The sequence below is a fragment of the Leucopleurus acutus genome (assembly GCF_964270905.1).
Source record: "Leucopleurus acutus genome assembly, chromosome: 17".
In the NCBI taxonomy this organism is placed as follows: Eukaryota; Metazoa; Chordata; class Mammalia; order Artiodactyla; family Delphinidae; genus Leucopleurus; species Leucopleurus acutus.
The window spans coordinates 32903252-32975340 of NC_139159.1; the positions used below are offsets into that span (position 1 = coordinate 32903252).

The window sequence follows — 72089 nt, forward strand, 5'->3', positions numbered from 1 at the left end:
CTATGCCAATAAAATGGACAACCTGGAAGACATGGACAAATTCTTAGAAATGCACAACCTGCCAAGAGTGAATCAGGAAGAAATAGAAAATATGAATAGACCAATCACAAGCACTGAAATTGAAACTGTGATTAAAAATCTTCCAACAAACCAAAGCCCAGGACCAGATGGCTTCACAGGCGAATTCTATCAAACATTTAGAGAAGAGCTAACACCTATCCTTCTCAAACTCTTCCAAAATATAGCAGAGGGAGGAACACTCCCAAATTCATTCTACGAGGCCACCATCACCTTGATTCCAATACCAGACAAGGATGTCAAAAAGAAAGAAAACTACAGGCCAATATCACTGATAATCATAGATGCACAAATCCTCAACAAAATACTAGCAAACACAATCCGACAGCACATTCAAAGAATCATACACCATGATCAAGTGGGGTTTATTCCAGGAATGCAAGGATTCTTCAATATACACAAATCTATCAATGTGATTAACCATAATAACAAATTGAAGGAGATAAACCATATGATCATTTCAATACATGCAGAGAAAGCTTTTGACAAAATTCAACACACATTTATGATAAAAACCCTGCAGAAAGTAGGCATAGAGGGAACTTTCCTCAACATAATAAAGGCCATATATGACAAGCCCACAGCAAACGTCATCCTCAATGGTGAAAAATTGAAACCGTTTCCACTAAGATCAGGAACAAGACAAGGTTGCGCACTGTCACCACTCTTACTCAATATAGTTTTGGAAGTTTTAGCCACAGCAAACAGAGAAGAAAAGGAAATAAAAGGACTCCAAATCGGAAAAGAAGAAGTAAAGCTGTCACTGTTTGCAGAGGACATGATACTATACATAGAGAATCCTAAAGATGCTACCAGAAAACTACTAGAACTAATCAATGAATTTGGTAAAGTTGCAGGATACAAAATTAATGCACAGAAATCTCTTGCATACCTATACACTAATGATGAAAAATCTGAAAGTGAAATCAAGAAAACACTCCCATTTACCATTGCAACAAAAAGAATAAAATATCTAGGAATAAACCTACCTAAGGAGACAAAAGACCTGTATGCAGAAAATTATAAGACACTGATGAAAGAAATTAGAGATGATACAAATAGATGGAGAGATATACCATGTTTTTGGATTGGAAAAATCAACATTGAAAATGATTCTACTACCCAAAGCAATCTACTGATTCAATGCAATCCCTATCAAACTACCACTGGCATTTTTCACAGAACTAGAACAAAACATTTCACAATTTGTATGGAAACACAAAAGACCCCGAATACCCAAAGCAATCTTGAGAATGAAACACAGAGCTGGAGGAATCAGGCTCCCTGACTTCAGACTATACTACACAGCTACAGTAATCAAGACAGTATGGTACTGGCACAAAAACAGAAAGATAGATGAATGGAACAGGATAGAAAGCCCAGAGATAAACCCACGCACATATGGTCACCTTATCTTTGATAAAGGAGGCAGGAAGGTACAGTGGAGAAAGGACAGCCTCTTCAGTAAGTGGTGCTGGGAAAACTGGACAGGTACATGTAAAAGTATGAGATTAGATCACTCCCTAACACCATACACAAAAATAAGCTCAAAATGGATTAAAGACCTACGTGTAAGCCCAGAAACTATGAAACTCTTAGAGGAAAACATAGGCAGAACACTCTATGACATAAATCACAAGATCCTTTTTGACCCACCTCCTAGAGAAATGGAAATAAAAACAAAACTAAACAAATGGGACCTAATGAAACTTCAAAGCTTTTGCACAACGAAGGAAACCATAAACAAGACCAAAAGACAACCCTCAGAATGGGAGAAAATATTTGCAAATGAAGCAACTGACAAAGGATTAATTTCCAAAATTTACAAGCAGCTCATGCAGCTCAATAACAAAAAAAGAAAACAAGCCAATCCAAAAATGGGCAGAAGACCTAAATAGACATTTGTCCAAAGAAAATATACAGACTGCCAACAAACACATGAAAGGATGCTCAACATCATTAATCATTAGAGAAATGCAAATCAAAACTACAATGAGATATCATCTCACACCAGTCAGAATGGCCATCATCAAAAATCTAGAAACAATAAATGCTGGAGAGGGTGTGGAGAAAAGGGAACACTCTTGCACTGCTGGTGGGAATGTGAATTGGTTCAGCCACTATGGAGAACAGTATGGAGGTTCCTTAAAAAACTACAAATAGAACTACTGTACGGCCCAGCAATCCCACTACTGGGCATATACCCTGAGAAAACCATAATTTAAAAAGAGTCATGTACCAAAATGTTCATTGCAACTCTATTTACAATAGCCCGGAGATGGAAACAACCTAAGTGCCCATCGTTGGATGAATGGATAAAGAAGATGTGGCACATATATACAATGGAATATTACTCAGCCATAAAAAGAAACGAAATTGAGCTATTTGTAATGAGGTGGATAGACCTAGAGTCTGTCATACAGAGTGAAGTAAGTCAGAAAGAGAAAGACAAATACCGTATGCTAACACATATATATGGAATTTAAGAAAAAAAATGTCATGAAGAACCTAGGGATAAGGCAGGAATAAAGACGCAGACCTCCTAGAGAACGGACTTGAGATTATGGGGAGGGGGAAGGGTGAGCTGTGACAGGGCGAGAGAGAGTCATGGGCATATACACACTAACAAACGTAGTAAGGTAGATAGCTAGTGGGAAGCAGCCGCATGGCACAGGGATATTGGCTCTGTGCTTTGTGACAGCCTGGAGGGGTGGGATAGGGAGGGTGGGAGGGAGGGAGACGCAAGAGGGAAGAGATATGGGAACATATGTATATGTATAACTGACTCACTTTGTTATAAAGCAGAAACTAACACACCATTGTAAAGCAATTATACCCCAATAAAGATGTTAAAAAAAAAAAAAGAAGATGTGGCACATATATACAATGGAATATTACTCAGCCATAAAAAGAAACGAAACTGAGCTATTTGTAATGAGGTGGATAGACCTAGAGTCTGTCATACAGAGTGAAGTAAGTCAGAAAGAAAAAGACAAATACCGTATGCTAACACATATATATGGAATTTAAGGGGAAAAAATGTCATGAAGAACCTAGGGGTAAGGCAGGAATAAAGACGCAGACCTCCTAGAGAACGGACTTGAGGTTATGGGGAGGGGGAAGGGTGAGCTGTGACAGGGCAAGAGAGAGTCATGGGCATATACACACTAACAAACGTAGTAAGGTAGCTAGTGGGAAGCAGCCGCATGGCACAGGGATATTGACTCGGTGCTTTGTGACAGCCTGGAGGGGTGGGAGGGAGGGAGACGCAAGAGGGAAGACATATGGGAACATATGTTTATGTATGACTGATTCACTTTGTTATAAAGCAGAAACTAACACACCATTGTAAAGCAATTATACCCCAATAAAGCTGTTAAAAAAAAAAAAAACCTACCAAAAAAAAAAGGCAACAAAAATGTACTGGCTTTAAAATAGAAAGAAAATTGCAAAGTAGGAATTAATAAATGATATTATTATATCTAAAAACAAAAAACAAACAAACCAAAAAACAACAACAAAAAAAAAACTACAAATAGAACTACCATATGACCCAGCAATCCCACTACTGGGCATATACCCTGAGAAAACCAAAATTCAAAAAGAGTCATGTACCAAAATGTTCATTGCAGGCCTATTTACAATAGGCCGAAGATGGAAACAACCTAAGTGCCCATCATCGGATGAATGGATAAAGAAGATGTGGCACATATATACAATGGAATATTACTCGGACATAAAAAGAAACGAAATTGAGCTATTTGTAATGAGGTGGATAGACCTAGAGCCTGTCATAGAGTGAAGTAAGTCAGAAAGAGAAAGACAAATACCGTATGCTAACACATATATATGGAATTTAAGAAAAAGAAATGTCATGAAGAACCTAGGGCTAAGACAGGAATAAAGACACAGACCTACTGGTGAACGGACTTGAGGATATGGGGAGGGGGAAGGGTGATTTGTGACAAAGCGGGAGAGAGGCATAGACATATATACACTAACAAACGTAAGGTAGATAACTAGTGGGAAGCAGCCGCATAGCACAGGGATACCAGCTCGGTGCTTTGTGACCACCTAGAGGGGTGGGATAGGGAGGGTGGGAGGGAGGGAGACGCAAGCGGGAAGAGATATGGGAACATATGTATGTATGTAACTGATTCACTTTGTTATAAAGTGGAAACTAACACACCTTTGTAAAGCAATTATACCCCAATAAAGATGTTACCAAAAAAAACCAAGAAAATATATAGGTGAAGTGTAAAAGGGTTGGAATAGATATACCATGACAGTAAAAACAAAACAAAACAACAACAACAAAACTGGAGTGGCTAAGAAAATATCAGAAAAAAAATTACATTTTAAGACGAAAATTTTTACTAGCGACAAAGACATTTTAAAATGATAAAATGATTATTCCATTCCACGCTCAGAAAAAGAGGTAAAGGGGAAAAAATGATAAATCTTGCTCTCAAAGTCCACCTCCTCAATTTGGGATGATTCGTTGTCTATTCATGTATTCCACAGATGCAGGGTACATCAAGTTGATTGTGGAGCTTTAATCCGCTGCTTCTGAGGCTGCTGGGAGAGATTTCCCTTTCTCTTCTTTGTTTTCACAGCTCCCAGGGGCTCAGCTTTGGATTTGGCCCCGCCTCTGCATGTAGGTCGCTGGAGGGCGTCTGTTTTTCACTCAGACAAGACGGGGTTAAAGAAGCCGCTGATTCGGGGGCTCTGGCTCACTCAGGCCGGGGGGAGGGAGGAGCACGGAGTGCGGGGCGAGCCTGCGGCGCCAGAGGCTCGCGTGACTTTGCACCAGCCTGTGGCTCACCATGCGTTCTCCCGGGGAAGTTGTCCCTGGATCCCGGGAACCTGGCTGTGGCGGGCTGCACAGGCTCCCCGGAAGAGGGGTGTGGATAGTGACCTGTGCTCGCACACAGGCTTCTTGGTGGCGGCAGCAGCAGCCTTAGCGTCTCATGCCCGTCTCTGGGGTCCGCGCTTTTAGCCACGACTCGCGCCCGTCTCTGGAGCTCCTTTAAGCAGCGCTCTTAATCCCCTCTCCTCGCGCAGCAGGAAACAAAGAGGGAAGTAAAAGTCTCTTGCCTCTTCGGGAGCTCCAGATCTTTTCCCGGACTCCCCCCCCTCCCCCCCCCCCCCCCCCCCGGCTAGCCGTGGTGCACTAACCCCTTCAGGCTATGTTCACGCCACCAACCCCAGTCCTCTCCCTGCGCTCTGACTAAAGCCCGATCCTCAGCTTGCAGCCCCGCCCGCCCCCGCGGCTGAGCAGACAAACCTCTTGGGCTGGTGAGTGCCAGTTGGCACCTATCCTCACGGGCTTAGTTGCTCCACGGCATGTGGGATCTTCCCGGACCAGGGCTCGAACCCGTGTTCCCTGCACTGGCAGGTGGATTCTTAACCACTGCACCACCAGGGAAGTCCCTAAAGCAATTATTTTTTTAACTCTATGGCTTTAAATAATCCTTGGCTCTGAAATTCCCTGTACCCCTCAGCTACGTAACCACAGGCCCCTCTGCCCTAAATCCTTTTCTTACACTTTGTAGCTTTTTAAGCAACGCCCCTCTTTAGGAAGGCATAATCCCTTCTCTGTAGAAAACATGAAAGACCTGAACAAATCAAGATTTCTCCATGGAGAATTCAGGTAGTCCTGTGCTTAGCTCCGAACAAGGAAATCCATGTCTACACCAAGCACGCCATTACCCGGACTAATGCCTGACTTGAATAACAAGCAAATTATTGTGCTTTTAATTGTACCCTGCTCGGTCACAAAGCACGTGTGAGAGAGGAATGTGCCCAGCTTCTCCAGGAGAAACAGGTCAGGCCTCTAATCCTCCTTTTCTGTCACCTTCCCCTCCCCCTTTCCAATCCTTTCTCTTCTCAGCAGAGCAGAGGGGAAAAAAAGAGGCAGCTAAATTATGTTTAAAATGGAAGAGTCTAAAAGAAGAAAAACGGCGGTCAGTACTGACTGGGAGAGGATGCATTATCTATCCACAGCCTCTGCAGTGTGGGCCATTTGAGGACAATCAGTGTTCCAACCGGCTTGCTGGAGGGCGATATCTGCGAGCCTAAACCAGGCTTTCTCAGCCTCAGCACGACTGCTGGGTGGGGTTGGATGCTTCTTTGTTGTGGGCCTGTCCTGTGATGGAAGGACTTTTAGCCTCGCGTAAGCTGTGACCATCCAAAGTGTCCCAAGACACTTTCAAATGTCTCCTGGGTGCAAAATTGCCCCTGGTGGAGAACCACGGCCCCAAGCCCTTCCATATTGGGATGTACTTGCTCTCCCATTCTCTCCCCCCCCCCCCCCCACATACACAAAACCCAAGAAAATCATGGTTCCTGTGTTAAAACTGGGGAGATCAACGTGCTCTTCATGTAGGTAGAATGAGCGGAAAGGAAAAAGACACTGACTTGTGTGTAGTCAGGGGACAGAGTGGGAACCCCCTCAACGCCAAGACTGAAAAGAGTCTTAGGATGTGGGTGTGTTTCTGGCTCCCTCTGGGAAGTGGCAATGCCCCTGGTTGAACAAGCCAACTTTCGAACGCCTCTACCCTGTGCACTTTGGAATCGGGCTTGCTGTGGGCGAGATGAGGAGTGATGGTGAGGCTGCAGAGATGAAGGCGTCTGTGAAGGTGCTGACTGTCTCCTCCCACACTACTTGGGACAGGGGAGAACTACCCAGCTTCGGAGAGATACCCATTGCTCAGACAATGACGATCCTGTCTTGGACCTAAACATCGGGATGAAAGAGGGCTACTGACAAGACAGACGTTGTGCAAGCATGGGGTTGCACTTTCATTACAGACATTGAGGCAAACATTTCACTCCTGGTGATATAAGGCCTCCCCTATTTTTAGGAACTTACAAGAAGCGTTATTGCTTGTTCTTACCGGCCAGAAGGAAAGGCGGGAGAGCGAGTACACTGCAGTGAGCCCCCATATCCACTAGATGGCGGTGTACATCTTCCTCAGAAGCCAGGCGGGCAGCGCTCTGGGCAGCTCGTTGGCCTAAGCAAGACAAGGGCCACTTTTCTTTCCGGAGACAGGCGTCTCTTCTCATTGTCGGCACAAACAGCCCCAAACAATTGCACTGACCACACAGCTCTAAGCCACGTTCCAGGGCACTGCCGTCTGTTCAGGAGTGAAGGCTGGGAAAATGAACCACGCTGCTAATTTGCTTGATTGGGGGGAAAATAAGATCTCAAGTGACAGTGGGTGTAATTTATTTTTCCAACAAGAATAGGGGCAAAGCCATTTCATCCACCACCCCCCCACACAACTGCTACCATAAATGAAAGCAATCACCTAATTAGTCCTGAATTACTAACTGGCAGGGTAAAGATCTGCTGGAAGTCAAGCTGAAGTGGGGAGTCTGGAGAAAGGGATGTGATTTCTGCAGGGGAAGAGGGGACGGGTAGGGCGGGGTGGGAGGGGCGGGAGGGGAGGGGAAGGCCTGAAGCCCATTGTGAGGTCCTGCGCCCCTGTGGTCTGGGGGCCGTGCTGGCCCTGACCCTGGGAGAAAAAGAGGCTCAGTGATGTCTTCAGGCCGTTCATTTTGTGCAGGAGAATGACTATAAAGTGAAGGAAAAAGAACCTGTTGGAGAAAACCTATCCGAGAGTTTCTCTGAAAATGCTACAGATGGAGATGAACTGGCTTGGGAAGGAGAGCACAGCCCTGTGGCGCCTGGCCACCCCGCTGCTGGTGGACCCCCCCCCCCCCAGGAAGGTTCTGTCACGGAAACGACAGGCAGATCTGAAACCAAGTTGGGCTTTACGTCATTAAGAAATCCCCCAAAGGAATGGAATAAAGGACTCCTTTCACACTTTGGGTTTTGCATGTGTCCTGAGGAAGCGCCTCTTCCCCAGCTGAGACAGCGCGCTGTCCCCGCGACCCAGTGAGCGGCCCTCGTCCTGCGGGGAAAGCAAAACAGCAGCGGGGTGGGGGCGCGCCCAGAGCTGCCCCTCTCGCCATTGATTTGTTCAGGGATGACTTCTTGCGTTCTAGTTAGATGTGACTTTAATCGAAGTGCTTTCCTAAGGCGATTTATCACAACTGTGAACAGTCAGTCTGCACAGCTGCTGCTCTTTTAGGGAAACGCACAGGCTCGGGAGGCGGAGGGGCCGGCGCGGGCTCCCCTCTTTCCCACGGACCGGCCCGCCTGCCCCTCCCCACCAGAAATATGTGCGCCGCGTCCTCAGAGGCCGCCGCTTCTGTGCTCTGGCTCCTCTGCTGTTTCTGGCTGCTGAACAGCCATCTCCTCTCTCCTGGGAGGGGCAGCTGGTTTCCTTTTGGGGCGCTCCCCTTCTCCCCGTCTCAGCTCCTGCAGCGGAGACGAGGCTGCCCCTCTCTCCCTGCACGCTGTGGGCTGGGTGTGCAACCCGGCTCGGGCCACAGTCCCCCACCGTCCCCGCCGACCCAACGCGGCGCCCACCACAGCCGGCAAAGCCCACACGGGGCGCCCAGTTAAAGCTGAACCGCAGATGAAAACCACGACTTTTTAGGGTGTCTTCAACATTGCATGCAACATACTTCTACTAAAACAATTACTGTTTATCTGAAGTTCAGCTTTAACGAGGCGGGCATCCTGTATTGTGTCTGGCAGCCTTCTTGGTTCTAAAGAAAATGTTTGTCCAGAGCAGGTCAAATTGGAATCAGCCTAGGACTTTTAACTGGAGCTTTGGGGAAAAAATACTTAAAAGGTATCTGTTGGGACTGCTAGGCTGGTAGGATTCATGCTTGCAACTGCTGGGAGCCAGCTTTGCTATCATGTGGGGAGAGCTGCTTGAACTAGAAGCCAACACCACAGAGAGCAGACCTGTTTCATTTGAACAGGTGGATCCAGCTGTTCTTGAAGCTGGCCCGGTGGGTGGTAGAGGTCAGGGTGCTGATGGCCAGGAGGGATAATTTCCTACCCCTCAAATCTGGGAAGTGAAAACAGCAGGGCTGAATGTGCCCACGGGGCATGGCTTCTGTTCAACTGGAAGAGTGGTGAATGGCTATTGGGTGACAAAAACAGTCTGTCTACTATATTCTTACTTTGTTTGCTAATTGTTTTGCTGCATGTAAACTCTTTGTTGCATTAGCTCTTGTTCATGACATCATGTCTGGAGACAGGGTCTGATAGACTTACATGTGGAATTGGAGACTGAAATTTCAAATCTGCCTCTGCCTGGTTGAGTGGCTTTAGGGTTCTCGTAACCTCTACAAAGTTGAGTTTCTGGGTCTGAAACCTAAGGACAGAGGTTATCGTAATCCATTTGGGCTGCTATAACAAAATACCAGAGCCTGGGTAGCTTATGAACAACAGAAATTTATTTCTCATAGTTCTGGAGGTTGGAAGTCTAAGATCAGGGTGCGAGCAGATTCACAGTCCGGTGAGTATCCTCTTCCTGGGTCACAGTTGGCGTGTTTTCTCTGTAACCTCCCATGGCAGAAAGGTCGAGGGACCTCTGCGGGGTCTCTTTTATGAGGGCACTAATTTTGTTCATGAGGGCTCTACCCTCATGACCTTATCACCTCCCAAATGCCACATCTCCTGATACCATCACTTTGGGGGTTAGGATTTCAACATATGAATTTTGGGGGAGGCAAATGTTAAATCTATAGCAGAGGTACTTTCCCCATAGGATGGGGGAGAGGGAAAGTATGTAAGCACCTGTCATAGGGCCTGGTGTGGAGCAGGTGCCCCATACAGATGTTATTACAAAATATTGAGTATAGTTCCCTGTGCCATAGAGGAGATCCTTCTATCTATTCTATGCCTTCTTTGAATGACCATAGCACTTGTTGTCTGTATCATTTTTATGTCTGTTGTTGCTTTGTGACTGAAAATGAAAAATTTCTATTTGTCCATGTCCTGGCCCTTACATAAAAATGTGTTCATTTATCTATTTCATATTTATTGACTACATCTTAGACACCGTGTTAACTGCTGGTTCTAGATGTTAGTAAAATATAGACCTTCCTGCTCAAAGGGTCACAGTATTTGTGGGCAAGCAAAAAATGAACAACCTATGTCTCTAAGAGCTTTGTACTTCCCAAAGAGAACACACCTCGTAGGTACAATAAATCCATGTATCATACGTAAATGTATAAATAGTTAATGGGATTATACACCTGAGATAACTGTTTTTCGATTCTGAGGAAATGATGATTATATTTCACCAGGAGCTCAATACCACTCTGAGAATGAGGGCTTAACCCCCGACTTGACTCACTGCATCGCTTTCCTATATAAAAATACACAAGTCTGTACATACACTCTAGAAAAAGGCTTATCTGGCATGAATTTCAGATAGCAAGAAGAAAACTTCAAGAGGTTCAGAGAAGCATCCAGAAGCTCAGATGACTCTCTGGCACTAATACAACTTGCTTGACAGGAAAATAGAACTGTAAATCTCACAAAATTAGATGATCTTTTAAGAATTTCAAAACCTCCTGCTATTAATTGGAAATCCTAGAAGAATAGCTTCTTTTAAAATGTACTGATAATATGCTTTACAGCTTAATATTCAGAAGCCTATGTTTTGGCTAAGTGAGCTTCAGGAAGGAAGGAAATTTGCGGTTTACCTCCACTTACTTTGGAACCGCTGGTTCCAAACATCTACTTCTATGCACAGTCATCTTATCATCTGTAAAATGGAGGCAACTCTAAGACAACAGAGTTACAGAAATGTTGCACAGCTCCATGTGTCATTGTCTTCATTTGTTTCAGAATACCAATAACATCTAAGCTACTACTGAAAGAGTGCTATATTATTTGGGGTCATCTAGTGCAGCTCTGTCAAAGTAAAGAAAAGGGACCTAGAATGACTATAATTTTCCCAAGAGGACACAATTATTTTATGGTAAATCTGGGACAAGAACCCTGATCTCTTTGATCCCATTCCATTGTTCTTTCATTGCGTTCTGAACAACCCAGAGAAATAAAGAGAAATAAAACTCCTGTGTGCTGTGTCACTGGTACAGGACATGGCAAGATTGGAATTGGAGCACTACATATTAAGAGGTATCTGAGAAATTCTTCAAACTAATTGAGATATATACCAGGTACATAGAAAACACTATGTTTTATGAAGATGATTCTGTGCAATGAACAGAACTGCTAACACACACTGGAAGGTGAATTCTCATTTTCTGGCACCTTGAAAACGCCACCTCAACATACACGTTAAAATAAACATTTGAACTGGGTCATATTTAATTCTGCATGCTCTTGTAAGTCAGCAAAATATTCCATATATCATTTAAGTTGTCACTCACTTTTTAACTTGACTTTCAATTTCTAAAAGTCTTTCCAAACATAAAACAGAGGTGGGAAAATGGTATATGGGAAGCTGCAGAGATGAAATAAGCTTATTTCATTAGGCATAAAGATGAATATCCAAACAACTTATTCATGGCTGAAAGTGTCCAAATCTACTGTCTTCATTTTGTAGTCAAGGCTTCCGGAAAAATATGCTAATGGATTCCTTATTACCCAAATGCCCCATATCAGTTTCAGTAGGTATCATTATATATTATGGAAATTTTTCTCAGTGACAGTGAAAGACATCCTGGCTGAACATCCCCCTGCCCATGACACAGAGATGATGGTCTCAAGCTATCTTGAAGGCATTGGAGCCCACACTATCCGTTACTAATATTAATGGAGGATAAAACTTCATATTCTGTTTGCTCTATATTTGTTCAATCACTTCTTCCCTTCATTAAACTGGATGGCCCATAATTGAGTCTGTAGTGTGTCTATCATTGGAAACTGAACAAAGTTTTGTTCGTTTTATTAATGCCATACGTTTCTAGGGAGGGTCTATTCAATAACTAAGTCTAGTTTCACAGTTACAAATAAATTATGATGTAACTTTGAATGAATTAAGCTCATCATAAAGGAAGGATACTGAGAGTTGCTACTACCCCTTCCTTGAGGGGCTCTCGTAAAGCGCTAAGTAAAGTAACAGAGGTGTATATGTATGCATATATTTTCAATGATATTTGTACAGACTTAAAAAGAACTCTACAGAATGCATTATAAAAACCTTAATGCTGTGTGTCCCTAGTTCCCAGCTCTCTCATTAGAACTACTTAAATGAACACAATCTTATCTGTTAGGATAGCTATCAGACTACTCCAAATACTACTTCTTGCAGTACCCTGTCCCAACCATTTGCCATCCTCTTCCCATTAGTCCTCAAGTCAGAAGCCCCGAAGATCTGTTCATTAATTTATGAACACATTTCTTCATCCAGCCAAGAAAACTGATTGATCCCTTACCAAATTTCAGGCACCATTCTTCAGTATGATTTATAGGCATGTTCAGGAAACACAGCAGTGATTAACACAGATGAATATAGTCTCTCTTGAGCTGAGGGGGGAGACAAAAGTAAATAAGCAAATATAAAATCATAAGTATAGGGCTTCCCTGGTGGCACAGTGGTTGAAAGTCCCCCTGCCGATGCAGGGGACACGGGTTCGTGCCCCAGTCCGGGAAGATGCCACATGCCGCGGAGCGGCTGGGCCCGTGAGCCATGGCCGCTGAGCCTGCGCGTCCGGAGCCTGTGCTCCGCATTGGGAGAGGCCACAACAGTGAGAGGCCCGCGTACCGCCAAAAAAAAAAGGCTATGAAAACAAAACCTATGGATGGAGACCTATATGAAAGATGGAAGAGTATAATAATGGCCAGAGTACATTACTGTGGCAGAAGCAGCAGCCCTTAAGGAGGACAACTTTATAAATTACAAATTGGATTTAAATAGACAGGGAATTGAAAGTGGAGACATTATTTTCTGCAGAAGATGATGGACAGGGGAGAACAAAGAAAATAAAACTGAGATTGTTAGCAAAATACAATGCTAAGCATATAAGTTAGGACTGAGTCCTTAACTTTCATTTTTACTAATGAGTGGGTGAGTATAGATTACTGACTACACAGAACCAAACCTGGGAACACATTTTATATTTATGATCTTTGTGCCTAAAACTAGATTCTCCTGCAATTTAATATGACACTAGGACAATGACTGGCCAAGTTTTAGATTAATCACTCTTACACAATGATTTTTCATTCATATAATCTCAAACAAATACTGCGTCACCAATTAAGTTCCAGATCCTATGCACTCTGGCTGAAGATATAAATATCTTGCAAGCCCAGCGTCACTTTCCTCTTTCTCTGGTAACAAATCACACTTTCTATTATGACAATGGCCCCAGTTATCGGCCCAGGAATAAACACTTGACTCAGGAAGAGCCAATTAAAGCCCTCCTTTAGAGTTGATCGAGAGCTTTAAGGTTAGAGCATTTCAATCTTACGAAATTTTTGTAAAACAAAATTATTTCAAAATCGACTAATTATTCTTTAAGTTCTAGAAACTGCATTCTGTGACTAAGAGGACAATTTATTTGCCGTCGTTTCTGCTCTGCCCACTTTATGTTTCTGTTATTGTGAGATAAAGGCAGTGGGGAACGGCAAAGCAATTCTGATTCATTCAACACATGAGTGCTTCTTAGGTACAAAACACCATTCTGAACATTGTCCGAGGTAAAAAGATAAATAATACCTAGCCCCTTACCCTCAAGTTACCTCCACGTGTATTTTATGTATGTATACCCATACAATTAAGAAGTCTTTGGATGTTTTATCTTCAAGAATAATTCAGATAATGGATTACTTGAATATCATAAACATTTAGGGTTTAACAGATTTGTTACTTATAGACGTTGTATCATGGATTTAAAAGACCATAGCAAGCGGGCAGCGGCGGGCGGAGCGACCGAGGGGGCGGCGCGGGCTGGGCGGCGGGTGCGGGGGTCCGTGCTTCCTCGCGGTGGAGGGCTGGGGTTCGCCGGGGACGCCCGGTTGCTCCGCGTTGCCAGGTTACCGAGCGCGTGCCCCGGGCCCGCTCTTCCGCCCGGGCCGCCCTCGGCGCCGCCTGAGCCGCGGTGCGGGCTGCGCGGGGCGCCGGTTCCGCGGAAGCCTGGGTCGGGCGCTGCGTGCGGGACTCTCGTCGCTCGTGGACGGGGCGGGAGCGCGCGGGGGACGTAGGGCGCCGACCTGGGCCTCCCCGGCGCTCCGGCTCCGCTCAGGGCGCCCGCTCAGGGGCCTCTGGCGCGAGGCCCCCTTCGTGGTCAAGATGGCGGCGCCCAGGCGAGCCGCGGCGGGGTGAGCTGGAGCCGGGACCGGAGAGGGGCGAGTCTGCCACGCCCAGGACTTGGACCCCGGGCTGGTCTCCCGTCTCCCGGGGAGCGGCGGGTGAGTGGGCGCGGCCGCGCGTAGGTCCCTCTCGTGGGGTGGTCAGCTCTTCGTCAGACTTCTGTCGTCTGATACTCATCTGGGGTGGCCCAGGTTGGAGGCGAGGGTGCTTGATTGGGGAAACCTGAGGGGTTTAAGGACTCTATTGGGATCGTTTCAGACCCCAGCAAGAAGCTGAGCCAGTTTACTCCTGACTCTCTTCCCGGCTAAGTTTTCTCCCTTCTCTGAAGGCGCCAGCTTTTCTGAATCACCTTGTTCCCCGGGGGGATACAGTTGGTGGTTCTGACCGTGGAACGTAGGACCCGGCGCGGGGAACTGAGCTGGTTCTAGTTACTTTCTTTGCAAAGCACTTGTCTTGTCTTTGGAATCTTTGTGTATGTAACCAACGTTGGGAAGAGCCAGCGTTTTCTCCTCCAAAACACTGCGAGGGGTAACTTTATACGTAAGAAACAAGTGGGCGTTCACATCCATCTCTTTTCCAACCACTGAGTTTTGGTTGTGTTTCCTTTCTTTAAGTTTGTCTCGTTCTGAAGTGATAACAAAACAAAAACAAAAACAAAAACAAAAAAAGGCCATAGCCAATTACCCAAAGTATACTCTAGTCTCAGTCCTGCCATTAATTAGCTTAAGTCATTTAATTTTTCTAGGCCTCATTTTTCTCATGTGATGTTTTTTCTTTGAAAAAGTATAGTTTCTGGAAGTCTCTAATCTCTGTGTCATAGTTCAGCTTGGAGAAAACCTGTTCTTATCCAAACTCCATGACATTGTATTTCCAGCTCCAACTTTGGACTTTGAGTGAGTTGGGGGCAACTTTTTAAGGATATTTTCACACAGCTTTTTTAGTTAATATCAGTCTAGCTGACTTGTCATACTCAGACTTTCTCCCATATTCTTTTACCAGTGTGTTCCTTAGTCATATATATAAAGACTGTTGTGGGAAAAATGACCTCCTGGATCAGCTTACTGCATGGTCATCGACACAGGGCAGGGAGTAAGATTCTGTGGATTTTACAGAAGCAGATACAGGTTTCATTATCCATGTCCTCTCCCCTTTCATCTTACAAAAACAGCAGGCTTTTCTTGGAGCACTGCCAGATAATGCCATCCTGCCTCCTCAACGAGCCCCGGGGATGAGTCGCCCAGGGACTGAACTCCAGTAAAGCAGGTGATTGGCTCATGGGTAGGCATCTGACCTCGGCTAAGTCTGTCAGACTGCTCCCCAGGACTTTTGTCTCAGAGCAAAATGGAAGAATTGTCTTTTCTCTCTGGAATTTCTAAGCTGGGGAGATATGACTCTGGGACTCCCAGTGACCATCCAGCACAAGAAGAGACTTTCTGTAAAATAAAGTCTTGCAGAGGTAAGCAGGGCTAAGCAATGGAGAGAGAGCTGGAACCCTGCTGATACTCTGGAACTTCCAGATCCAGCTGTATCTGAATATGGCTGCATCCCTGAATTTCTAGTACTTGTTTGTTGAGGTTGTTGTTGTTGTTGTTTGGTTTTTGTTTTTAAATTTCCTTTGACTATTTTGAATTTGTTTTCAGCCATGTGCATTTGAAAGCATCATAGCTAAAAGAGCTAATTTCCTACATTAATGTCAGGTTTGCTGACTGGCATTCCTTAAGTGAAAAATAATATCCGCTATTTTCTTTAAATAAAATCCTTCTAGCTCAGGTTTGAGATATTCAACACTCTGCCTCCTACCCCCCTCTTTTCCAACATTTACTATATCACCTTGAAGCATTTGTGACCACATCTTTCCCATCTAGACGCAGTTGAGAGAGAGAGCAAAGACTTCTGATATAAACTGCAACCTATACGCCTCCTACCTGGAAGCTTTAGAACATACTTGATTCTTGTCATTAAAGCAAATCTTTTGTTGTTGTCTCCAGGGCACAGAAGCATTTTCATGGCATAATGGAGTACAAAGTACATTAAGCCTAACTCTACTTCTCATCCTCTTTTACTTTAAATAGGCAGAAAAGAACAATCTCAAACACATTTTCCCAACAAATAAAATACATATACGATTATGTTTAGAAGACGTTTATGCAACATATAGTTAGACTGATTAATTAATGGACCTTTCGCCAATTGGCACAGTAAATATATATGTTCAATGTGCTCAATTAAAAAGAAGACAATAACATTTTTACAGGTTAATTATCTGAGAAGAGTATTGTGCCAGCACACTTGATACTACAGTATTTCATGTTTGACAGGTAATCTTCTTTCAATTATATTTACTGCTAAATGTTTCTTGGATCAAGCTATTAAATTATAAGGTCAAAAGTAAAATGATATGAAATTACAATGATAAAGGGACACATATCCCACTTTATGAGAATAGAAGTTCTAATTTCTTTTCAGTACTACTAGTCGTGACCACAGTACTAATTTGAGCCCTTACTATGAGCCACTGTGCCCATATACATTTAGTTCTTACAGTAGTTCTGCAAAGGGCATATAATAATCCACAGTGTAAAGCTGAAGAAAGTGATTCTCATAGCTGAAAGTCACATAGCTGGTGAGTGGCAAAGTCTAGATTCAAACTTAGAGTCGTCTGACAATGCCCAGGTTGTTGACCACTATGTACACTGCTCAGTTGTTGCACCAATAAAGAAGTGCTTGAAATAATTATAGATTTGCCTACCCTGAAACTGCAGTGATTTAAAGACATCAAAGTTGCCAGTTGCTTAACCACATCTACTTACAGTAAGAAATTACATTTTATTTCATTTCTAAAACAAGATTAATTCTGCAGGCCCATCGAAATTTGAGCACACAAATCCTACCTCCAAATGAAAGATGCTTGTTTTCCATTATTCAACACATGGCCCTGTACAGAGGCAATAAATATATAGTAGAATTTTCATTCAAATAAGTGAGAAGAGAGGTTTCTTCTTGTCCTGATTCAGTGCGCATCATTATGGATTATGATGGCTCTTTCCAAACTTTACTTCATTTACTCCACTCTTTCTACAAAACTCCAGTAACGGAATCCATCATTCAGATATACGTGCAAAGCGAAAGGACTGTATTAATACAGTTGCTGAAAGTCAAGTTGATAGAGCACAGGAAATACATCCTAATAAATGCAACATTAATGTTTGTGTGGGCCTTGGAGTGAGGGGTACAAGAATTTTCAGTTTAATGGAATATTTTGCCTCTTGCTATGAAAGTGTGGCTTAATAGTCTTGTAATTGGTCATTTACAGAATCCTCCATCTGTGGGTTTCATGCTTTCTTTACTCTGCAGCTGTTGATTCCTTCTCTTGTTCTGGATGGAAGATAGCAACGAAGCCACTTCAAAGGGCTCAGCCTGCCTTTTTGTGTTATTGTTTAGATGAAGATATTTCCATTTATTAAAGCACACTATTTAAACATTATTATCATGTTTCAAACTTGACTGTGTCCTGAAGGTATGAGCACAGGCAGACATAATGGGGGATGTTTTCCAGGAGAAAACATACCCTTATCAAAGGAATTATCAGAATTTTCATGTATGGATTGAGAATCAAATTCTGGAGTTAGACCTGAATTTAAATTCATACTCACAACTTATTACCAGTCTCATCTTGATCAAACGGTTACCACACTTCTCATCAATTTCCTTATCTTTGAAAGCAGAATAAGAGAAGTATGCCTGGTGGAGTTACACATAAAGCTCATCTGATAGAATATTCATAAGGATTTTGCACAAAATATACATGGAAATATTTTAGCACCGAGTTTAGCATGCGATTCTTCTTCAATACATTTAAGAGCTATTATTTTATTATTATTATGCTATCATTAAATATCACTATTACTTAAATGTCATTATTGCTAACATTGCTGTAAAACTACCGGAATAACCCATGATGAATTCCCCTCTTCTGTTTCCTTTGTTTAAATGGAAAATATATATATAAATCTAGACAGAGAAGACTTTAGTGATCCTATTCAGTGGAGTGAGAATTTCCATGGCACTGATTAAAACAAATCCTGAATTGCATGGACTTAAGGTAGCAGAGAGGGGCTTCCCTGGTGGCGCAGTGGTTGAGAGTTCGTGACCCGATCCGGGAAGATCCCACATGCCACGGAGCGGCAGGGCCCGTGAGCCATGGCTGCTGAGCCTGCGCGTCCGGAGCCTGTGCTCCGCAACGGGGGAGGCTGCAACAGTGAGAGGCCCGTGTACCGCAAAGAAGAAAAAAAAAAAAAAAAGATAGCAGAGAGGCTAAGAGATTTGAAGTTAGACATCCCCAAGTGTGAATTCTACTGTGACCCTCTTCTAGCTCTAGAACCTTGAGGAAGTTACTTAAACTTTCTGAGCTTTACTACTAGTTTCCTCATCTGTATCTTTTTCAGGACTATTTATTAAGCATCTTCCTGTTCTCTATGCTTGGACGTATCAATGAATAAATTAGAGAAGAGCCTTTGCCTGCGTGCTCCTTCTTGCATGCTTTCTCCCTCCTTACACTCTAGTGTGGAAATGGATGTTATAAATAAATTCTATGCTTTGTCACAGGTTGATGGGCGCTACGGGATAAGGAAAAGGATGTGAAGCTCACTGAAGAGGCTTGGGTTGGGAGTGCTGGAGGAGTGTACAGGTAGGTTCTGATTTTAAATAGGGTAGTCAGGGTGGATTTTATAAGTTGACATTTGAGCAAAGACTTGAAGTGAGGGAGTTGTCAGAATGTATGATGGGGAGACCACTCCCTGGGAGCAAGAATAACCAGTCCCGAAACTCTAAGGCAGAAATATGCTGGCAGCTTGGAGGAATATCACGGAGGCCACCCTGGCTGACTTAGTCAGTGGGGAGGAAGAGACAGCAGGAGGGCTGGAGGTCGGATGTGTGATGGGATGGATTGGGTAAGTCCTGGGAGGCCATCACATGCATTGTGTCTTTTACTCTAAATGTAGGCAGCCAGGGGCAGGATTTTAGCCGAGGTGTGGCATGAACTATCTCTTGTTTGAAAAGCATAACTCTATCTGTGGTCTTGAGGATGTGGGGAGAGAGTGGAGTCAGGGAGAATCTCGGGAGGCGACTACAAGATCCTCGAGGTCTATGTTGGTGGCCTGCACCAGGCTGCTAGCGGCTGGTAATTCTCAGAAGTGGCACATTGGGAAGGTTGTGACAGCATTTCGTGGTAGATTGAATGCAAGAATGGAAAGGAAGAGGGGGTCAAGGGTGAATTCGAGATTTAGGGCCTGGGGAACTGGAAAGGTGTGGTTACTGTCACCTAAGATGGAAAAAGTTTGGGGTAGAGCATGTTTGGGGGATTAAAGACCAGTTTTGGAGGTATAAGATTTGAGATGTTTTCGTGACGTCCAAGTAGAGATGCTGAGTACACAGTTGGATACACAAGTCTGCAGTTCTGAAGAAAGGTCTAAACTAGAGATACACTTTAATACAATGGAGATATTAAGAATAATTACATGGAAGCGCTATTTTAAAGGTAAAATGAAGTAATGCAATTAGCACTCTGTCTTCTCAAAACATTTAATAACTGTTAGCTAAAATAATTACCTGAAATGAAAAAATACCTATAGTTTTGTTGTTTGCAGTAAAAGTGAATAAAATGTCACAATTATTTTAATAGTATTTGTGACACAGTAGTTTTAGTTAAGACACCATGACTACAAACATTTACACTAAACCTTTCAGTCTCCTGCTTTTCACTCTGATAGGGTACTTGGAACCATATTTTGTAAGGTTTAAGTTAGTTGTCATAGGGTACCTCTTTAATTAGAAGTAATTCTGAACTGTCTAGTTCCATGCAGTTTTATATACATATATGTATAATTATTATTTTATGATTTATCAAATTCAGTTGAAAATTTGCATCACTGATATACATTAGAATTTAAGCATTTACCAGGTACTCAAGGAAAAAAATGTACTTGTCTTGTAATTTCCATAGGGGTACTTACTTTCACATCTTCCCTTCACTTTGCAATTGCAAACATGGCAGGGGAAGTACTATCTTACTGGTCTTTGAGTTCCCCTTAGCTATCTGCAAGTCCTTAAACAGCCTTTGTGGCGTAACCAAAATTCTCTTCCATCTTCATTCCGCTAACAGATATTGGTCTAAGCATGTACTTATACTAAAAAATGCATGACCACGTTGTCTCTACACATCTATAATTTTATGTTAACACTATCATTATGTAAGCTATACTTTAATTGTAATTATAACAGATTTTATGTCAACACACATCCATTTCTAGTGTTCATCTGGTGTTCAAGGGGAGAGCAGCATGTCGTAAATTTTATCAAAATATAACAGCTGAAGACTAGAACAGAGGGTAATTGTGTAATTCTGTATTCACTCTAATTAAGTTCAGTGGAGTTGGCATAATAGAATTAAGATGAAAAAAAAAAAGACATTGAGGTACCATGGCTCCCTCTCCTAACACACCCTTTTCGTATCCGAGAGCAGAGACTCAGCACCTTTCTGTACAGAAATGGAGACAGGAAGAGGCCAGAGGATGAATGACAGGCACGAATGAGGTGGAACTTTGAAGAGCAACATGGAAATGAAATACTTCTTTTGTATTTGGTAGGTGGGGAAAATGTACCAGCGTGTATGCCTACTGGGACCACGTTTTCCAGAACAGTTAAGCCCAGTGTCAACTGTGCTGTCCCACCTTCCTCGTAAGTAGGAACATACTGTTACTTGAATCTTTGCTTCCTGTTTCTTGATAGCTGGTTGAGAAGATTATCACAGGAACTGCATCTTGTTGGCAAATACACTGTTTTGAAATGATTGACACTCACTGAAGAGTGGCAACTCCAAGCTTGCTCTCTCTTGATCTTGGACTATTTAAGTCTGGAGTGCAGGAGTGGGTTATGGGGAAAGACCATTGGAATTCTTATGTCTTCAGCATAATGGTTATAGCATAATGGTTAGGAGTGTAGGTGCTGGTTCAAATCTCTGCTTTCCACTTGCTAACCATATGAGCTTGGGCAATTTACCTGATTACCTGAACCTCAATACTCCTGCCTATAAGATGATGTTAATAATATTTCATCCCCATAGACTTGTTTTCAATGTTAAAATGAAGTCACTTACACCAACCACTTAATACAATGCCTAGAGCATAGTAAAGTCTATTATTATTACTATTACTACTACTACTACTATTATTATTATTACTATCATGATGCCAGGTGCTGTTTTTCGTATGTGCCTTATTCCATTATCTTCTGCCCTGTCCCCCCATTTCTGTCTTGTTTCTGTACAAGGGTAGGTTTGTCACAAAGCATTTTCTTTCCCTAGTGTCTGACTCTTAGTCATCAAGGTGACTGGTCCACGACCCGGCATTCATTGCTGCTCGTTGAAGAAACCCATTTTGAGAAGGGGAGTTGGATATTGATGCCAAGTTGGGTCAAGGAGAGAGAATTTTCTCTCTTCTGCACTCAGCTAAGTGAAATATTCAGGCCTCAGAAGGAGAATCAGGCAAAGGGCAACATGCTTAATTTCATACCTTAGTGATTAAGAACAAGTCAGACAGGCTGGATTTGAACTCATTTCCGTCATGTACTGACAAGGGGATCTTAGGTGCTTTTGTAACCCGTCTGAGGCTCAGTCAACATCTGAAAGAGACGAATAACATTATCAGGACCTAGCGTATAGCCTCCTTGTAATAAGTGAGTAAATCCTTTTAAAACGTTCAGCACGTTGTTTGGCATATAAACACCTAATAAAATTTAGCTTCTTTGACTACTACCGCTGCTAATATTATTAAGTAGCTGAGCAGATCCAAGGCCCATTTTTTTCTTAGATTGCACATAATCATTTGGACAACCAGCTCACATTGATCAACCGTTGCTTATATATAAACCCCCATGAACCCAAAGGTGCTTTAACTCTCTCCCAGTCAGAGCCTATTCTGGGGGCAGAAGCAACACCGGCACTACCCCTGTCATCTTTGCCTTTATTGTCACTACACTCGCCTGCCGTACTGAGCACTTTCTGTGTGCCAGGCACCAAATTTAGCCCTGCGTATGCACTATATCATGTAGTTCTCACACTCAGGTGGGAGACATTATCATCGTCCCCAATTTTCAGATAAAGACGCCGAGGTGTTGGAAAGGTAAGAAACTTGACCCACAGCAAGAGATGGAGCCGGAGTATTCAAACCCTTCTCTCTGACCTCAAGAACCCTTAAATATTAGCATACTACTACATCCTGGTAAGAAAATCTGCTTCCAGCCACTCTGGTGAGAGTAGAAATGATTCTCAGTCCCCACATTCCTCTATTGCCCATGCCACCCTAGCCTCAGGACTAGGGGGGAAAGGAAGTGATCTCTTCAAAGAGCAGCCAAAGGGAACCTACTCCCTTCTGCCTTTTCGTAATCAACTAACCAATATTTTATTTCCTTCTTAAGAGTCCCCACGTGTTCCTTTTGGTACTTAGCTTGGCCTTTTAGAATTCTGACATTCTGTACATGACTCATCCACTGTATTTCATGTTAATTTATTGAGGTCAAGTATAGGGTCTTACTCATCCTGAAGTCCAGTTATCCCCTGTCACATCTAACTCTGTTCTTTTCTTCTCGTAGGACATCTGCAGATATTTATTTGAATTTTGTTGAATTGTTCTCATCAATAGTACATTAAAAGTTATACAGAAAGTGCTTTCTTATAAGGAAAACCATCTAAATAGATTTCTAGCTCTTTACTTTTTATAGCACTATTGTAGAGATTATAGATCTCCAGGTAATATTTTTTAGATTGAGTTTTTCATATCATCTTATTTTTACATATAATGATAAATCTGAATTTTCTCTATCAAAGCTCCGAGACTTCACTGACTTGTAACTTAGCTTGTTGATTATGTGTGGTTGACTTTTCCATTTACAATGATGTTTGATCCTGGTAAGGATGGGGCTGGGTAGGAAGGTACATCTTAGGGCCATAAATTGGTTTTGTAGAGAACTAACATAAAGATCTAAAGTCTCATCATATTTCTGCAGAACTCATGAATCATTTTATTATAATTCCATTCATTCAGGGAGTATAAAACCATTTTCAAATTGTTATTCCTAATTTGTTCATCTTCTCTTCCTTAGTCTTAGTGAGAAGAGAGCAGGCTGAATGGAAGAAAGTCATTATGACCACTGGGGCCACTAGGGTAGGCATCAGTCCCAGAGTTTTGTTTTCATCTCTCCGCTATGAATATTGGGTAATGTCTTGAGTGCTTACTTGGGGCAAATTACTTAGCCGACCACGGCAAATGGATTTTGTCATTTCATCCCCTGATAGTCATACAAGTAATGTATGTATTATTATGATATCCCATAATGTCATACAAGTAATGTATGTATTATTATGATATCCCATAATGCATACATGGAACAGAGCCTCAGAAGTAGTTATTTGCTCACCAAAATATGGTAGATGTGGAATTTGGACTGAGGTCTGATAGACTCCTAAATCACTCCTAGTGATTTTTACCACGAAATTAAAGTTGTATACCTCTGGAGAGTAGATAGTTTCTAAAATTTCCTCAGCTCTAACGTTTTATAATTAAATTTTTGTCTGATGGCAAGCTTAACAGTTAAGATGGGTAGGAAGGAATGCCAGCCTGTTGAATGGAATTTCCCTGAAATAAACCTGTTTTATGACACCAGTTCACTCAGCATGTATTGAATGTTTACTCTGTGCAAAGGCATTTTAGGCATCACAGTGGAGTGAGTGCCCCTTCCATAGACTCTCCTGCAGCACTCAGAGAAGTCTTGGACTGGTTTGCCTGTTATGGAATGGGGCTTGGTGATAGAAGCCTGGTTTGTCCTCCACTGATAAAACTAAGACATACTCATATGAGTTTATAGGCATCTTGAAGCCGTGGGATAGTAACACACATGAATCTTACCATTTTTGCCTGGGATTAATGATATAAAGGCTTTGGATTTGGGTATGGAAATTCGGTGCAATTATGGGTGTGTTGGTTCTACATATATATGGACATCACGTGTCATCAGCCTGCAGCTACCTGCCATTCTCACTACTCTTTCTTTTCACAAACCAAACAAGTACCTTCTTATCTCTCCTGTGGATAAGCTCTTGACAGTGGCACTAGGGCCTCCCTCAATAAGTACATCATTGGCTAAACCAGTGGTTTCTCAGATATGCTCATTGAACAACCCTTAAGGTGGATTGACATTCCACTGCCTAGAACAGAATATGGTGTTCTTTAGAAATCGGGGGGGAAAAATAGGCCACCAGATGTACTTTCTTTAATTTAAATTGTTTATATATATATATATATATATATATGTATGAACAATTGTTATATATGTGTATGTATACTTGTTCATATATATGAATGATTTAAAATTGAAGAGGTAGATATATACACACATATATATATGTATATTTAAATTTTGGCTTCTGTTAGCAAGTAGTAGATTAAATTATTAGCAGATCCATACTGCAGGGAAATAACCAATCAGATTTCATTCAATAGCTTGCTTTTTTGTAGATTTATGGTTGTGATTTTATATCTGCAGGTATGTTTGCTGAAGAAAATATTTCTACCACTTTACACAAAATTAAATTCATTTAATACCAATGCGTCATGTCTCAAATGTCTTAATACAGTTTTAATCTTGAATTGCATCAGAAGTATGAAATTAGAAACATACCCCAAAATCATTTGAAGATACCATTACTTTCATTTCCCTTATACTTTTCAGACTTCTGAAAAATAAGTATTTAGTTGTACTTATCTGTTTCTGTCTCTCTAAGGATAGCAAACACTGAAACACAATTCTTTTTAAAAGTCAATATTAAAACTGTATTGTCCAAGATGATCAAAACTAAGGAAGTGGCAAAGAAATTCAAAAATTTAAACTTTCAAGGGGTGCTTTTTTTGTGAATGTGTAGTACTTGTTCTTCTGAAGGAATTAATCTTTTTAAAAATTTAATTAACTTATTTTTTATTGAAGTATACTTGGTTTACAGCATTGTGTTAATTACTGCTGTACAGCAAAGTGACTCTGTTATACATATGTATATACATTCTTTTTCATATTCTTTTCCATTATGGTTTATCACAGGATATTGAATATAGTTCCCTGTGCTATATAGTAGGACCTTGTTGTTTAGCCAATCTATATATACCAGTTTGCATCTGCTAATCCCAAACTCCCAGTTCATCCCTCTCCCACCTGCTTCCCCCTTGGCAGCCACCAGTCTATTCTCTATGTCTCTGATTCTGTTTCTGTTTCATAGATAGGTTCATTTGTGTCATATTTTAGATTCCACATATAAGTGGTATCATGGTATTTGTCTTTCTCTTTCTGACTTACTTTGCTTAGTATGATAATCTCTAGTTGCATCCATGTTGCTGCTGCAAATGGCATTATTTCATTCTTTTTTTTATGGCTGAGTAGTATTTCATTGTATATATGTACCACATCGTCTTTATCCATTCATCTGTTGATGGACATTTAGGTTGTTTCCATGTCTTGGCTATTGTGAATATTGCTGCTGTGAAGATCAGGGTGAACGTGTCTTTTTGAATTATAGTTTGGTCTGGATATACGCCCAGGAGTGGGATTGCTGGATTATATGGTAGGTCTATTTTTAGTTTTCTGAGGAACCTCCATAGTGTTTTCCACAGTGGCTGCACCAACTTACATTCCCACCAACAGTGTTGTAGGAGGGTTCCCTTTTCTCCACACCCTCTCCAGCATATGTTATTTGTAGACTTTTTAATGATGGCCATTCTGACTGGTGTGAGGTGGTACCTCATGGTAGTTTTGATTTGCATTTCTTTAATAATTGGCAGTGTTGAGCATCTTTTCATGTGCCTATTGGCCATCTGTATTTCTTCTTTGGAGAAATGTCTCTTTAAGTCTTCTGCCTATTTTTTTGATTGGGTTGTTTGCTTTTATTGTCATCAAGTTGTATGAGCTGTTTGTATATTTTGGAAATTAAGCCCTTGCTGTTCGCATCATTTGCAAATATTTTCTCCCATTCTGTAGGTTGTCTTTTCATTTTGTTTATGGTTTCCTTTGCTGTGCAAAAGCTTGTAAGTTTGATTCGGTCCCCTATGTTTATTTTCATTTTTATTTCTATTGCCTTGGGAGACTGACCTAAGAAAACATTGGTATGATTTATGTCAGAGAATATTTTACCTATGTTCTCTTCTAGAAGTTTTATGGTGTCATGTCTTATGTTTAAGTCTTTAAGACATTTTGAGTTTATTTTCGTGTATGGTGAAAGGATGTGTTCTAACTTCACTGGTTTATATAAGGCTGTCCAACTTTACCAACACCACTTGCGGAAGAGACTGTCTTTTTCCCATTATATATTCTTGCCTCCTTTGTCAAAGATTAATTGTCAAAGATTAACTGAGGTGTGTGGATTTATTTCTAGGCTCAGTGTTCTGTTCCGTTGATCCATATGTCTGTTTTTGTGCTAATACCACGCTGTTTTGATTACTGTGACTTTGGAGTACTGTCTGAGTCTGGGGTGGCTATGCCTCCAACGTTGTTCTTTTTCTTCAGGATTGCTTGGGCAATTCTGGGTCTTTTATGGTTCTGTATGAATCTTAGGATTATTTGTTCTAATTGCGTGAAAAATGTCATGGGTAATTTGATAGGGATCGCATTAAATCTGTAGATTGCTTTGGGTAGTATGAGCATTTTAACAATATTAATTCCTCCAACCCAAGAACATGAGATGTCTTTCCATTTCTTTGAATCATCTTCACTTTCCTTTATTAATGTCTTACAGTTCTCAGCATATAAGTCTTTTGCCTTCTTGGTGAGGTTTATTCCTAAGTATTTTATTTTTGGGGTTGTGATTTCAAAAGGCATTGTTTTTTTACATTCCCTTTCCGATATTTCATTGTTGGTATAAAGAAATGCAACCAATTTCTGTATGTTAATCTTGTATTCTGCTACCTTGCTGAATTCGTTTATCAGTTGTAGTAGTTTTCATGTAGAGTCTTTAGAGTTTTCTCTATATAGTATCATATCATCTGCATCTAATGACAATTTTACCTCTTCCTGAAGGAATTAGTCTTGAAGTTCTACTAAGACTTTTGGGATACCTGTTTTAATGAGCCACTACTTCCTGCCTGAGATTGCACTATGCACCAGAGATTCTAGAATTAGCATAATAAAACTAATAATGCAAACAACAGCAACAAATCTTCACAAACCTTCCTTGCAAGGAAGTAAAGTCCACTGGAAAAACAGACAAGTGAAACACACATTCAAAATGGCAGTGATTCTCAAACATTTATGTGCTGAAAAATCATGACAAGCATGATAACCAGGGCAATTACTAGACCCCTTCTCCAGCTGGTCAGGTGTAAGGTCCTGTAACTCTATTTTTGGTGAATGCCTCCAGGAGAGTCTGAGACAGATGTTCTCAGTTGTCGTCAACCTTTAGTGTGCATCAGATTTGCCTGAGAATATTGTTAAAACACAGATTGCTGGGCTCCAGTGCCAGAGTTCTAACCAGTTCCCAGGTGTGGCTGATATTGCTGGCCCAGGGACCACATTTTGAGAACCACCTTTCAAAACTCTGCAGTATGCGGTAATGTGTGTTGTGAATGCAGTATGCAGTTGTGTGTGTTGTGAATGCAGTATGCAGTTGTGTGTGTTGTGAATGAGATGGGCCCAGAGAACCAAAGGAGGGCAAAGGGACTCTGCCCTAAATTAGCCAAAGGTAACAATAGCAGCTAGAATTGATTGACCCAAGAAAAAATTATAAGAACTTTACCTGCATTTGCTCATTTAATCCTTTCAGTAAGGTACATAGGTGCTACTTAGTGTTCCTCTTTTACAGGGGTGTCCAGAGAAGGTAACTACTTTGCCCACGTCCTAAACTGGTAAGTAACAGATTAAGAATTCAAGTCTAGGAAGTCTGATTCCAGAGCCCACACCTCTATCCTTTCTGCTTGTAGAGAGGAGTAAAGGGTTGTCAGGGAAGCCTTCCTGGGGGCCCTGGCCTCTGAGTGTAGATAGAAGGATGAGTGGACATAAAGATCATTATTTGTGTGTGGTGGGGGTAGGGGAGGAAGTATGAGGGCTTCCAGAAGAGCCCGCCCTCCCCATACACCTGCTGTAAGCAAGTCTGATGATCAGGAATCCGGAACATGAGTATGACTATGGGATACTGAGAAGGGTTCTAGAACCATGAGGTTAGAGTTCTGGATCAGTTAGTAGGTAACAGAAAGTGGATGAGTGATTTACCTTACTTTCCACGGGTAGCAGGAAGTTTGGAGATAGTCCCTCTAGCGTTAGTCCAGCTGCTGAAGGGCATCACCAGGGGACTGGGTTGCTTCGCTCTTCCAGCTTCCACATCTCTAGCACGTCCACATAGCTTCAAAATGACCCCAGAATCTCCAATAGTGTTCCAACAATTTGGGCAGGAAGAAAGAAAACGAAAAAAAAAAAAAAGAAATTAAGTAAGAAAAAAAAGGCAGTGTCTAACTCAGAGAGCAAATTTTTTACCACAGATGGTCAGCCGACTTGCACTTAGATCTCATCAGCTCGGATTTTAAACTGGCCACCTTAGCCTTAAGGATAATGGGGTCTCCTAACCCAGGGCTCTGATAGTAAGGAATAAGGAGAGAGTGGTACTGATTAGCAGTGCCTGCTGTCCCAAACAAATATTATCCCCAAACTATTTTTTTTATCCTATATTTTACTTTAAAGAATGGAGGGGAAACATTATGTATCTGTAAATAGCCTTTTAGAAAGGGTACAATTATATAGTTATACAACCCCCTGGAGGGCTCCTTTCTTCTAAAATCTCTTTAAAAACTGTTCAAGGTTAAGGACATTTTTATCTTAATTTAGTAACTTGCAGTCGATTATCTTGGAATGACATCCTCTCTCTGCAGATGTTCTGTAAAGAAAATTCTAGAAGTGGACAGAGAAGTGTTATGGTACATGTATTTGCAATATGTACGTCTTTGAAATGAAATCCATTTAGGGACCAAAAGGCATTTCATGTCTTTGCTATACATTTTCACATATTTACCTTTCCAGAATTCCTTTGAGCAAATCTGTTAGATGTAACCCATCCATTTCTCCCATCTGAATTCTTTATTACTAAACATTCTTCAGTATGCTCTCCTCCCCTTTGTCAAAGGCGTTTCTCTGGGTCCTCACCCTTCTCATCTCATACGTGAATGCGTATCTTAAACTGAAGCAACAGTCTGCTATGACTTCTCCATAACCTGAAGAACCCGTCTTTGTGGGAAAAAAAGTAGACTTACTAACTTAAAAGGTAAAATGCGCACAATGTTTCCGAGAATTAAAAACTAAGATAAAAACATAAGCAAGGGAAAAAACTTACAGTGGATCCTTTTCAAAGACTTTATTTTACAGAGAAGGCAACTGAGGTTTAAAGAAAAAATGCGTTAGTTAAACACTAAATAATAAACCTTAAACCTCAGTGGAGCAACACATGGACAGTTCATTTCTCACTCACTCAGGAGTGTAGTGTGGACTTTGGTGGTCTGAGGGTCAGTGTTCTGCTCAGTTATTCAGGGACCCACCACCTTCATCGAGTGGCTCTACGTTTGTCCTAAAAAGGAAAGGAGAGAGGAAGCTGCAAGCTACAATTATCAACTCGTTATCCTTCAGACATAAACTCTTCAGGTCACCTCTGGTCACATTCTTTGGGATAGAACCATACCCAGATGCAAGCGGAGATGGAGAATGTTGTTCCTATCTTGGTCCTAGTGATGCCTCTACAGGCTGGAGGAGCTAATTAAAGTGTAGTCAACAGCTCGTTGTTTCTGCCACAATGAGTGATTAGCCTAAGACTGTGGATTAATTATGTGTGTGTGTCACATATACATATACGCACAAACATATATGTGTCTGTATATATACATTTTTTAGCATGAGTTGACACATGGGGCTTCTGCCGTATCAAAAGAGTACAAACTGCCTCTTGTTGCTTTTTCTTAATTGAAGTTGACTACTACTATCTATTTGCCTTCATTTTGCTACCTCCCCCACGCCTTTCAGTATTATATGAAAATTCTGAAAGAAATAATTTCAAAGTTTCCAGTGCTTTTAAAGGTAATAGAATACTCAGACCTTAACAATTTTCCTGTGTGAAACTTTGGCCAGACTAAAATAGTTAACTTATGAAAAGTAAATTTAGATTGATACAAAAGAGAAAATAAGCTGATTTTTTTTTTTTTTTACACAAATACGCTGAGCCAGGGTGGAAAATAAATGGAAAACTGGAGGAATTTAGATCCTTTTGTTGTAAATTTAAATATTTTTAATTGTAAAAAATAATACAGGCTCATTGCAGAAACTCCAAAATTGAAAGGATTTAAAGAAAAAAGGAAAAATAACTCAAAATCCCATTTCTGATAAGTCATCTCTGTAACATTTTTGAGGGTATCTTTTGAAACTTTTTTTGTGACAGTTTGCATATAAATACAATGCAAGTATAAAATACCTTTAATTATTATATCAAACTACAAAACAGTTATATAACATTTTTATTTAGTAATATAAGTATGATTACTCATCACCTAATAAAAATCTGCAGCATCATTTTTAATGGTTGAACAGCATTCTATTATTTATTTAACCAGTCCCTACTGTTCAACATTTAGATTATTCCTGTTTTGCTTTGCTAAGCAATGAGACAAGCATCCTTGTTCATATGTCTTTGAGCATTTGTTTATTTCCTTAGAATGGACTTCTAGAACTTGAATGGCTGGTTGTCAGTTCTGGTACATACTGACATATTGTCTTCCAGAAAGGTTACCCTGCTTTTTATTTCTACCAACAATTTAACATCTAGTGTGGTTTCTTACACACACTCATCAGTACCAGTATTATCAATATCAATACCAGTATTATCAAGTTTTTTAAAACTTTGTCATTCTAGTCAGTAAAATATGACACCTGAATTATTTTATTTGTATTTCTTTGATTAATAATAGCAAGGTTGAACATATTTTCATATCTTTATTGGCCGTTAATACTTTTTAGTTTGTGACTTAATGACATCCATTTTTCATCGATGTATAACAACCTTTTATATATCAATGTGTTTATTTTGTTGTTTGTTATAAATGCAATTTTTTTCTCTTCATTTATTAATTTTTATTTTGTGTGTGTTGAACTTCTTTAATATTGTCAAGTCTATTCAAAAACCCTTTAATGAACACAACAAATGTGGAAAATCAGTCATTCTCCTGCATTTTGTAATCAATTTATTTCCTTTGGGGCAGTATGGAAATGTAAGTTCTTATTTCATCTTATGGTTGGAAAGAATCTATTCCCTCGGAAAGGGATTATAGTCTCCATGATGCAGTAATGGGAGATTTTATAGGGTAGGCAGGGTCTACAGAAGAAAAAGCCCTAAATCACACTCCATTGGTGGTTGCCTTATTTATAAAAATGGCATTTGAGGTTGTGTGACTGCCCTCAGGTAAGCAAAATTAATTTTTAGCATGAAGTACTCCTATCAGCAAGAACAGCCTAGGATAGGCTAGCAGTAAGAAGTGAGGGGTTATGGGATTGGGGCTTAGCCTCTTTTTCCTCCAATACAGCTGGAAATTTAAGCTCTGGGGCTCCTGCTTGATCCAATCAGCCCAGCTAGTATGTGTTGCCAGGTAGGGTGAATAGACTCAGAAGTACAAGAGCTCATCCTTGGTCCCCTCTGGAAATGAGCAGAGAATACTGTGTCAAGCAGAGGTGATCAGTCCATGTCTGGAGACTTGGATCTCCCCACAGAGTCCTTAAAGTCAGGGTGAGACAAAATGCCAATACAGATTATACTGATGACAGTATCAATGAGGTGACATTGAGTCCTTTGACCCAACCTGTGTCTGCAGTGTGCCATCCATTAGTAAATGGGCAAAGCCATTTGACAGATCTATGTGATACAATGAATGAATCTGACACTCATAGTTTGAAAAACTGAAACTGTATCCATTTGTCAAGAACAGTGGCTACTTGTTCTGCTTTATTCCCCCTGGTAGAACTAGATAACATTTCAGGCAGTAAGACGTTCCGGCATTTCACCCTGGAGTAGCCCCAAAACTGAAGAAGCTGTCTTATCAGTAGTTAGCTCCTTGTCGCCAAGAATATTAAAGTAGATTTGTATGATTAGCAAATTAAAGAGACTGTAGTGCCTACCACTACTGTATTCACTAAGGCACCCAAATTATTCTAAAGAAATCCTAATAATACATTAGGACCGTTTTGAATATTTTTATTTGATTAGCCATAATCTTCTAGTTATAACATCCATCACCATTTTGACCACTGAAACTTGGCCGCCTTTTCTTACAGCCTAGCCCTGTGGTCTTGGGCTAATCACTAACCTGCTTAGATACAATTTTCTTCTCTATGAAATAGAAACAATATTATATGCTTTGAAGGACTGCAGGAAGATGAGCTGTAATGTTTATCAAGTGCCTAGTAAGTAGCCTGGCCCATAATAAATACTTGGCTAATTGTAGATGTTAGTTTCATTTTTAGTTTTATTTCCAAACATTGCTCTTTACTTTTGGAACTCTAAAATTTGTTTTGAGTGTGGAGGACTTGTTGTTTGGATTCCTCCAACACTCTCTGTATATTCTGTACTTCTATCCCTACATCATTTATATTAATGGAATAAATGATCTTTGGTCTGGTTATTCCAAGGTGACGAGGAGCTAAATGGAGGTTCAGTATACACCTGGAAGTATGGATTTTCATGCCCAGTGCAAATGTGGGAAAGGCATTATTCCCACATTATAAATGGGGTAAAGACCTCCAACTTGAGGAGACTCTGGATTGAGAGATGAGAGATCCTACAGGGTACCACAGGGGCTTTTATGTTCTGTAGCAAGACTTTGCACCTTATACCCTTGTAGTTAGAAGTAAAGCATACCACATAACTAATATCTAGTAAGCATTAGAGTTAGAATAAATACCATTTATTTAACGTTTCCTTTGTGTTAAGCATTTTACAGTTACAGCATATGGATGGATACTATATTGTAATGGTTAAGAGTGTAGTTTTTTGAGCTAGATAATCCTGGATTGGAATCTCATCTTTATTACCTCTTTTTTTTCTGTTTTATTGAGGTATAATTGACAAAATTGTAAGATAGTCAAAGAGTATATCATGATGATTTGATATACATATGCGTTGCAAAAGGATCCTTCCCATCACGTTAATTAATACATCTAACAGCTCATGACACCTTTTTCCTTTTTTTCTTTTTTTGGTGAGAACACGTAAGTTCTATTCTCTCAGAAAATGTTAGTTATACAATACAGTATTATTGACTGTAGTAACTATGTTATACAGTAGATCCTCAGACCTTATTCATCCTGCAGCTGAAAGTTTGTACCCTTTTACCAATCTTCCCCTCTTTTCCTCACCCACACCCCAGCCCCTGGCAACCAGTTTTCTACTCTCTGTATCTATGAGTGTGGTTTTTTTCTTTTTAGATTCCATATATAAATGATATCATTCGTATTTATCTTGTCTGGCTTATTTCATCAGCATAATGCACTCCTGTTTCATCTATATTGTCACAAATGAAAGGATCTCCTTCATTTTTTTAAGGCTGAATAATATTCCATTACCTCTTAAATGAGTGACTTTTGGTACATTGTTTACACTTTCTAAGCCTCAGGGTTTCTTTTCTTCTGTAAAAGAAATATATATATATATACTAACAGGTTATTTTCTGATATGTGGAATGTTTGTTGAATCAACAAATATTTAGCTGAGATCATAAATGTGACACTTAGCACTGTATTCACATTTATTAATACCCTCCCTGTTAATTTCTACAGTAAATTGTATAATAAGTAACAATAATAATAGTACTACTAGTAGTTTTAGAAAATGCATAGGATGTGCCAGGCATCATATACTGTACTACCCTCCTTCATGTGTACCACAAGTTACATGTGGATATCATCTTCCATGTTGTTTCCTTTAGAGAAAATTGAAGCTCAGCAAGATTGAGTAGCTTGCTCCAGATGTGAACTCAGGTCTGAATCACTCCACATATAGGTTCTTAATTACTCCATGTCTTTAATTCCACATCTGCATTTGTTTGTTGTTGTTTTTAACTTTTCAAGCATCTGATCTGAAATTCCTTTCTCTTTGGGGAATTTTCCACTTTGTGGGTCTTGGTGAGAAACAGAGCCTTCCTCTCGTTATACAAGCTGAACATGTCAGGTACACTGTTTACTCACATGCTCAGTCTCCCTTACAGACGGAAAACAGTCGGGCGACCTCGGGTTGGCCAACTGCACCCCTCTCTTGGATTTTGAATTACAAATAAATGATGTAAAGAAGCAAGGCCAGCAGTGCTGGGTCAACCTCCTGTTTCCTGTTGCTGCTTGGTAGCAAGGCCAGCTAGGACTTATAACATCACTTTGGCCTGATCCTATAATTGCAATAGCATAGCCTTGGCTTTCGGTTGCTTCGTCTGCTTCTAGTTACTGAGGCCTAACCATAAACTTCCAAAAGTTTCCTTTTCTGCTCAAATTAGCCGTATCTGGTTCCTGATGATTACAAATAAGACCTTTCCTGATATACAATGGTGACCTACTTATCCAGACGGACGTAACATCGTCCTGGCAGGGACAGAGGGCAGGCAAGTTCCTTGAACAGCTGAACAAGAAGAAAAAGACCTAAGAAGGAAGAATTGAAGCCAGTTCTGCTTGTGTTATAATTCTACCCGCAGCTGCCTCTGTTTCACAGAGCACATGCTAAGGACCATGTCCCTTCCCCTGTAACAGACGAGCAAAGTAGACCCAGGCCTTCCAACCCAGAGACCAGCTGAGCTGTACCGTGGGCAATCTAGGATGTGAAAGACTTCACTCAATGTCTTTGTCACTTGACACATTGTTCCTCTCTTTGGGAAGTAGCTTCTTTGTGTGACAAGAATGTGCTAAACCAACAGTTAAGAGGACAGAGGTGAAAGATGCCAAAATTAGCTACAGAAAAAAAGGCGTAAAGACTTGTATTTTCTGTTATTTGAAGGTGTTAAGACCCCACATAGAATATGAGTCCTTTAAAGGAAAGTTGTGAATGGCCCAGGGAATGTTGAATTTCCATGTGGTAATATGTTCTTGATCGGTCATGATGATGATGATGGTAGCATCAGTAGCATTTATCAGTGTTTCCTGGGTGAGAGGCACTTTATCCTAATGACCTTTTATCCCCATGATGACCCTGTGAAGTAGGAAATACTGTTTCAGCATCTTCAGGGTTTTTTTTTGTTTGTTTTGTTTTTTATAATCAGGAATTTACCCTAGATCACAGTTGGGTGGTAGAACGACCAGAACTGGACACTAGCCTTTCCTGAATTCCCAGAGTGTGATCTTAGCTGTTGTATTGCCTGATGCAGAGCCATGTAAATGTTGCCGAAGCAATGAAACGTGTACCTATTTCTAAGAGATTCTAACTCAGAAGCTCTGGGGTTAAGTGCAGAGCAGTTGAGTGTGATTGTCTTTACAGACAGTAGATAACTTAAGAGAAGTTGTTTAAAAGTATATTTGCATATTGCACTACACTGTCATATCTGTGATTGGTTAGCTATTGAGTAACTAACACAAATCCCAATCCCATCTCTAATCTCATTCATCTCTTGTATGATATTTGACCTAATTGAGGCAGATTTTTTTTTGTTCTTCCCCACAAACACACATCGAACATCCAAAACATGCTTACCATTTGTGAGCATATTCTCTTAGTTATTTAGGAGTTGAGTAAGAGTGAGAGAGAAGGGCTTCCCTGGTGGCGCAGTGGTTGAGTGTTCTCCCTGCCGATGCAGGGCACGCGGGTTCGTGCCCCTGTCCGGGAAGATCCCACATGCCGCAGAGCGGCTGGGCCCGTGAGCCATGGCCGCTGAGCCTGCGCGTCCGGAGCCTGTGCTCCGCAACGGAAGAGGCCACAACAGTGAGAGGCCCGCGTACCAAAAAAAAAAAAAAAAAAAAAGACTGAGAGAGAAAAAGACACATAAATATGAAATACGGTCATCATTTTTTTAATATCCTTTATGTTGTTAATCCCTCTTAGTATTTACTGCCATTCACTCATTTGTATTATTTGGGGTATAGCAGTTTATTCACACAGCATTTTTACATATGGCTTATCATTTGTATTCTATTTTAATAACACTAATAATTATAGACTATTGACAGACTCATCAGACCCTACATATTCATTTCAAAATCATGAAAATAAGGTGGAAAATGAGGTGTAAAGTGGAAAATCTATGTGTACGTTTTCATTGGTGGAATGAGGAGCTACCTGAATATATCACTCCTTTAGCTTTTCCTTCAAATGGTGCACTTTTTCCTTCCTGCATAGGAGTCACTTCCATTAGGTAAACAGTAGTCTTGAGGGCAAACCTCAGAAGTAGAAATGGGAGAACTTTTCAGTTATGGTAAAATCAAACATATTTTTCTTCAGTAGTGAAAAAAAAAATTCTTCATGAGAAGTTCAACCACCGTGAGTTCCATGGTGAAAAACTTTCCACTTATAGATGCAACTTCCCCCAGAATTCTGAGAAATGTCGGTAGTAGAGAGGGGTGTTGCATACACCTGTTTCATTTCCCTCTGACTTTTCCTTCTCCTTTCTCTATTGACATTAAAATCTATAGTGAAAGCACATAGTAAGCAGTCTAGGACAATTGATATGACATTTGATCTAAATCTCCAAAGTCTATTTTAGATGGGGATGCTATGAGAGTCACAGGAGGGGAAAAAATCTAGAATTATTCTTATGTGATCAAATGTACTAAAATAACAAAAGCAAATCTTATTTCTAGCTAATAAAATAGCATTCCTTATATGATGTCATATTATGGCAGAAAAGAAATATATGCATCTATTTTCTTCTATATTAAAACTGCTAAGGAGTGGGGACCAATGAACTAAATCAATTGTTTTGGGTTCAAGTTGTAGTTTTTAGTAGCCATCCTTCTTAGCAAGTTTTCAGAAGCAAATGTAGTTCGTTTACTATCACCACTAAATGTGCAGTTGTGTAGATTTGTGGAAAAACAGTATTATCAAATATATATACTTTAAAATGATTTGTGTAAATTTATCTATTCATATTATTATTCTCCCCAAGTAAATCAAAATATACTCTATACTGTGTTTTTCTTCTATAGCTTAAAAGGGGAATGTATGTTGAAACTTATTCAAATATTTATTAGGTGTCTACTAAGTGCCAGGCACTCTACTAGGCAGTAGAGATGTTGTATTAGAGGTGGAAAATGTCCTTGACCTCCAGAACTGATACTCTTGTAAGAGAAATACTGGGTCAAACTAAGTCAACAGTTTCTTTGCTACAGAGCTTTTTACGAGTCTTGTGAATTATGAGTCTGTGATAAGGAGATGTAGTGGACAACAGATCCCAAATTTATTTGAAATCTTTTCCTTCATGGACTGTCTCATAGGATTTATGATCCACTGAACACACCTTGAGAGACACTAGTATTCTGCAGTGGTTAGTTAATTGTTTTCTATTAAACAACTATATACTGAATCCATGATATTATTATCTGGATTTTTTGGAGGATACAATGATGTACATGGCCACTGTGATGATAAGGGGGTCCAGTTTAGTTAAGAAGAGAAACCACAGGAGCTGTAACTTAATGTAACAAAGAAATACACACACATATACATATATTTATATGTAAATTACTATTTATATAATATACAATGTCTTCTGAAGAAGAAGGAGTTGTTTGTAACTTGGGATCTCACAGGAGGTTTCACAGAGAAGGTAGACCCTGAGCTGGGCAGAATTTCAGTAAGTTAATCTGATTCTGACCGTACGATAAAATCAGGTATTTGCACTGGTCAATCTGACCTTGATGGAACAGCATTCCATTTGCAGGGAATGGTGTGATCAAACATGCAGTGGTGGAGATTGCCAGCTTGTAATATTCCAGTACCTGGAAAGTGTTGGAACATCTGCTTTCTCCACGGTCTAGAAAAGTGAATCTCAAGTGAAATGCAAGTATAATGGAGGCCAGTGCTCTTTGCTTTGTACACTGCTTTGATTCTACAACATGCAACAATGTAGTGATCTGTTTCAGATTGTCATTATTCGAGAGGGTTCTTAGTAACAGCAGTGGAAGAGGAAGACCTCTCTTCCTGTGTTTCTGCCCTATGCTCTTAAGCCAGAAAAGGTACCAACATCACTGACCTGACCTTGTCTCAGGTATCTATCAGGATCTACTAGAATCATTCTAGTGAAAGGTAACTAGACGTCCAAAGGACTGAAAAGATACACTATAACCTTTGTATACTTTATCTACCTGGTGAAACAAAAATGTCACCTGAGTGGTCCCCTTCCCTAGAAATACCAGTATGTTTTTCCAGTGCATGGCAGAACTTTGCAGGTAAAACTGGGATAAAGGTGAAGAACAGTCTTAAAATTCTAGTCCTTGAACAGCACCTAACACACAAGAGGTTTTCAATAATCTTAGCAACAGTATTCACAAATAATGACCATCAGCGTAACTGCTCTTTTGTGCCAAAATACATTACCATATTACTTTTTTTCCTTCAGCTTTACAACTTGGGTTCTATTATTGTTTCCATTTTGCAGATTAGGAAAGTGAGGCTCAGAGATGCTAAGTCACTTGGGCAAGGTCCCAGAGCTTGTAGGAGATAAACCTGCAGCCTTACTGTTGGATCCTACAAACCAGACCATAATTTAAGTCCTTCAAAATATACCTCAGAACATTTGAGTAAATTAATGAATAAATCCTCCTAGTCAGACTGACCAGATCATTATATTAGGTTCAGCTATAAGTGGAGGAAAGTCATAATCATAGTTGGACAGTTAATACAGTAATTTACTTGCTTTGAATTTTCTAAATGATGTTTAGCTGGTAGTTTCATGATGATAACCATCGAATAAAAACAGGCATATTTTGGTGTTTGGAATAAGATCTCACATTGAGTAAAATACATATTGATTCCTAGACCTATATGATGTGAGTAACAGATGACATTGAGATGTCATCTAGAAGTACTCCTGTGCAGTTCATCATGTCAACCCAGCTAATAATTTTAGAATGTTCAGAGTGAATAATATATGCAGCCATAAAGCATATATCTAATCAATGCAAATAATATTTTTCCTATGCTAAACCCAGAGTTAAGTTATAACACGCATCATAAGATTAATGGGCCATTTTTTCTTCATCACTTTGCTAAATTACTTAGTCTGGAAACCATTCAGAAGGTTGCGAATTGGAGCTCAGCAGTAGTAGTGAGACTGTGCCTCTGATGATGAAACTATTTCCACCCCGACCCCTACTGCTCCCTTCTTGGGAAAGAAGGCAACATTTCTCCTAGAAAAAGTCACAGGTTTATAAGCTGGCTTGAATAATACGTTTGGAGGAATAGTGTGTCTTTTAAGCAGAGTCTATCTCAGCATATAAAATAATTTTTACCTACCATTTAATGAAATTAACACTCACTTTGAGGCTAGGTCTTTTGCCATTTGACTCCTGGATCACGTCTATGGATATATTTTTTTCTTGAGACGAAGTGTGAACCCAATATAGTATCCATCATTCAGTCTATCTAGCTGATGTACATCCTCTGAAACACAAGCTCCGTGAGGCCAGGCACTTTATCTGCTCTATCAGTGTAGCCCTGATGCCTAGTGCCTAGCTTTTGGAGATTCTTAATAAACATTTGTACTGAATAAGGTATGTACATGGTGAGCAAAAGTTGGCTTCCCATTTTACAGTCAAGAGTATCCCACTCATGTTCTGTGAACACTAGATAGCAGCATCTTACTATGTTATTTTTCTTTTCCCTTTGCAAGTTTCCTGAAAGGGCATTCCTGTCCTTAGAATGTCCATCTCCTCCCATCTTCCTGGAGAATAACTCTTCTTTCTTAAATACTTAGTCCCATTATTGACTCTTTAAGATTGAATGTATTACCTCCTTACAAACAGAAAAATGCAGTGCTGTTTTTTTTTTTGGACATTTATCACCAGAAATTATTCTAACACCTGATATTCTGGACCTAAAATGCCTGGACTAGTGGTTCTCAAAGTCTGGTATCCAGACCAGCACATCAGCTGCACGTAGGAATTTTTAGAAATGAAAGTCTTGGGCCCTGCTCCAGACCTACAGACTCAGACACTCTGGGGGTGGGGCCCACTACCTGTTTCAGCAAGCTCTCTTGGTGATGCTGATGCATACTCAAGTTTGAGAGCCACTGCTTAGACCTAGAACTTAAGGTTTAGGCTTTGGACAGATCTGAGTCCTAAACTACTGAGACACTGGAGTGACCATGAGCAAGTTACTTCTGGGAACCTCTTAGCATCTGTGTGCCTTGCTTAGCTAATAGTGATTTTAATTAATTAGAATAATGCACGCAGTGTACTCAAGAGAGTAACCAAAGCATACTATATGTTCCATAAATTCTAGCTGTTTACGATTATCATCAATCAGAGCTTACTGACACATCCTGAAGACATTCTTCTAATAAGTGTAATAATATGGTTTGTAAAATTAACAGCTTAGAAGAGCATATTACAAAGTTCATCAGACAGAGTCTCAGCAGGAAATCAGGGGTACATCAATAAGGATAAATTGAGCCCAATGTAGAGAATCAAGAGATAGTGTAGTGCCCTGGGTTCAGTAAAAGTGTGGCTACTTTATAGGAGATGAAAGAGCGAGGAAGCCTTGCTGGAGAGAGTCCTCCCCAAAGATGCTGTGATGCCCCACAGAGAAGCACTATATGTTAGTTGGGGGATGCAGCCAACTCCCAGCAATTTGGCAAGAATTAATACCCTAACTTCACTCCCGTCCTTCGTTCCCTACAATCTTCTATTGGTACTTTTCATTGGTGAGCCAAACGGAAGCCAGAGCAAGGACACTTACTAAGATAGGCCATGCAAGCCATCCATATAGAGTTGGGTGGAGAAAGGATGTGGAAGGGCAAATAGGACATATTTCCCGTAGGTGGTGAGCGAGCTGTAAAATCACTCGCCCTTCTAACATCATTGCCATTGCAGGAGCACGGAGGAGCAAGTGGTTAGTTCTGACTTGGCAGATCCAGGAGACTGCAGGACAGAACTGGTATATGAGTTGGGCTTTAAAGGTAGATTTGAATTTTAATGGAGAGTATGGAGTAAGAAATGGTGAAGAACCAAGGGAAAGGGAGATTCATTGCAAATGGAGAAAAGAAAAGTGGCATAAAGATAAGAAAAGTCAAGACTTATGGAAGAGATAGCAAATACTCTGTGTGTGACTGGAGCAGAGAATGGGTAGACGAAGGCTGGAAGTTAAGATGAAGTCATCCTTGAATAACATTAAAGTTTCCTCCTTTAACCTCAATTTCCACCTTCTACTCCCTTCACTAACATTGGAAAATTAAAAGTGAATTTGCCTGGGTTGGTGACAATGGCAGTATGAAGCAAAGAGAGGAGAATAAGTAAAAAAATTAGTAGTACCTTGGTGAAGCTGGGTAAATGATGGGTGGTGGTGTCACGTCAAAGCATGGGCAAGTGATTGTGACAAATATAGGCTTATTTCTTGACTATATGACTTCAGTTAAGGTACTTAAGCCCTCTAGGCTGCAGTCTCCCAACCTGTAAAATGGGGATAAAACCTCGCTTCCTCCAAGGTTTCTGTGAGGATCTAGTGAGAAATGGAAGTAAGAGTTGAGTCCAGTAATCAGTTTTAAATACATATAAACTAATGTGAGGATAAGGGTAAGAATACTTGCTATCATTTATTGAATACTTATTATGTGTCCAATTGTGCTAGTCTATTTACATATCTTTTCTCACTTAGCTTTCTTTTATCTGCCTTTCTATAGGCAAGAGATAACTGATGGCTCAGTTATGAGGAAACGCAGTTGTGAGGAAAATGTCAGAGGGAAAATGTACCAGAAAGTTAATTCCTAATGGATCTGTCAGCCTTAAACAGAGCATGTCTGTGCTAAAATGTGTAAAATATCTGTGCTAAAACTACTCAATTGGACAAGTTTTGATAAAGTATTAACTTAATGAATAGGCATAAACAGCTTGGAGCTTTTTGGAGGGTATGTGGTAATATTAGTATTGGTGTGATGACTTTTGAAAGTTCTGTGGCGTATAGAAGTCAAAAAGAAGACCCGGAAAGGGGGAAAACTCTCTCTGAAGGTTATTGGGGAAGTCTGGCTAGTAAGACTCCAAAAGGGAGAATCAGTAAGAGGCCAGGTTATTCATAGGCCTTCTAAGAATGTGTCCATGAGAAATATTTACAATGATTGGATGCCGGAATAAAGGAGAACACTGGCTCCACAAATGGTAACTTATTTTACACAAACAGGCTAATGATAAAAATAATGAAAATCTGATGGATTTTTGAGAGTTTCATTGACCAAACTGAGACAAAAGTGCATAACAGCTAGATGCTCATAGTTTTAATCAGTTCCCTTTGGAGTCAAGCAAAGATAGCACCTGAAATGGTAAGGGACGTTTATGCAAGGTCACAAAGATTTTTGGTGGTGCATTTGGGATATAAACCCATTTCCGTAAGAATTCTTTCAGAAGTCAAATGTTTTCTTGTCAAAAATAGCATGAACTTCCAAGAAAAGTTCCTAAGAAAAAATAATTTGAGTAATGAAGAACACTGATGTAAGAGTTAATTTAAGAACCCAGAAATAGAGGTAAAGAGTAAAGCAATTATGGGTTAAGAGTCTGCATAGGCAGAAGGAGCGGAGCGGCTGCTGCTCAATGGCAGAAAAGCCGCCGGTGTTCTGACCAATTCGTCCCCCTAGCAGTTGCGGGGGAGTTTCCTGCCGGCGCGGCTGGAGTCTCTGTTTCTCAGGGTTCGGTGGCTGGAAGATGCTCCAGAGAGACGAGGCTGCGGCGGAGGAGGTGGCGGCGGCCGAATCGGCAACGGCGCGAGGGTAGAAAGAAGGCGGCGGCGGCGTGCGGGGCCCAACGGTGTAAACAGCCCCGGAGGCGGCGGAGGCGGTGGCCAAGACCCCGAGGGGGAAGCGGCGGCTGAGCCAGGGTCGCGCCTCCGTTGGAAGCCTGGGCTGAGTGTAGCAGAGGGGTTCTGCGGCGGGCGCGAGCGGACGTCCTAGACCTCGCCTCCCTCCCTCGCCCCAGGTAAGGCCGCTGGGCGCCCCGCCGCAGGGGGAACGGCTCGCGAAGCCCCGGACCGTTTTCGGGGTGCCACCGAGCTGCGGCCGGGACCTCTCCCCGCTTAATCCTCGCCTCTTTCCCTCGGCCGAGGAGCCCAGAGGAGCGGGACGCCGGGCCTGGCTCCTGGCTAGGCCCCTTCCCCAGCCGCCGCCTCCGCGCTCGGCCGAGGCTGGGAGAGGCTCGGGGCAGGAAATTTTAGTTTGCTCCAAAGCTTGGAAGTAAACTGCTTGTCCCTGTTCTCTGCGAGCATCTCTTTCACCTGAAAGCACTGGGGCTACTCCAGGCCGTAACTCGTCCCTTCCTGGTGCATGCCTGTTTGAAAACACTACCTTTCCCATTTGTTTCCTCATTAGCTTCTGCCTTCCTCTGCGCTCCATTTCACTTCCTCGTTAAATCTTCTTTCTCGCTCTTCTGTCTACGCGTCTCACCACCTCCTTCCTCCTTAGCGACTTTATTTAAATCGTTTCTCTTTTTCTTCTCAGGAGACTCCGGTCTTCTCTTCCCTGTCTTCCCCAGCAGTCCTTTTCGGATGTCATTCTTTTTACTAGTGAAGTTCTTAAATGAAACTGCTATCGTCAGTATCCCAAATCTACCAGAGGCCCATTAAGAATAGACTCACCAGCTTTAAGTGGCAGATCAGTTTCTGATTTCACCGAGCCTAGCATCCTTTTTAAAAAATTGTATTATTAAATGTAGAGTGTGGAAATAGCCCTGAAGTTATTTTTAAAATGAAGGGCTCAATGAGTGTTGGAAATAGTTATTTCATTTTTCAAGTTGCATGACCTCTAATGTCAGATTGAGCAGATCTAGAACATTTTTGCCCATCCTGTTTGGCAGAATGCTTCTTAAGCGTTTTGATATCGGCTCACATTCATCACTATTCAAGTTGGCTTAAAAACAGTTTGAAAACTTTAGAAAAAAGACATTATGAGAACAACTAGGAAGCTGTTTTGATGAAGTCACTGTTAAATACCTTTTAAAATAGGCTTCACATGTTTAATGTATCAAAATAAAGTTGGCGGGAGTCTTGTAAAAAGGATTATTTAGGAATTTGAGTAGTCTTAAGAGTTATGTAGCTATTTTTGGAAAAACATTCTTTTTCTGTTAACAAACGTTTACAACTCCTGTGATGTGAGAATTACCGAGGTTTACTGTGGGATTAACACAGGAACTCATTTTATTTGAGCTACTACATGGATGTAGAAGTGGTAAATTGTTCAGGTTAGCGTAAATCAGTATGTAGAAGAAAAACAAAAAAGTCTGCATAAATTCCCCTGGAAGGGGGATATGGTCAGAGATGGCAATTTGAAAACAGTGAGTCACCAAAAGTAAAAGTAAATTACAAGCTGTTTTGGGGGTCTTCAAGAGAGATTTTATAGATTGAACAACAACAGCAGCAAGGATAAAATATAACGCTGTCATGTAGACTGCAGCCTGAAAAGAAAGCATTGCAGAAAAGCCACATCATCCTGAATTTATATTTCCGTGCATTTAAACAGATTGGAGAGCAGTAAAGTTGTTTTAAGAGCGAGTGATTTAAGTCAGCCAGCTTGTGAATAATACGAGATATTTCTGCATTTACATTAACTTATGTCCATAAATAACGAACTTTAACAATGAACAAAATCCATAATCCTGATAATGCTAAGAAAACTGGAAAGATACCTTTACCTTGAAAAGACAGGATAAAGAAGACAGCATAGAAATTTAGGGAGATTGCAGTTTTGGAAAACTTACATTAACATTTATTAGCAGCTACAGCTTTGAAATGTGATGATTTAAAGAAAGAAGTAGACTGTTGATTTCTAAAAGGTAATGTGTTGGCTGAAAGAGAAGAGAATCTTGTTGAGACCTAAAGTGTTCTTTTAAGGATACATTTCAATGTCATTTCAAAAAATAAACACATTTCCCATAACAAAACTGAGGTTAATGGAATAATGCAGGTGAAAGCTTTTTGGCCCGAAGGAGTTCCATCCTTTGGAACAAAGTTTTATTGTTGAATACACCATGACCCAGGCCTGTGAGTGCCAGCACAGTGGCTGTTTTTACAAGATCTGGTACAATATGCACAGTAGTTCTGGCCTTAGCACTAGGCAAGGATCATTCTTTTTGTATCTTCCTGATTGCTTCCTCTACAGAAATGGGATAATCCCTCCTCTTCTAAACTGGAAAGTAGTGTCTTCCCTCAATAAAACTAGTTTCTTCTCCAGGTTGAGCCTTTCCAACTCTTAGAGGTCTAAAATGAATGATATGAAACATACTGTATTTGCATCTATTTTTATTTAAGAGTTATCTAAGGAGATTTATCTAATTAAATAGGAATTTCCTAAGAGACGCCAAAATAAACAATCAACAAGTTTTCTTTAAAGATCATATATATTATATAACAAGATCCACCTAAGAGTTAAAATATAAGTAGGTATACAATTTAACTATTTGAAGATAATTTTTCTTCTTACCACTGAAGCAATAAGCAGGTAGTAGTACAATTTGGGGAAAACAATATTTCTGGCTTTTGTTTGTTTTATTTTAATTTGTGATATTCATGAGATCTTTTGTGAAGCCTTTGGGTATATAGTAAAATTCATGGGTTTTTAACTTTGTATTGACTCGTATTTTTGTAGATTTTAAATTTTTCTTCTGGTTTTAATTTATACTATCTCCTTTTACTTTTTCATTTAGAAATAATGTATTTTTCTCAGGATTGCAATCTCAGTGCAGTCCTCTACCTTTTTTTTTTTTTTTTTTTTTTTTACTTTTTTTTTTTTTTTTTAACATCTTTATTGGGGTATAATTGCTTTACAATGGTGTGTTAGTTTCTGCTTTATAACAAAGTGAATCAGTCATACATAAACATATGTTCCCATATGTCTTCCCTGTTGCGTCTCCCTCCCTCCCACCCTCCCTATCCCACCCCTCCAGGCTGTCACAAAGCACCGAGCCAATATCCCTGTGCCATGTGGCTGCTTCCCACTAGCTATCTACCTTACTACGTTTGTTAGTGTGTATATGCCCATGACTCTCTCTCGCCCTGTCACAGCTCACCCTTCCCCCTCCCCATAACCTCAAGTCCGTTCTCTAGGAGGTCTGCGTCTTTATTCCTGCCTTACCCCTAGGGTCTTCATGACATTTTTTTTTCTTAAATTCCATATATATGTGTTAGTATACGGTATTTGTCTTTTTCTTTCTGACTTACTTCACTCTGTATGACAGACTCTAGGTCTATCCACCTCATTACAAATAGCTCAATTTCGTTTCTTTTTATGGCTGAGTAATATTCCATTGTATATATGTGCCACATCTTCTTTATCCATTCATCCGATGACGGGCACTTAGGTTGTTTCCATCTCCGGGCTATTGTAAATAGAGCTGCAATGAACATTTTGGTACATGACTCTTTTTGAATTTTGGTTTTCTCAGGGTATATGCCCAGTAGTGGGATTGCTGGGTCATATGGTAGTTCTATTTGTAGTTTTTTAAGGAACCTCCATACTGTTCTCCATAGTGGCTGAACCAATTCACATTCCCACCAGCAGTGCAAGAGTGTTCCCTTTTCTCCACACCCTCTCCAGCATTTATTGTTTCTAGATTTTTTGATGATGGCCATTCTGACTGGTGTGAGATGATATCTCATTGTAGTTTTGATTTGCATTTCTCTAATGATTAATGATGTTGAGCATTCTTTCATGTGTTTGTTGGCAGTCTGTATATCTTCTTTGGAGAAATGTCTATTTAGGTCTTCTGCCCATTTTTGGATTGGGTTGTTTGTTTTCTTGTTATTGAGCTGCATGAGCTGCTTGTAAATTTTGGAGATTAATCCTTTGTCGGTTGCTTCATTTGCAAATATTTTCTCCCATTCTGAGGGTTGTCTTTTGGTCCTGTTTATGGTTTCCTTTGCTGTGCAAAAGCTTTGAAGTTTCATTAGGTCCCATTTGTTTATTTTTGTTTTTATTTCCATTACTCTAGGAGGTGGGTCAGAAAGGATCTTGCTGTGATTTATGTCATAGAGTGTTCTGCCTATGTTTTCCTCTAAGAGTTTGATAGTTTCTGGCCTTACATTTAGGTCTTTAATCCATTTTGAGCTTATTTTTGTGTATGGTGTTAGGGAGTGATCTAATCTCATACTTTTACATGTACCTGTCCAGTTTTCCCAGCACCACTTATTGAAGAGGCTGTCCTTTCTCCATTGTACATTACTGCCACCTTTATCAAAGATAAGGTGTCCATATGTGCATGGGTTTATCTCTGGGCTTTCTATCCTGTTCCATTGATCCATCTTTCTGTTTTTGTGCCAGTACCATATCGTCTTGATAACTGTAGCTTTGTAGTATAGTCTGAAGTCAGGGAGCCTGATTCCTCCAGTTCCTTCTTTCGTTCTCAAGATTGCTTTGGCTATTCGGGGTCTTTTGTGTTTCCATACAAATTGTGAAATTTTTTGTTCTAGTTCTGTGAAAAATGCCAGTGGTAGTTTGATAGGGATTACATTGAATCTATAGATTGCTTTGGGTAGTAGAGTCATTTTCACAATGTTGATTCTTCCAATCCAAGAACATGGTATATCTCTCCATCTATTTGTATCATCTTTAATTTCTTTCATCAGTGTCTTATAATTTTCTGCATACAGGTCTTTTGTCTCCTTAGGTAGGTTTATTCCTAGATATTTTATTCTTTTTGTTGCAATGGTAAATGGGAGTGTTTTCTTGATTTCACTTTCAGATTTTTCATCATTAGTATATAGGAATGCCAGAGATTTCTGTGCATTAATTTTGTATCCTGCCACTTTATCAAATTCATTGATTAGCTCTAGTAGTTTTCTGGTAGCATCTTTAGGGTTCTCTATGTATAGGATCATGTCATCTGCAAACAGTGACAGCTTTACTTCTTCTTTTCCGATTTGGATTCCTTTTATTTCCTTTTCTTCTCTGATTGCTGTGGCTAAAACTTCCAAAACAATGTTGAATAATAGTGGTGAGAGTGGGCAACCTTGTCTTGTTCCTGATCTTAGTGGAAATGCTTTCAGTTTTTCACCATTGAGGATGATGTTTGCTGTGGGCTTGTCATATATGGCCTTTATTATGTTGAGGAAAGTTCCCTCTATGCCTACTTTCTGCAGGGTTTTTATCATAAATGGGTGTTGAATTTTGTCAAAAGCTTTCTCCGCATCTATTGAGATGATCATATGGTTTTTCTCCTTCAGTTTGTTAATATGGTTTATCACATTGATAGATTTGCGTATATTGAAGAATCCTTGCATTCCTGGAATAAACCCCACTTGATCATGGTGTATGATCTTTTTAATGTGCTGTTGGATTCTGTTTGCTAGTATTTTGTTGAGGATTTTTGCATCTATGTTCATCAGTGATATTGGCCTGTAGTTTTCTTTCTTTGTGACATCCTTGTCTGGTTTTGGTATCAAGGTGATGGTGGCCTCGTAGAAGGAGTTTGGGAGTGGTCCTCCCTCTGCTATATTTTGGAAGAGTTTGAGAAGGATAGGTGTTAGCTCTTCTCTAAATGTTTGATAGAATTCGCCTGTAAAGCCATCTGGTCCTGGGCTTTTCTTTGTTGGAAGGTTTTTAATCACAGTTTCAATTTCAGTGCTTGTGATTGGTCTGTTCATATTTTCTATTTCTTCCTGATTCAGTCTTGGCAGGTTGTGCATTTCTAAGAATTTGTCCATTTCTTCCAGATTGTCCATTTTATTGGCATAGAGTTGCTTGTAGTAATCTCTCATAATCTCTTTTATCTCTGCAGTGTCAGTTGTTACCTCTCCTTTTTCATTTCTAATTCTATTGATTTGAGTCTTCTCCCTTTTTTTCTTGATGAGTCTGGCTAGTGGTTTATCTATTTTGTTTATCTTCTCAAAGAACCAGCTTTTAGTTTTATTGATCTTTGCTATTGTTTCCTTCATTTCTTTTTCATTTATTTCTGATCTGATTTTTATGATTTCTTTCCTTCTGCTAGCTTTGGGGTTTTTTTGTTCTTCTTTCTCTAATTGCTTGAGGTGCAAGGTTAGGTTGTTTATTCGAGATGTTTCCTGCTTCTTAAGGTGGGCTTGTATTGCTATAAACTTCCCCCTTAGAACTGCTTTCGCTGCATCCCACAGGTTTTGCGTCGTTGTGTCTCCATTGTCATTTGTTTCTAGGTATTTTTTGATTTCCTCTTTGATTTCTTCAGTGATATCTTCATTATTAAGTAGTGTATTGTTTAGCCTCCATGTGTTTGTATTTTTTACAGATCTTTTCCTGTAATTGATATCTAGTCTCATGGCGTTGTGGTCAGAAAAGATACTTGATACAATTTCAATTTTCTTAAATTTACCAAGGCTTGATTTGTGACCTAAGATATGATCTATCCTGGAGAATGTTCCATGAGCACTTGAGAAAAATGTGTATTCTGTTGTTTTTGGATGGAGTGTCCTATAAATATCAATTAAGTCCATCTTGTTTAATGTATCATTTAAAGCTTGTGTTTCCTTATTTATTTTCATTTTGGATGATCTGTCCATGGGTGAAAGTGGGGTGTTTAAGTCCCCTACTATGAATGTGTTACTGTCGATTTCCCCTTTTATGGCTGTTAGTATTTGCCTTATGTATTGAGGTGCTCCTATGTTGGGTGCATAAATATTTACAATTGTTATATCTTCTTCTTGGATCGATCCCTTGATCATTATGTAGTGTCCTTCTTTGTCTCTTTTAATAGTCCTTATTTTAAAGTCTATTTTGTCTGATATGAGAATTGCTACTCCAGCTTTCTTTTGACTTCCATTTGCATGGAATATCTTTTTCCATCCCCTTACTTTCAGTCTGTATGTGTCTCTAGGTCTGAAGTGGGTCTCTTGTAGACAGCATATGTAAGGGTCTTGTTTTTGTATCCATTCAGCTAATCTGTGTCTTTTGGTGGGAGCATTTAGTCCATTTACATTTAAGGTAATTATCGATATGTATGTTCCTATTCCCATTTTCTAAATTGTTTTGGGTTCGTTATTATAGGTCTTTTCCTTCTCTTGTGTTTCTTGCCTAGAAAAGATCCTTTAGCATTTGTTGTAAAGCTGGTTTGGTGGTGCTGAACTCTCTCAGCTTTTGCTTGTCTGTAAAGGTTTTAATTTCTCCATCAAATCTGAATGAGATCCTTGCTGGGTAGAGTAGTCTTGGCTGCATGTTTTTCTCCTTCATCACTTTCAGTATGTCCTGCCACTCCCTTCTGGCTTGTAGGGTTTCTGCTGAGAGATCAGCTGTTAACCTTATGGGGATTCCCTTATGTGTTATTTGTTGTTTTTCCCTTGCTGCTTTTAATATGCTTTCTTTGTATTTAATTTTTGACAGTTTGATTAATATGTGTCTTGGCGTATTTCTCCTTGTATTTATCTTGTATGGGACTCTCTGTGCTTCCTGGACTTGATTAACTATTTCCTTTCCCATGTTAGGGAAGTTTTCAACTATAATCTCTTCAAATATTTTCTCAGTCCCTTTCTTTTTCTCTTCTTCTTCTGGAACCCCTATAATTCGAATGTTGGTGCGTTTAATGTTGTCCCAGAGGTCTCTGAGACTGTCCTCAGTTCTTTTCATTCTTTTTTCTTTATTCTGCTCTGCAGTAGTTATTTCCACTATTTTATCTTCCAGGTCACTTATCCGTTCTTCTGCCTCAGTTATTCTGCTATTGATCCCATCTAGAGTACTTTTAATTTCATTTATTGTGTTGTTCATCGTTGTTTGTTTCATCTTTAGTTCTTCTAGGTCCTTGTTAACTGATTCTTGCATTTTGTCCAATCTATTGTCCATTCTATCTCCAAGATTTCGGATCAACCTTACTATCATTATTCTGAATTCTCTTTCAGGTAGACTGCCTATTTCCTCTTCATTTGTTAGGTCTGGTGCATTTTTATCTTGCTCCTTTATCTGCTGTGTGTTTTTCTGTCTTCTCATTTTGCTTATCTTACTGTGTTTGGGGTCTCCTTTTTGCAGGCTGCAGGTTCGTAGTTCCTCCTGTTTTTGATGTCTGTCTCCAGTGGCTAAGGTTGGTTCAGTGGGTTGTGTAGGCTTCCTGGTGGAGGGGACTAGTGCCTGTGTTGTGGTGGATGAGGCTGGATCTTGTCTCTCTAGTGGGCAGGTTCACGTCTGGTGGTGTGTTTGGGGGTGTCTGTGGCCTTATTATGATTTTAGGCAGCCTCTCTGCTAATGGGTGAGGTTGTGTTCCTGTTTTGCTAGTTGTTTGGCACAGGTTTTCCAGCACTGTGGCTTGCTGGTCGTTGAGTGAAGCTGGGTGCTGTTGTTAAGATGGAGGTCTCTGGGAGATTTTCGCCGTTTGATATTATGTGGAGCTGGGAGGTCTCTTGTTGATCAGTGTCCTGAAGTTGGCTCTCCTACCTCAGAGGCAGAGCCCTGCCTCCTGGCTGGAGCACCAAAAGCTTTTCATCCACACGGCTCAGGATAAAAGGGAGAAAAAGTAGAGGGAATTAGTAGAAGTATGAGGAAAGAAAGAAGGAAAGGAGGGTAGGAAGGAAGGAAGAAAGAAAGAAAGAAGCAAAGAAGGAAAGAAGGCAAGAAGGAAAGAAAGGAGGGAGGGAGGGAGGGAGGAAGGAAGGAAGGAGGGAAAGAAGGAAAAAAGACAGAAAGAAAGAAGATACAGTAAAAATAAAATAAAGTATAATAAAGTTATTGAATTAAAAAATTCTTATTTAGAAAAAAAAAAGGGACGGAAAGAACCTTAGGACAAATGTTGGCAGCAAAGCTATACAGACAAAATCTTACACAGAAGCATACACATACACCCTCACTAAAAGAGGTAAATGGGGAAAAATCCTAAATCTTGCTGTCAGAGACCACCTCCTCAATTTGGGATGATTCGTTGTCTAAAGGAGGGAAGGAAGGACGGAAAGAAAGAAAGAAAGAACGAAGGTAAAGTATAATATTGTTATTAAAATTAATTATTAAGAAAAAAAAATTTAAAAAAAAACATGGACGGATAGAACCCTAGGACAAATGGTGGAAGCAAGACTATACAGACAAGATCTCACACAGAAGCATACACATACACATTCACAAAAAGAGGAAAGGGGAAAAAATCATAGATCTTGCTCCTAAAGTCCACTTCCTTAATTTGGGATGATTGGTTGTCTATTCAGGTATTCCATAGATGCAGGGTACATCAAGTTGATTGTGGAGCTTTAATCCGCTGCTTCTGAGGCTGCTGGGAGAGATTTCCCTTTCTCTTCTTTGTTCTCACAGCTCCCAGGGCTAAGCTTTGGATTTGGCCCTGCCACTGCGTGTAGATCGCTGGAGGGCGTCTGTTTTTTGCTCAGACAGGATGGGGTTAAAAGAGCCGCTGATTGGGGGCTCTGGCGCACTCAGGCCGGCGGGGATGGAGGGGCACAGAGTGCGGGGCGGGCCTGCGGTGGCAAAGGCCGGCGTGACTTTGCACCAGCCTGAGGCGCGCTGTGCGCTGTCCCGGGGAAGTTGTCCCTGGATCCCGGGAACCTGGCAGTGGCGGGCTGCACAGGCTCCGCGGAAGAGGGGTGTGGAGAGTGACCTGTGCTCGCACACAGGCCCCTCGGTGGCGGCAGCAGCTGCCTTAACGTCTCCCGCCCGCCTCTGGGGTCCGCGCTTTTAGCCGCGGCTTGCGCCCGTCTCTGGATTCCGCGCTTTCAGCCGCGGCTCGCGCCCGTCTCTGGGGTCCGCGCTTTCAGCTGCGGCTCGCGCCCGTCTCTGGGGTTCGCGCTTTTAGCCGCGGCTCGCGCCCGTCTCTGGAGTTCCTTTAAGCAGCGTTCTTAAACCCCTCTCCTCACGCCCCAGGAAACAAAGAGGGAAGGAAAAGTCTCCTGCCTCTTCGGCAGGTGCAGGGTTTTCCCCGGACTCCCTCCCGGCTAGCTGTGGTGCACTAACCCCTTCAGGCTATGTTCAAGCCGCCAACCCCAGTCCTCTCCCTGCGCTCCGGCCTCAGCTCGCAGCCCCGCCCGCCCCGGCGGGTGAGCAGACAAGCCTCTCGGGCTGGTGAGTGCCGGTCGGCACCGATCCTCTGTGCGGGAATCTCCCCGCTTTGCCCTCCGCACCCGTTGCTGTGCAGTCCTCCGCAGCTTCGAAGCTCCCCCCTCCGCCTCCCGCAGTCTCCGCCCGCGAAGGGGCTTCCTAGTGTGTGGAAACTTTTCCTCCACAGCTCCCTCCCACTGGTGCAGGTGCCGTCCCTATTCTTTTGTCTCTGTTTTTTCTTTTGCCCTACCCATGTACGTGGGGAGTTTCTTGCCTTTTGGGAGGTCTGAGGTCTTCTGCCAGCCTTCAGTAGGTGTTCTGTAGGAGTTGTTCCACGTGTATATGTATTTCTGGTGTATCTGTGGGGAGGAAGGTGATCCCCGCGTCTTACTCTTCCGCCATCTTCCGCCTTCAGTCCTCTACTTTTCTATTTGTTGGACGTTCTCTTAGACGTCTACATTTTTGTCTAGTTAGTACATTTCTAGTTTTTTATACAATTGATAAGAACTCTTTAATCTTATGAATTCTTTATATTTACTCTTTGGAGACAAGACTTATAGGGATTTCCTTGGGCTTCAACTAGAAAGAAAAATGAATTTGCATATGAAATGTTGAAGGCTTTGTTACAAAGTGGGTTAACATTATATGTATGTTTGAAATAAACTACTTCAACCAGAGCACCTAGCTGTTAACCTCCAGATTAATATCTCTCATAAAATATGTGGATGCTTCCAACATATGGCATTGCCTCCTATTACTGCATGTCCAGGAGAAATGGTTTTGTCTTGTAGCAAAAGGCATTAGCTCTTTGCACATTTTTTTTTTTTTTAATGACAGCTATCCAAAAATCAAGCTGAACCCTTGTATATGAGGACAATTTTTAGACAGGTCTAATATCCACTTGTACCTTTCAGTCACTTAGAGAGAAGGCTTAGACCCCTGAAGCCCAAAGTCACAGGTTTTTAAGGATTATGGTGGTATATACCTCCAGTTTATAGGAAAAAAATGCGTTGTAGAAAATCCAAGTTAAATTAGGACTAAAATGCAAGTTAAATCTAGAACTAAAGTTTTACTGCCCCAAATACTTGTAAACTCTAGGTTACTGCTCTGTTGTCCATTTCATCAGTTGCAGAATATTCAAGTTAGTCTTTCAGTGCTAACAAGAACATAAAAATGCATTATGTCTAAAAGCAGAACATGATTGCCAAGCCAGATCTGCGCATTACCTGAGAGTTTGGGGGGCCACCCAAGCGGCATCTACTTGTTTGCTACTGACCTTCAGTTAGACTTGCTCAAGAATTGTTACAATGTAATAACATACACCCTTATGTACTCTTGAGTTTATTGAAAAGACACAGCAAATGTGCACACACACACACATACACACCAGCACACCAGCACGCACCTACTCTAGAGCCTAGAATTGTAAGAGTCAGAACTTTTTATTTGCTTCTGGATTAAGATGGACCCTGTATTTCCTCAGCATGCTAATTAGAAACTCTATAAACAATTCAAAACCAGCTTCTTAAAATTCTGTTTTACACAAATTGATGTTAAATATTGTCCTCAGAGAGTTCTACTCTGACTTTTCAAATTGTTTTTTTCTCCCTTCATGGGATAAACAGTTAGGGTTTCTTTTTGTTTGTTTTTTTATCTCGCATGTAAAAAATTCTATCTTAAAAGCTGATTTATTATTTCTTCCTTAGCATGGATGACATGGGAACAAAGATGATATTTCATCAGTCTTGTTTTTATTTAAGTTGAAAGGTTATATATTTCTACTATCTACTGCAATAATGCTAAATATTTTTATAGTGCTTGTAAATCTTATGACATTATTTTTTTAGTTTGTATTTAAGGCATTTACTCAAAAGGGACCATATGCCTCAGTTCATGTCACTCTATCATCAGTGTGTATGGTCACTCTATTTTCTAATATTTTTAAGATTGGTTTTGGCCCCCACGTTCCTCTGCCAGATTTATTTCCTTTATTTTCCCCTATATAGCACCATTTGGGCCATTTAATAAATAATTTCCCAACTCACCTTTCATAGTTATTTTAAACATGTGTATCTATTTGAAATACCGAATTGTTTTGTATTTTCTAATTTTTGCAAAAGTAGTATCGACTAAAAATCACATCCTATTCTTTTATTTTTTCTACACAAAATTATTGTTTTAAAATTTGTCTGTGTTGCTCCATAGAAATTATTGCTTCTGGCCACTGTCTAATATTCCACCATATGTTAATACCATATTTTGCTTATCCATTACCCTGGTGATACATACTTAGGCTATTTTCAACACTTTATGTCCACCATAGGCATTAATACACTCTTTCCACATGTCCCTTTGAGTAACAGTGCAGAGTAACAGTGCAGCTGTGGAATGGCTGAGGTAGAAGTCATATATATGCCTTATTTCACAGATCCTCCCCAGAATAGCTGTACCATTTTCCCCTCACCAGCAATACTTGGAATTTCTCTCTTGCCATATCCTTTGTCACCACACGCTGTTAATCTGCATTTTTAAAAATTAATTAATTTTTGGCTGCATTGGGTCTTCGTTGCTACACTCAGGCTCTCTCTAGTTGCAGCGAGCGGGGTCTACTCTTCGTTGTGGTGCGCAGGCTTCTCATTGCAGTGGCTTCTCTTGTTGCGGAGCACAGGCTCTAGGCGCGCGGGCTCAGTAGCTGTGGCTCCCAGGCTCTAGAGCGCAGGCTCAGTAGTTGTGATGCGCAGGTGTAGTTGCTCCACAGCATAATTTGCATTTTAACTTCTGGAAATTTGGCATGTGTGGATTCATATGAAGTGAGGTGTTTTAATTCTGCATTGCTCTGATTCTAGAAAAGTTAGGTCTTCATATACTTTCTTGCTATTCATGTTTTCCATTCTGTGAATTGCCTATCATGACTTCGCTCATTTTTCTATTGAGTATTGTGTGTCTTTAGAGATGTAGAAGTTTTTGTATTCAGATGTTGAGTCCTTGTTGGGTTTTAGATAATGTATATGTCTTCTACCCATCAACTGTTTTTCAGTCTGACTTTGGTATCCTTTATTGTACATAAAATTCTAATTTTTTATTAAAGTATAATTGATTTACAATATTATGTTAATTTCAGGTGTACAACATGGTGATTCAATATTTTTATAGATTATGCTCCATTGAAAGTTACTATAAAATATTGGCTATATTCCCCATGCCCTACAATATATCCTTGTATCTCATTTATTTTATACATAGTTGTCTGCACTTCCTAATTCCCAGTCTGTATCTTGCCCCTCTCGCTTCCCTCTCCCCACTGGTAACCACTAAATTGTTTTCTATATCTGTGAATCTCTTTCTGTTTTGTTGTATTCATTCCTCTTATTTTTTAGATTCTACTTATAAGTGATATCATTACAGTATTTGTCTTTGTCTGACTTATTTCACTAAGCATAATACCCTCCAGGTCCATCTATATTGTTGTAAATGGCACAATTTAATCATTTTTTATGGCTGAGCAGTGTTCCATTGTGTACATATGGCACGTATTCTTTGTTCATTCATCTATTGATGGACACTTACGTTGCTTCCATATCTTGGCTATTGTAAACAATGCTGTTATAAACACTGGATGTGGGTGCATGCATCTTTTCAAATCAGTGTTTCTGTTTTCTTCAGATATATACCTAGGAGTGGAATTACTGGATTATATGGTTGTTCTGTTTTGTTTTTGTTTTTATTAACATCTTTATTGGAGTATAGTTGCTTTACAATGATGTGTTAGTATCTGCTTTATAACAAAGTGAGTCAGCTATACATATACATATGTCCCCATATCTTCTTCCTCTTGTGTCTCCCTTCCACCCTCCCTATCCCACCCCTCTAGTGGCTACATCAGTTAACATTCCCACCAACAGTGTACCAGGGTTCCCTTTTCTCCACATCCTCGCCAAGGCTTGTTAGTTTTGTTCTTTTTTATGATAGCCATTCTGACATGTGTGAGGTGATCTCTCATTGTGGTTTTGATTTGCATTTCCCTGATGGCTAGTGATGCTGAGCATCTTTTCATGTGCCTGTTGGCCATCTGTATGTTTTCTTTGGAAAAATGTCTATTCAGCTCTTCTGCCTATTCTTTTAAATCAGATTTTTTATATTAATAAATTTATAATTTTAATATAGTTAAATTCATCACTTTTGCTTCATACAATGTATGCTTCTTTATTTTTCAAAGATCTATTTCATCTCTTACCCTGAAATCACAAATATATTACCTTGCAATTTCTTTTATTCTCTCTAGATTTTATTTTTCACATTTAAATATTAAAACTATTGTATTTTAGTTTTGTACATTAGGTGGAATTATATAACATAATGGTTAATAGAATGATTTCTGTGGGGTTTAAGTTCCAGCTCCACCATGTACTTCTTAGGCTAGTCATTTTATCTCTCATACTTCAGTTTTTCCACCTGTAAAATGAGGATAATAGTTTATGCCTTGTGGATTTTTTTGTGAAGATTAGGTGAGCTATATAGGACTGGGTACAACATAAGTGATATCACTAGGTTAAGATCCAGTCTCATCTCTCTTTTTAAAATGAGACTGTTTCCCCAAAAGCTGTAATTCAACTTCCTCCATTGGACTATGATTCCATCTCTTTCATGTGCCAACTTTCTATCTGCATATAGCTCTATTTCTAGGCCACCTGTTTGATTTGTTTTCTTATTTGCTGTTTCTTCCAAGGGCATCACACAGTTCTTATCTATCATGACTTCCCAATATATCTTAATGTGTAGGGCACATTCTCCATTTTGAGCTTATTTTTCAAAACTACCTTAGCTGTATGGAGAACTTTATTCTTCCAGATACATTTTATTTTACTTTATTTTATTTTAATTTTTTTATAGGAGATAGAGCAATCTGCTCTTTTTTTTTCTTTTTTTCTTTTTTTTGGCTGCATTGGATCTTCATTGCTGCGTGTGAGCTTTGTCTAGTTGCAGCGAGCCATGAGGCAGGAGGCTACTCTTTGTTGTGGTGCACAGGCTTGTCATTGCAGTGTCTTCCCTTGTTGAGGAGCACAGGCTCCAGGCTCGTGGGCTTCAGTAGTTGTGGCTCGTGGGCTCTAGAGTGCAGGCTCAGCAGTTGTGGTGCACCAGCTTAGTTGCTCCGTGGCATGTGGGATCTTCCTGGACCAGGGATTGAACCCATGTTCCCTCCATTGGCAGGCGGATTCTCAACCACTGCGCCACCAGGGAAGTCCCCCAGATACATTTTAGAATCACTTTTTTATGCTGTCCCTCAAAAAAAAAAAAAAAAAGAGCTTGGCCTTTTATTACAGTTGCATTTAATTTTATAGATTAATATAAGGACATTTATATTATTATAGTAAGTCATTTCATCCATACCTGTGATATAAATTTCTTTTACTCATGTGTCCTCTAATAAAGTTTTCATTATGAAGATTTTCTGCATAATTTATTAGGTGAAACCCCATACTCTCTATAGGTTTTGTTACTATGGTAAATTCATCTTGTATTGTATCTAGATACTGATGCTATGGAGGAACACAATTGATCTTGGTGTATTAATTTTTTTCCAGCCCCTATGTTGAGCTCTTTTCTTAGATTTAATAGTTTATTGATTTTCCTGTGTTTCCAATGAAATACATAATCAAAACAATCTATAAATATGACATTTTTATCTATATTCTTCTAAACCTTCTCTCTTTCTATTTCTCTCAATACACAGCTCCAAAAAGGTCGGTTCCAATAGACCAGTAATGTTAGAAATCTTCATCTCAATTCTCTCCTTAAAGGAAATGCTAATTTTTTAAAAAAATTAGTAGTATAATAATTTTTGTTAGTGTATACATGTGCCATGTATTTTTGGTATATAGCCTTTATCAAGGAAAGATAGTTATTATTTGGATCTAGTTTTATAAAATTTACCCAATAGATTTTGAACCTCATGGGATGCTTTTTATCTCTTCTATCTAAAAAGAATGATGATATGATTTTCTCCTTTTATTTAACTAATACAGTGAATCACATGAATTGATTGGCTGATACTGAACCAACCTTGCATTCTCAAGGATAAACCCACTTGACCAAATTGTATTATAGTATAGATTAGCTTTTGCTGTATTACAAACCACCTCAAAACTGAGTGGCTTAGGGAGATCAGCTTGGTGCTTTGTGACCACCTAGAGGAGTGGGATAGGGAGGGTGGGAGGGAGGGAGACACAAGAGGGAAGAGATATGGGAACATATGTATAACTGATTCACTTTGTTATAAAGCAGAAACTAACAAACCATTGTAAAGAAATTATACTCCAATAAAGATATAAAAAACAAAAAAACAACAAAAAACTTAGTGGCTTAAAATAGCAATTACTTGGCCATTTGGGACTGGATTCATCTGGGTAGTGTTTTACTTTGGGTTTTATCTGGGCTCCTTCATGCAGTTTTAGTCAACTGATGGATCAGCTGAGTGAGAGCTGGTCTGAGACAGCCTCACTCACAGGTTCGGTGGTTGGCTTGGACAGTGGGAGCACCTGGTACACTTGTCTTCAGAACCTAGTGGGCTAGTCCTCGGCAACTGAGCCATCAAGCTCTTTTGCTATTGTCTCATCATGTGGGTTGAGTATGCCAAAGCCCAGTCCTGCTGAAGTGGTGACTTAGGAATGAGGGTGTCAGAAGGGGATTGTACCATAATTTTTGAAACATCCTATCACAATGTTTTTAATATACCTTAAAACTCTGTGGAATAATAGTGTATTTAGGTTTTTGACTTATATTTTTAATAAGGAAAATTTGATTGTAATGTTTTTTTATATTGCCCCTGTTTGGTATAATATTCTTCTTGCACCTCTAGCCCCATTATTCTAGCTTGGGGTACTTAAAATGTATTGAAGGGGATAGAAATGAGTATTGCATCTTAAATAAAAGTCTTGGACAAGTGGTTCCCCCTTATCACTGAGGTTGTTCAAAAGGCTGCACTCTCACGGTGGACTATTGAACCCTTATGTACACCAAGCATTACATCTCACTTATACAATATTTATATCACAGCGCCTATGTATAGCACAATACCCATTGCTAATTCAGATTGTGTTTTAAGATATGAGACAAAATGTAAGACTTTTATTATAGTCGTAAACATCTAGCAAACCAACCAAAAATAAAAGCTAATTTTCAGTTGGGTGGCCAAGAACAAAAAAGCGAAGAATACCTAGTGCAAAACCATATCTCTGCTAACTACTGTTGGATTTAGAGCACACACATGCTAAAAAATACCTTCTTATCAAAGATTTGAGGTTGGACCTGAAAAAATTATATCAGAAGTGAAAATAATCATGTGGTCTGACCAGCATGGATCACACAAAGTAAGTGTATACTATATATAAAGTAGATAGACTACGAGGTCCTACTGTATAGCACAGGCAACTATATTCAATACCTTGTAATAACCTATAATGGAAAAGGATCTGAAGAAGAAATACATATATCGGAATCACTTGGCTGTACACCTGAAACACAACGTTGTCAATCAACTATACTTCAAGTAAAACAAAACAAAACAAAAAACTAAGTGTAAAGGGAAGTATAGTTTTATAAATTCACCTCTGATATCCAATGGACCAACTGAAAGACAACAGAAACTACAACTATCTAGGAGACAGGACATGGCCAGCAAACCTGGCCGTTACCCTCGGTAACAGTCATACCTGCGAAAAAATATACAGACTAGCCTGCATTCATGAATACCTAGGAATTCTTCATTTATCTGGCATTGTTAGGCAATGAGGTATTGTATGTTAGGAGAAGTTTTTTTAAAATGACAAACTGAAGAGGAGTTATTTTAACCTTCACTCGGTAATTTTTTTCTAAAATTAAGAAATGTATCTACTGGTGTATTTAATGTTTCCTTGATAACTCGGGGTCATCAGTTCAATCAACGTTTGCATGAATAATGCAAATGGAAACAAGACAGGCATGCTTACTGAAACTGAAAATGACATAGCAATGGCTGGAATAACTGATGAGAGAGCAAGAAAAAAGCAAAACTGAAAACAAACCGTGATCAGGAAACAATCAGTCAAGTTCTGACTTTCTGTACTTAGTTTCAAAAAGAGATACCACAAATCCCAGCGAGAGACTCCAGCATCATTAGCTGTCTTTCTCCTTTGTTTCCACCTTCCTTTCCTTTTCCTTCTACCCTAGATTGTTCCGGGAAGTGTTTATAGCTCCTTCCAAGACAAATTCTAATACTTGCTTTCTCTCACACAAACTTCACAATATGTCCATGTGATAAATAGTGTGGAGGTAAAAGACAATTCATCACAGGCACATCTCCTATGAAAATAAAATTAGAAACTAGCTTCTAAACATGCAGAGAGAAGGGCGTGGTGTCAGGCACTAATTTCCTTGCGAATTCCTCTCCATTTCTAATAGACGTTCTTCTTTACCAAGATCCCTTTTTATTGGTGTCCTATTCCAGACTGCTCCACTCCACCCATCCTCATCCTGTAAAATACATTCACACTCTTTTGTGACCCTACTTATTTGCCCATTAAATAATCAATCATAGAACTGTTGGAATTAAATACAGAGTGAAATTAAAATACTGGAGTCACTTGGAGGGTTTAAGCAGCTCCACCAGAAAATACTGGGCATGGATTTAAAAGAGGCTGCGTGGGACTTGCTCTTGTCCAACTTCTTTCTCAAGAAGTATCTGAAATAAGCCTAAATTCAGAGTTAATCAGACTGGCCTGCTTTCTCAGGTGGACTGGAATTCTGCTCTTTCCCCTCAACTCCCTGATGTCAGTGGTACTTTCCGGAGAGGACGTGGACTTCTCTGCCTACTGCAGAAGCTCAGTTCCCCCCAGGTCCGCTCCCTGTCTGAATCCCACACTTGAGGCCAGATGCCAGCCTTCGCAGAACATTCGTGGCCTCCTTTCAGTTTTTGACCTGCTCAGATTGAGTCCCTCTAGACTCTGGAAACCTGATCTTCAACCCCTTTCCCTGACCTCGACGGTTACCTGCCTACTTTAGGCCTCAGGTGCTTTAGCTATAAAATGATATATTTGCCCTTAATTCTAAAGTCTTCTTTCTAAAGCACTACAAGGTGGTGGCTCCTTGAAAATGTTTCTCTTTGCTGGTTTTAATTTTGTAGAGAATTAAAACCCCAGCCACTCTAAAGGACAGTAAGTTACATTGGATAAGGAAAGTGTGCTTTTGTAGTTAGATTAACAGGGATGGAAGACGACTTTAGTATGTTTTAAGATACTCATGATCCGTTCTCGTGAGAGTCGGGGAAGAAGGGGAAGAGAGTTAATAAAATACCAAACAATTGTGACAAATTAAGTTCACCAAGGTGTAGCTGATTAGTTACTACTTGAATAAGCCACACAAATCCAATTCAAGTTGTCCTTTATTTTTCTAAGAAGGATCCCAGTGAACTGAGTCCCATGTTCAGTGACTCCACGTTCAATGGCTTAGTCTTTAAAAACTGTTATGATGCTGGAAGCAGAAATATTGCCCATCAGTCCTAATTGATGTTTAGCTATCACGCACATTTGAAATAAATTTATTACTTTGCCTGATCTCAGTGTAATACATTCCAAAGGGGCAAAGAGCACACGAAAAGTTATGGAGTCTCCATCTTCTACACTAAAGTGTGCAATAAATTACATATTATTTGGCCGAGAAATTCACAAGCCATAGAAACCACACCATTAGCAATGTATACAGTGGTAAACAGCAGGTAATGAGAATGATATAAAACCAAACAGACTGTGTAGGTTGGCACTGCTGCCAATAAAGCAATTATTAAATGCATTCATATGCATCTACGCTAGGTAAGCTCTTTAGGGCAATTGCTATGAGTTCTACATACCTGTCAGGATATTATATATAGCCCACTTTCTATGCCCTTTATTCAAAGACTCTGAGAAAGGGTTACTCTGGGTAAATTCAGACCTTTTCTCAATATAGAATTTGGTCAACATGCATTCTGAACAGCAAAATTTCACAGTATTTTCCTACACTAATTGCCACCTCAGCAAATGCAGGATTAAGTATAATGGATTATAAGAAGTTAGAAAGGAAAGATGGAAGAAAAGAAGGAAGGTAGAAAAAAGGTGGATATGGAGTACTTCAACATTTATGTAGAGTGGACCTAAAACTAACCTGAGGTTTCCCTGAATTATTAGCATATGCTATAGAAACTTAAATGAAAAAATTAAAAAACCCAGCAAGGGAAACTCAAATATTCTTTGCTTTTTCACTTTACTGCATATACACGTCCATCTTAAACAATCTATATGCTTATATCCAACAAGAGAGCATTGTTTTGCAAGGCTATTTGGGTTCTATCAGCATGTAAAGGTCAGACAACTCAACTTTAGCAGAGTCAGCTTTCAGGTGAATAATTGTTTCTTTCAGGTTGCGAGCATTTGAATTCTCCAGAAATGTTTCCCAAAACATGAAAATTAAAAGAGTCCTAGGACAGCGTCCTTTAGAAGTTTTATAGTATCAAGGTTTTTGGAGGAGTATCCTTGTCCATTATCAACACAATGATTCCAAGCAGATCAATTTATGCTGAGAATATTATATAACAGAACCCACTTCACCTCCATTATACTGACAATGATCTTCCTTACTTCAACCTTGTGCTTCTTAGTAAAGTTGAAAATACTGAGCCAAGAACAGACAGTGACAATGCCAGAGACTCAGATGTACCTATAGGTGCCTTCAGACAACATCAGCCACCCAGGCTAAAGTCCTGGTTTAAAACATCCCAACATGAATGAATCTCAAAAACTATATGCTGAGCAAGTGAAGCCAGATCAAAAGGGCACCTACTGTATTATTCAACTTACATGAAATTCTAAACTCGACAGAAGTCATCTCTAAATATAAAAAACAGATCCGTGGTTGCCTTGGGGTGGGAGATGGGGATACTTTTGCAAAAGCCTGGGAGGAAACTTTCTAGGGTTTTAGAATTGTTATCTATCTTTATGGGGGTGGTAGTTATACAAATGTATACATTAATTAAAAGTCACTGAGCCGTTGACTAAAAATGTCTGCATTTTATTGTATGTAAATGATACCTTAATAAGGTTGATTACAAAATGAACCAAAACCAAAACAAAGCAGAAGAAAAACCTCTCAAGACCTTAAAGAAAATACACTGTTTTCTTCCAGGGTACCAGATTGGAAATGAGGCATTGATCTGTTCTACCCTCAGATTATCCCTAGGATTATCTAGTCTATTTTAAAGCACTAGAGTCCCCTATCAGGAAAACTCACCCCATGTTTAATTTCTTTGATTTCTTCTGTGCCTCTTCTCCCAACACAGTGAAGCCATTCACGGAAGAAAAACCAGCTTTTTCCAACTTTGCATCACCATATATTCTTTGCAAAGCTATTATTTATAGAATAAATTTTGGCGACACTTTGTAAAAATCTAGCTTTTTGAGCCTTACAAATCTTAACAGTTAACCTATTGCCTCCACTGGAATTTGGAAAAAAAATTATTTTGAAAAGGAATAGCTGAGAATTGACATTTTTGCTTTTTGTGATTTTCTCTTCCTCTAAGATAGAAGTGAGTAGGAATGAGAAACACATACATAAAGAAAAAAAATTATCTTGCTGCCTTTGCATGGTTATAATTTATAGGAGGCCCTTTTCAACAATAATCTATTATCAGAATCAATAAAATACAATCTCCATGAAGGCCAGGCCAGGATATTTGTCTCTTTTTCAGCAGATTGCAATACAAACCACATTCATGGATATGCTTCTTGATGATCTTTGGAATACTGGAACAGTTGCCCATTTCCTCATGCCTCTTCACCTTAACTTCAACCTGGTTTTTCACTGATGACCTCACATTTCCTTCTCTATCACTTGGTTGTGGGCCTCTTTTCCAACTCCAACTCCAACTCGCATTTCACTCTGGAACCAAAGGAAGACTCACACCTTCCTGCTTTTTAGTGATACCTCAAGGTCATTTCCATATTGTGATCACCCTGAAGAATAGCCAGACAATTGTTATTTCAGAGCCATCTGACAGTTTGTAGCTCTAAAAATTAACTAAGGACCGCGTTTGTCAAAAATATCCTAGTTTAAGATTTTGGTAATACAGCAACAGTAATCGCGAAGTCACTTATGACAATCAGTGTGGGAAGCACCCTCCTTCAGGAAGATCCTTTGCCATACAATACTCTTTCCCTGTCAGGTAATAAGGAAGCACGGCCAAGGAAAGTAACGTTTTGTGGAAAGAAATACTTGGCTTCAAGAAGGCTTGCAGTTCATATCTTTTTCTTGAATTAGATTCCCCATTAATTACTTTATCCACAAAGAGGTAATTATCAGAATTATGTAAGCAATTAAGGAGATGGTACTCCACATTCTTTCAGCTTGTTGACCTTTCTCACTTTATTTCATGTGGCCATCTGCAACATCAGTGATTTACATGTCTTTCTTTTTTTTTTAACAGATTTCTGTGTGTGTGTGTGTGTCCCCATGATGAAAACATCATTAAAGTAAAATATCATGAATAGACTCTTAAGAAGCAGAGTCTACTGAAAGTCCTGGAAAATATGAAAGCACTAATATTCATGGACAGCTCTACACTCTGAAAGTTACTCCAAATGTTGTTGATCTCTCTTTTGTCTAGGAGTTTTTCAAATTTTCTACCATGATCATTTGTTAGTTTTATAATTACATAATAAAGGCATTACATCATACAATCTTTTGTTATCCATTGCAGTTTTAAAACTATTCCTTTCCTTGTCCTCAGCAGATATGTCATAGATTATTAGTACACAAGCAAAGACTTTCAACGTAACAGTACTTTATAGTGAGAAGAACTATACTGAGCTATGCCTATCCTAAGACAATGCACTAGGAAAGCACTAGGAATTCTTAAGCACTAGGAATACAGAGACGATCAAGGGCAAGTTCCTTGCCTTCGAGTATACATGATCATTATAGCAAATGCTTAAATAGCACTTAGTATATAACTCACCACAGCAGTCTTATTATCCTCCTTTTTAATAGGTGAGCAGAGGAAGCCACAGGGAAGTCATAAGGTAAAGCCAGAATTTGAACCTAGGTAGACTAGTACACTCCACACGGCTTTAACTACTACATTAAAAAAAAATATATATATATATATATGTTATATATATATATATAAAAAAAAAACTCCAAGTATTCCAAAGTTACAAAACACTTATCTACCAAAACTCAAAAAGGAGCACACAAACTTGCATAGAAAATAAACATGTGGGCTTCCCTTGTGGCGCAGTGGTTGAGAGTCTGCCTGCCGATGCAGGGGACACGGGTTCGTGCCCCAGTCCGGGAAGATCCCACATGCCGCGGAGTGGCTAGGCCCGTGAGCCATGGCTGCTGAGCCTGCGCGTCCGGAGCCTGTGCTCCTCAACGGGAGAGGCCGCAACAGTGAGAGGCCCGCATACTGCAAAGAAGAAAATAAACATGTAAAAGTTCATAAATAAACCACAATATAACCTGCTCCACATAATATACTGACTGCAGTGTCCTGGGCCTCTCCCATCCTTAGGTAGCTGGAAATTACAACAAAATAATACTTTTCACCTTTGGAAGCCACACCATCTCTCATACCAACCAACCAATTACTTCCTTAGAGGGAATAGGAAATTAACCTGAATATCATAAAAAAAATATATATATAGCATTACTGATGTAGAATCTTTGTTTAAAGACAATAATTTCAATAGCAGAGGGAACGTTACCATTGCAGGCTTCAGATAACATCTATATTTCTCAGATTTCATGCTAAATCATATAATGCCATATTGTGTCTGAAGCTATTTTTTCAATAGTCCATTTTCTTAAATGGACTAGCAATGCCATAAATACTGAGGAACATTTTGGCTCCCAATTCCTAAAGCCATTCTGATTATGCCTGGGTGATCATGGGGACGTCATCGGAACTACCAGAGGACTGGCTGAAATACCAGTGTTCTGGCCAGCTTACAAATCAGAAATTATAGAGAATCCAATTTTATTTTTTTGTTAAGTAATTCCTATGAGGCTTTTGGGATGTCAATGTAAAGTCCTTTCATGTGTAATCTTTATCCATTAGATAGGGAACAATGCCAATCCCCGTCATAAATACTTTCACAACCTGACACTGAAAATCCACTGTAGGGCATAGGACCTGCAAATAGGATATGAATCACAAACATCCACTCATTCAGACAATCCACAAATATTCATTTTTAAGTCTACTATATGCCAATAATGTACCGGCCTCTCAGATGCTAGACCATGCTAAATGCTGAAACAGACATACTCAGTTCGGGCCCTCCTGGAACTTATTACCTACAGAAGTGCCTTCGTTGTAAACGGTCAGGTCTCAGCCAATGCTATTATCATCAGCAGGTGACCAAAGGATAGAGCTTGGTTTCTAAACAAGCTCCACACTCTTTGCTTTCAACATTTTTGTTTTCCTTCAAGACACATAATCCAGTGGTCAGTTTCTCCCAGTTAGTGAGGTTTGGGGAAAAGGTACCCAGTGAACAATTCCTTGTGGCCTCACTCTTTCCTCACACTCTCCTCTGTGCTTTTGAGCTAAAGAGACCTGGATTAAAGTCACTTGCTCTAACCTTATTATTTTAAAATACGGCTGCTCCTGCTTTGAGGATTTCCACTGGACCAACACAGCAGCAAAGCAGCACTGAAGCAGAAGCAGGTAAATTTCAAAATGACAGCTCTAAACATATCCACTCTTCTTTTGTTCTCCTCCTATCCCTTTGCTCTGAACACCTCTGCCCTGAGGCTTTGCCTTTACCCTTCTCTGATTACTGCTCCAAAAGGGTTTCCAAGAGCAGGGAGTATTTATGGTTTCATTTGCTCCCAAGTCCTTGGTGGAAAAGGATGCTTGCTTCCTGATTCTTACTAATTCCACACTCACATCATCAACACAAAAATCATCATTAAAAAAAAAATTTCCTCAGCTTCATATTTCTTCTGGGCCAACACTAAAAGAATATTTTCAAAGAAACAATATCCTCTCTCCTTTGCTCTTCTGAGTTTCACGTTCTTACCTCCAGTCTCATTTTCAACCCTTATTACGGGATGCATCACAAAAACAGAAGAAAGTTCTTTGTGCTTTCCTGTACCAGCTAATTATTCTAATTTGTTCTGTCTCTACCGAACAGAATGCGAAATCAACACAAAGGCTGATTATGCGACCTCTTCCAAGGGAATGGTCTGAGAGTTGTCTATTTACTAATGAAGCTCAGTGGGTATTAAGGGTTGACTGAAGCAATCATCAGGAATTTTCATCCCTTAAATTAGTCTTTTCTACCAGATGCACATCTTTCATTTCGGATAATATAACTTTTAAGTTCAGGATACAACTGGACAAAAGAAAAGAAAAAAAGGTAACCAACACAACATTTGCAGTAATAACACAGTAACAGCTATCATCCTTCCCGGAGGAATTCAGCCTACTTTATGGACACAATTTAGTACAAACTCATAAGAAAGCTAACAAAGCCCCAAACCACTTCACAAGAGCGTAGAGAGGTAAAGGTCAGAAATTATTACTGCCAGACCCAGCAGACAATGGCACCTACCGGAAAGAGCACAGGACAGGAAAACCTGGAAGCCTGTGTTCCAGTTTCGGTTATTCCTGTAAGCATTAGTACGATCTGAGTGAACTCAGCCTGCCCTGCTTTTTCCGTTTATAAAAACCTACATCATCCTCTCAGTAGAATGAAATGCCACATCTGAAAAGTTGCAGATCTCTGTAGGAAAGAAACAAAACTCATGCTTTCCAACCAAAATGGAATAATTCTGTCAATGGAGACTTAATAAAAATCTGCCATAAAGCAATTGTTTACTTGAAATCTATCTTTTGTGGTATATTTATTGGCGTAAGGAGTGTAAGCAAATCGTAGTTAGAGTTACCGATTATTCCAGAAATCAAGGTCATTGAGTTCAGATTCCAACTTTGACCCTGACCCAGGCTTACAGAGATGTAAGATGTCCCAATACCTCATATCCAGCATACATGGGAGAAACAAGGTATGCAGACAGATCCTCTTATAAATATCCCATATGTCGTGGTTTTAATACAGGGTCTCAGATTCATTGCCATTCTTCGCATCCAGATGTGGGCATTTTCCCTTGAATTTAGGCAGGCTTTCCATGGCTTCAAACAATAGAGCAGGGGTCAGTAAATTATGGCTGGTGGGCCAAGTCTAGGCCTCTACCAGCTTTTATAAATGAAGCTTTATTGGAACACAGCCATGTTCCTTAGTATATGTATTGTTTGTGTCTGTTTTCACATCACAGCAGCAGAGCTAAGTAGTTGCAAAAGAGACTGTATGGCTTGTAAAGCCTAAAATATTGACTGTCTGACACTTTATGGAAAAAGGTCTCCAACGCCTGCAATAGTATATAATGAAAGTGATGCTATGTAACATCTAAGACTAGGTCATAAAAGGTCATGCAGCTTTTGCATGATTCTCGTGGAATGCTTCAACCCTGGACACTCATTCTCTTGGAATACTCTATCTTGAATCCTAACTACCACATTATGAGAAGTCCAAGCCACCTGGGCAGCCATCTATAGGCACTCCAGTCAACAGTCCTTGTTGGGCCCAGTCTTCAAGGGCCAGACATGTGAATTAAAATTATCTAGATGATTCCAGCCCCAGCCATCCGAGTCCTCATGAGCTGAGGTTTCAGATATCAGTCATGGAGTAGAGACAAGCCATCTCCTCTGTGTACTGTTTGAATTGCTGACCCACAAAATCTGGGCACATATTAAAATTTTTGTTTATTTCACCACTAAGTTTGGACTTCTTTATTATGTAGCAATAGATAACTATAGCACTGTGTCTGTACACAGGATATCTACATTTCACAGAGCACAGATTTTTAGATGTGAATGTTGACTGCTCAATTTCTAAGAAGAATGTATACACACACATAGGTACAAAATGTTTATGCATATGTAAATATTAGACCTATATAAACTAATCTATATTATCCATAAAATGAGGGGGCCTTGATAATGGCTAACATTATTTTTCGGTATTTATTGTGTTCCAAGAACTGATAAATTCTTGCATTGTATGAATTTTCTCTTTCACCCTCATAGCAACTCCCTGAGAGAAGTAATGGTATCTCTGTTTTATAGATGAGAAAACTGAGGCAAAAACAAATAACATGCTCAAGAGTACTCAACAAATAAATTTTAGAGTCAAGATTTGAACCCAGGTTCTCAAGTTTTAGATCCCTTACTCATGCTCACCAAGCTATATACTGAGGAAGGGGATGAAAGCTGACGCCATTACCTCATGCTCAAGAAGTTAGACAGAAACTTAGCAGGTACGGTTGAAAGAAGACAGGACTTGGAGTCGTAAGTCCAGAGGCTGAGTTATGAGATGAATTCTCCTCTCATCTAGATATAGGTTTGTTTTTAGAAAATGAAGAAGATCACTGCATATTTTGATTGTTAATTTCTGTACTTAATGATTACCAAAGAATGGACTTTTACCAGGGAGCTATTTTGCAATGACATAAATTATTGATTCAAACTCAAACCTTTATTATAAATTATTGATTCAAAATCAAATCTTTATTAAGTCTCCCTTGCATGAGAAGTTTTTCCCACTCTTCATTTCTTTGAAACCCTTTCCTGTCTACTCTTGGCCAAAGCTTGAAGCCTAATTTAACACTTGGAAATAAAATAATGAAATAGTCATAACACAGCAATTCCAATGCCTACTGAAATGGAAGCTCTAAATAATTTTTCAGATAATTTAGGAAATTAAAAATATTTACATCATAGATGCAAAGACAGAAGTTACTTGTGTAATAAATGGTGAGACAAAAAGTTTCTGGTCAAGTAGATTTGTTTAAATATGATCACTAACCTGAGTTCTACCCCTGTGCTAAAACCCAGTGACAGGTTGCATACAGCTTCTAAAGGGATAGTTCAGTGCATTGGGTCAAATTCATGCCATAAAATGTGGTATTAGTAGTAGTACTAGAAGACAGAGTGACTGTCTTCTTTGGGACATAGATGAAGACCCCAAGATAGACAATATTAAGGACAAATTATGTAGAATAAGATATTATCTCAGTCCTTGGAACATGTCATCCAGGATAGAACAAGAAGTAGATTTATTATCAAGTACATGAAGCCAGAGACAGTAAGCAATGAGTGGTAGTTGGTTAAAATAGACAGGTTTTAGAAGTAGAGGCACGGATGTAGAAAACAAACTTAGGGTTACCAGGGGATTGTGGCAGGGAGGCTAAATTGGGAGATTGGGACTGAAATATACACACTACTATACATAAAATAGATAACTAATAAGAACCTGCTCTTCTTATTAGCCCAGGGAACTCCATTCAGTACTCTGTAATGGGCTATTTGGAAAAGACTCCAAAAAAAAAAAATAAAAGTGGGGCTTCCCTGGTGGCACAGTGGTTGAGAGTCTGCCTGCTGATGCAGGGGACACGGGTTCGTGCCCCGGTCCGCGAAGATCCCACATGCCGCGGAGCGGCTGGGCCCGTGAGCCATGGCTGCTGAGCCTGCGCGTCTGGAGCCTGTGCTCCACAACGGGAAAGGCCACAACAGTGAGAGGCCCGCGTACTGAAAAAA

At 39.9% G+C, this 72089-nt stretch overlaps 1 protein-coding gene across 1 annotated transcript; it reads left to right on the forward strand.

The window, feature by feature from the left end:
- Positions 1-14271: 14271 nt before the first annotated feature.
- LOC309974252 (uncharacterized protein) lies at positions 14272-43427 on the forward strand. Its single transcript, XM_082858788.1, has 5 exons — positions 14272-14335; positions 18843-18924; positions 20758-20972; positions 28129-28171; positions 43147-43427. Exons 3-5 carry the CDS (start codon positions 20891-20893, stop codon positions 43406-43408), a joined length of 387 nt encoding a protein of 128 aa, XP_082714914.1. The 5' UTR covers positions 14272-14335; positions 18843-18924; positions 20758-20890; the 3' UTR covers positions 43409-43427.
- The last annotated feature ends 28662 nt before the right edge of the window (positions 43428-72089 follow it).

Coding starts and splice junctions, on each gene's coding strand:
- LOC309974252 (XM_082858788.1), top strand. CDS start 20,891: ATGTACCAGCGTGTATGCCTACTGGGACCACGTTTTCCAGAACAGTTA. Junction 20,973..28,128: donor TGTGCTGTCCCACCTTCCTC/GTAAGTAGGAAC, acceptor CCTCTTTTACAG/GGGTGTCCAGAGAAGGTAAC. Junction 28,172..43,146: donor TTTGCCCACGTCCTAAACTG/GTAAGTAACAGA, acceptor TCTGTTTCTCAG/GGTTCGGTGGCTGGAAGATG.